Raw genomic sequence first — 70,508 nt, 5'->3', positions numbered from 1 at the left:
CTCTGGACAACCGGTTCAAGTTGCCGAGCTTCAAGATCCTCAAAGACGCCGTGGATGCGGTGATGAAAGAGCAGACCGCGCTCACGTTTGAGGAGTCGAGGACCGGACAGCCCGTCGTCGGCCCCTCATTCCAAGAGGGAAACTCCGTCATGAAAAAGATGGGCGAGGATCGTCGTCCCAAGGAAGCTCCGGCGTCTTCGAAACCCGCCCCCAACATGGACGAGCTTTCGCGGATGTTGGAGGCGTTTGAACATAAGATCGACCAGAAGATAGCCGCTATTCCCTCTAAGGCTTCGGCGTCGACGGACCGACCACCGATGGTGTGTTATTATTGCCACCGTGAGAACCACGGGACCGGCCGCTGTCTAGAGCTCGCTAAAGACAAGGAGGCGGGGCTCGTCGAACAACGCGGCACCAATTTTTTTCTCCCAAACGGGGCGCTCGTCCCGTTCGACCGTAGTAGGCCGATCCGACACATTGTGGCCTCCTACCATCCAACTCCATCCGCGGGGGCGCCAAGACCTTCGACTCCCACCCGACAGACATCTAGCGCAGCCGCCGTTGAATATAAGGCAAGCTGCGGATCTTTGCAACCCTGGTATCCACCGGCGGTGTCCTCGCAGGCTTTTGCTGGAACCTATGAGTCCGATCCGGCGGGCAGGAAGCGACATGAAGAGGCACGGCCGTTCAAGGCTCCTCTAGTTCCACCAACTCAGTCGCGGAGGCCGCTGCGGAAGACACCTGGAGCGCCCAAGGATCCAGCGAGATCCCAAGAGGAGGAGGAGCCGGAGCTCTTCGATAGGATCATGAACGAGCCGGATCCTGAGTCTTCTCCACCAACGGAGCAGCCCTCTCGCTCTGCCACTCCTCCCAAAGCTGCAGGACAACAGCCGAAGGTCCGATTCAAGCGTGAGGTCTCTCGTGACCACCCGGACGCGGTCGAGGGGCTTGTCAAGAGGATTTTTGACCTACCCGTGACTACGACCGTCGGGGAGATTTGTTCGGTTTCGCCAGCCGTCTCGGACGGCGTGAAGAAATGGGTCTCCCGCCGTCGGGTGGAGGTTGGCTCCGAGGACCTGAAGGTGAATTCCGGGACGTTGGCGGAAGGGATCGATCCGGATGGGGAATTTGATCCGAGTTTGTACTCCTGTCCGCTCGGCTATCTCAGCTGTAGCGTGGGGGAGGGTGAGATGATCTCGTCCCCGCTGGTTGATTCCGGTTCCCAGCTCAACTTAATCTCGGACTCGTTAGCGGTCAAATTAAATCTCACTCCGCGGGTAAATTTCAGTGCGGCCGTCTACGGAATCAACAATCAGGCGTGTGAGCTGATTGGCATCGCCGAGGACGTACCCATACGCGTGGGCCGTTCTATTGTGGGTACCTGCCATTTCTGGATCACCCGGGCCGATGGGCCGTTCATCCTCGGTCGCCCATTCTTAATGGATTTCAGGGCTACCTTGATGTTCTCCCCTTCATCCGGCGAGCGAATTATTCTGCCCGACTCGAGTGGAAGGAACATCGAGGTAACTCTCTGCCCGGTTGATAAGGGGAGATGGGAGCGCGAGTTTCCGGCTCATGGTCGGAAGGGCGTCTTGGTTCATTGCGGGCGCCTCGAAAAAGACTCTCAGGAGGATAAGCATTTTTTATGAATGGAGCCGATCCATTTGCCGGCGGTCTTAATCAAGGGTCTCGACTTTTCACCGGCGGATCGGCTTCCGACTCATCGACCCATCATTTCTTTCCTCACTCAGCTTCATTACTCTCAGTTTCCTCAGACGGTTCAATCAAAAATTATCAAGAGCAAAAACATCAAGAAAATCTCGAAAACCCAAAAAACTTTGGTCTCGTTTCTGCCAGCCCTCCTTTTCCTCATCTCGATCAAGTCTTCCCTCTCATTTCTTCAAAAGGCGGACAAATAGCTCGCGGTGGGCAGCATGGGTATTCAGCAGGGGCACAAAGCGTCAAAGTAAGTCCCCCTCCATGTATGCATCTCAGGGTAGATATTACCGCGTCATCAAAAACACTATCTCGTGCCACGCTCGTGAGCAACTCTTTGGAATCCAATCTCTCTCCCACTTTAGGTGGCCCATCTTCTCACCGACAGCGTCTCCGGAAAGAGAATAATCTATCTTTGCCCATTGGGACCCTCCGCAATGAGGCTAATCTAGTTCCGTCTATCGAGACCCTCCGCAATGAGGTTAAACTTCCGAGCCTCCGCGATGAGGGAAAACTAGCGAAGGATCAGATGGATGAGGAGGAAAAAGGTAGTCCGCGGAGGTTGGAGGAACTAGAAGTAAGTTCTCTCCGATTATGCACCTCCGGGCTAGATGCCGCCTCGTCAAAAGCCCTACGATCTGCCACTCTCGTGAGCCGCCCCTTTCTGTCTGGTCTTACCTATGCAGATAAGGCCCCTTTCGAGGATCCTGGGGAACGACGGACTTGGGAACTTCTTCGGGGTGGTCTCAGCGGACAATCTCAAGCCGCCTTGTTGGACGCTTGGGCAGCGGGCGAGTACGTGGCCTTCGCAGCCAAGTACAAACCAGTTTCTCGGAAGATCAAGCCAGTAAACCAGCCGATGCCGCTAGGGTTGAATCCCCCTCTTCGTCGACCCCCTCTTTCCCGCGATCCCTACCGGCCTCTTCCCCGCTTGTTGGCGGGTCCTTTTCGGCCCAAGGGGCGCGTTACCGCGGAACGCCTCCAGGTGGTGAATTTTGGCCCGGACGGCTGGCTTTGGCCGGATGAGCTGAACCTCATCAAGAACGTACTGGCGGAGCGGAATCAGTCCATTGCTTTTGACGAATCCGAGCGCGGCCTTTTGAAGGACTCATACGGCCTTCCTTACATCATCCCGGTCGTCGAGCATGAACCATGGCAAAAGAAGAAGATCCCCATACCCGCAGCTAAATTGGACGAGTATACGAGGATTCTCAGAGAAAGGGTGCGGAACGGGTTGTACGAACAATCAACATCGTCATATTCTTCACCGGTCTTCTGCGTGCTGAAGGGTAACGGCAAGCTACGGATTGTGCATGATCTACAGCCTTTGAACAAAGTTACGGTGAAAGATGCCGGTGTTCCTCCAGCTACTGAGGACTTCGTCGAGTCATTCTCAGGCCGCGCCTGCTATGGACTAGGCGACATTCTCGGCGGCTACGACGAACGTGCTTTAGATCCCATCTCCCGACCATTGACCACTTTTGACACCCCGCTGGGTAGATTCCAACTGACTCGCCTCCCGCAGGGCGCCACTAACTCTGTTGCCGTTTATCAGGCACAGATGATGTGGGTTCTGCAGGACGAGATTCCCGACCACGCCGGGGTGTTCATCGATGATGGGGGCATCAAAGGCCCAGTCTCGGATTACGAGGGGGAAGTTCTGTCGTGGCATCCCGGAGTCAGGCGGTTCATCTGGGAATACGCTGCGACTCTTGAACGGGTTTTGTTCCGGATCGAAGAGGCCGGGTTGACGGTCTCGGCGACCAAGCTGGCTGCATGCGTGCCTGCATTGGAGATCGTCGGCCACGTGGTTTGCAAGGAGGGCCGGCGGATGGCGAAAAGCAAGGTTAACAAGATTTTGTCTTGGCCCACCCCCATGGACGCCACAGAGGTTCGAGGTTTCTTAGGCGTGGTAGTGTACGTTAGGATTTTTATTCCAGCGTTGTCCCAGATTTGCCTTCCTCTTCGGCGCTTGACTCGGAAAGATGCTGAATTTCTCTGGACGGAGGATTGTGCGGAAGCCTTCGAGCGGCTTAAGTCTTTGGTAGGACGGGACATTGTCCTGGTCAAAGTGGACTACGGGCCAAGCGCTGGGCGCCTCAAACTCGCGGTAGACTCCAGCTTTCACGCCGCGGGGGCGGTTCTTACGCAAGCAGACGGCAATGGTCTCGATCGCCCTGCGCTCTACGAATCGCTGTTATTCTCTGACGTGGAATCTCGTTATTCGCAACCCAAACTCGAGCTCTGCGGAGTCGCGAGGATCCTGAAGAAGCTTCAAATCGTTCTCTGGGGGCAGCATTTCGAACTCATCGTCGATGCTCAGTCCCTTGTTCAGATGATCAATGCGCCAAGCCTACCCAATGCCCCAATGACTCGATGGGTTTCGTTCATCCACTTGTTTTCTTTCGACATCACTCACCGCCCGGGCAAATTGTTCACGATGCCGGACGGACTTTCCCGCAGACCGCAAGGCGACGACGAGTCAGACCCACCTGCGTCCGATTTTGACGAGGAAGCCCCTCTCATTAGACCATTAGCCTCGTTCTCGGCTAGCGGGGTATCAGAATACACCGGCTTCCAGGAGGGATTCTGGCGTCAATTGGAAGACTATCTTACGACGATGGCGCGGCCCAAAGGCGTGGACTCAGTAGCGTTTCAGGCATTGAGAAGGAAAGCGTCAGGGTTCTTTGTGCAGGCGGGGCGCCTCATGAAGAGAGGTAGCCCCCTCCCAAGAATCGTTGTCACGGTGCCCAGCAAACAGGATGAGATTCTCGGTCGCTTGCACGAGGACCTGGGCCATCGTGGCACTGCGGAAACCTATCGTCGCGTCGCGGACCGCTTTTGGTGGCCGTCCCTCAAGAAGGCGGTGCAATCTTGGTGCCGCAGTTGTGAGGCCTGCCAGAAGCGAGACCTACGGCGACCACAGGAGGTCCGCTATCCAACTGGCAAGGACACTCTGTTCGGACGGGTCTCAATGGACGTTGTTCACATCAAAGCCAGCGGAGCAAAGTATCTTATTGTCGCCCGCGACGACTTCTCGGGCTGGGTGGAGGCGAAATTCCTCAACAACATCACTTCGGAGGCTGTCGCGGCTTTCCTGCAAGAACACTGGACCATGCGCTATGGCTTAGCGCGCGCTTATTCGACAGACGGAGGTTCGGAGTTTGGCGGAGCACTGGCGGAGATGCTGAGGTCTTTGCCAGGGCAACACAGGGTCTCGACGCCATATTATCCGGAGGCTCAGGGAATGGTCGAGCGTGGGCACGCGCCACTGAAGGCGGCTCTGGTCAAACTCGCTGGCGAATCGGGCAAGAACTGTAGGAAGTTCCTGCCTCTAGTACTTTTCGCGGATCGTATCTCCACCAAGCGCACGACGGGCTACTCGCCGTACGAGCTCGTGTTCGGGCAGCGTGCCGCCCTCCCCATTGACCTAGATATCGAATCCTTCTTTGGAGTGGACTGGGATGAGGTACGCGGTACCTCCGACCTACTTGTGGCGCGGTCCAGACAGCTCGAGCGCAGTGAAGAATCTCGGCGAGTCGCTCATGATTGGATGATGAAATCCCGTGCGGACTCTATTCGCTATTGGCAAGATCGGAACTCGGATAGGTTGCGCGACTCTCTTTCTCCCGGTACTCTAGTCCTCGCTTACAACCGGTCATTGGAGGTTCAGTGGGGGCAGCTTTTCGCCCACAAATGGAACGGGCCCTATCGGATCGTCAAGCAAGTTCACGGAGGCTCTTATGTTCTCGCCTAGCTCGATGGCGCGGAACTCAAACGTCGGTTCGCGGCGGATCAGGTCAAGGAATACTTTCCTCGTGGGGGCATTGGAGACCAAAAGTAAGTTCCCCCTCCTCGGTATGCACCTCGGGTATCTACTACCGAAAAATTGTCGTAAGCTCTACATTCGCCACTGTCGTGAGCCACCCGCCGGGTCCCCTTTGTTTCTTTTCTTCAGCGCGGTTCGACAGGATCTTTGGCGGAGACCGCACAGTCTAGGGACAGACTGTAAGTGGTGGTGGGATGTGGTGGTCAACCCGGTAGTCAAATCAATTTTCAGTTCTCAAAGCTCACCGGCGCTCACATCAAGACTCACAGTTCAAGACCCTCAAGGCTCAATCCTCAAGCTTCAGTTTCCACCTCCAGCTTCCTTTCCCCCATTTTGTTCCTCCTTCATATTTCCTGTCTGGGCCCTTTTCTCTCCTCCCCTTCCTCACTCCTTTCCATCTTATCCCTCTTCCCTCTAGTCACCCTCTGTTTATTTTTCATGGTCCTAACACAGCTTGTGCTGTGGGTTTATTCCTGTTTTCTTTGTTTTGATCTGCTTTTCTCTTTCCTCTCTCTGGTTTGTGGCTTTTCTTCCTCATATTCTAGGCTGTGGTTTTTTTTTCCTTCCTCCTCTATCTTTCTCTCTGCTGAGTTTTGCTATTTTGTTTTGCTTTCTTTTTTTTTGTTCTGTTTTGTTTTTCTTTTTCTTTTCTCTCTGTGTTGTGTTGTGTTGTGTGCGCGCGTGGCGCGCAAGGAGATGATGAAATACATGTGACATGTGTCTCCCTGAGTCCAAGTTCGCGGAACTTGGAGGAAGGGAGGCCATGGCATTCTGATCCGCCATCTCGAGTCCAGAGTCTAGAATCCAGAGTCCAAGTCCCAAGAATCCAACTTCTTTCGACGAATCCCTCAAATCATCCCAGAATCCTCAACAAAACCGCCGCCGAGAATCCAACCCTCGGCGAACTCTCAAAACCACCTCCACAACGCTATCATCTCGAATCTTCCGTCTCATCTTTCCGGACCGATCCGTGAGGGCAGTCACCCGACACCATTCCACTCCCAGCGCTGCCGCCGGCCTAGCACCGGACGGAGCTCCATAACGGAAGACCGGCGGATTTGGGAGTCACACTGCCCAACTGTTTTGTGCCTTTTGTCTCCTCACTAAGGACAACCTGCACGAGGCAGATACAACCAAATTCCCTCAGCGCACTGACGAAGTACACCAGAACCATGCATCCGCTTGGCTGAAGATACAGAATTGCACAGAACGCAAGAAATTCACCAAAAAGCATGGCGCCCGATGGAGTGTGCTGAATGAACTCACGTATTGGAAACAGGTTACATATTGCTTGATTGAAGTGATGCACGCCTTGGTGCTGGGTGACTTGAAAGATCACAGCTTCCGATTCTTAAATTTGCCCTTGGCTGGTGCGCAACTTCAAGCATCACAAGAGATAGACGAGGCATGGCAGAACGACAAGTCCTACTCGGAGATGCCCTTTGGTGATCACCCGCGTTTGGCAGAGAGTCAAAAGGGGAAGAGGAAACTGACGAGCGACATCACGGAAGCGCCCGCCGCTGAAAGACCTAGCAAACGAACCCGTCAAGCTCCTGTTGCCGGTGGATGTAGCCGCATGGCGCCGACAGAAAGGAAATCTTCACAGATTCGTGCCTCCACAGATCCTAACTCTCAACCATCCCCGCACGCCCACTCAGACACGTCATCCACGCACTCCTACGCATTGCGTCAGAGAAAGAAAATGTCGTACACCACGTCCGATGATCACAAATCTAGCGAATCTGAGGAGGAGGGTGGCAGCGATGATACTGTCAGGGGTGTGAGAAGACAAGCAAGAAACCCACCTTTGCCAGCTGATGATATGAGCTGTCCTCGATTTTTGCCTGAAGAACTTGATGTGGTCCGACGATGTATCCTACACACTGTCCTGCCGTCTTGGATTGACCAAGTGCCACACAATCTAGGTTCTGCTTCTCACGGTTCATTAAAGGCAGCCGAGTGGTTAATCTTGTATAAGGTGTACTACACAATGGCACTCATTCCAATCTGGGTCAGATGTCTGGCAGACACGGGCACCACCCAGAGCAAAAGAAGGACTTCATTGCTATTAGAATCAACTACCACGCTTTCTCAAGTGGCACACTTCCTGACTCTCCCTAGGATAAAGTTGCAAGATTTGGACGAACTTGACAGTTTAATATTGAAATACCAAAGATGTCTGCAAACTGGCTGGCCAACAAAATCAAGCAAACCAAACTTGCATCTGACTCAGCATTTCTCTGATGTAATCCGGAGGTTTGGTCCTCCTTGCTCAACAGCAGCATGGGCACAGGAAAGAGTGAACGGGATGTTACAGAGGCTCCCTACCAACAACCAACTTGGTGAGTGCTTGTCTCCCTTTGGCTGCAGTCATAATGGCTGATGTTGAGTGATGCTTATTCGCAGGAGACATCCCCAAGACTCTGCTCAAGAAGTGGCATATGAACTCAACTCTCCGCTCTCTCCAAAATGACGCAACCTATGCTCAATCCTCTGCCGCCGAGGATTCAGATAAAGGGGCATCGATCAAAATGAACCTTCAGCAGCCTTTGTTTGTGCGGTGGCAAAGGGCTGTGGGCCTGCAACAGCGGAGGAGTGATGGAAAACCAATGACGCAATTAGACCTCAATTTGAATCCTACTGTGGACTCTGTCAGCAGCATCCAGATTGACCGGAAGACCTTCACAACAAAGGAGAATCACGAGGGAAACTCAATGGTTGAGTTCTACTTAGGCAATTTTCAACGATTTGGAGAAACACACCACATCTTCCAATCAGAACAAACACCGGGGACAACATGGCTCGCGGTGAGGCCATTCAAAGAACTAAAAAGGAAGGATGATCCGTACGGAGATTACCCCGATCTCAACTGCAGATTAGTCAAGGCCAAACTAGAGGTGATGACGGTGGTTAATTGTGCACAAGTGATTGGGCATGTGGCCATCATGCGGCATGTTGCTGGGACGTTTGGTCTGTCCACTGAGACAATCAGTGCCGTAGGATTACGCACCGCAGTAAGTCCTTCTGCTTGGCAGGGTTACCCAGTGTCTGTTTGGCACGAGTTGACTTTTTTGTGTGGGCTTTTACGTTGTGCAGGGCTGGGAAGGCCTTGTGGATGATTGAACCGAAGTGGCAGCGGGGCTTGGAAGGGAGGATGGTTGTGATTGTGTAGTAGGATCCTCTCTTGTCAAGATCCCTATGTGTGGTACCATCCTCATCCCGTACAAAGGGGACCCCCGTCTCATTTCAAATCAAGGCCTGCTTGATGTGTGTCCAAATTATTGTGAACATATACAAATTCGGACTTAGTTGCGACTTGGTTCACCCATCCTTGTGCCCCAATTTTCCCTCTTATTTATCTGCCGCATAAAAGATTTCCGGTCCACTGGCCCTCTGCTACGACTCTCCTGCTCTGTTCTCCGAGGTCCACATTAACCTGGTCTTGCCCTTGCGCCCCACAACACCAGGAAAATAAAATAGTCAGTTGATGACAAGTGACATTACACCAGCTCCAGCCAGCTACCCACCATCTATCCAATATCTATCCACTATCTACCCCAATCTCCCAACCATCTCCTCAACTTCCAAAATTTACCAAGGAGGTCCTGTTCAGTTTTTGATGAGCCCAACTGATCCTCCGTTCTGTCCAGCTGATACTCAGCTTTGGCACCCAGCTCATACTCAGCTTTTCTGCCCAGCTCATACTCAGCTTTTTCACACAGCTCACTCTCAGAATTGGAATAAAGCTGTTTGACCATTCCTTGCCCAGGTGATGCTCAGCTTTGTACTAGTCCTGGCGCAGCTGATTCTCAGCTTTGTACCAGTCCTTGCTCAGCCTCCTCCTAGTCCTGTCCCAGCTGATGCTCAGCTTTGGCCCAGTCCTGGACTAGCTGGCCAGCTGATGCTCAGCTTGCTGAGTATCAGCTGAGCCAGGCCAGGGAAAAAGATGGGAATCAGCTTGGACAGGACCAGAGCTGAAAATCGGCTAGGCTAGGGCCAAAGCTGAGCATCAGCTGAGCCATGGACAAGGCTGAGAATAAGCTGTGCCGGGGCCAAAGATGATTGTCATGTGTCCAGTTCCAAAGCTGAGCATCAGCTGGGCCAGGGGAAAAACTGAGCATCAGCTGAGCCAGGGTAAAAGCTGAGCATCAGCTGGGCTAGGGCCAAAGCTGAGCATGATCTGGTTTTTTCACATTGAGTGCTTTGATCCTGACACCTATCATGTGAGCCCCAGATGTGCTGGTGGAGAGGAGCAGCATTGGAGCAGTGTTGGAGCTGAAAACAAAGCTGTGTCATGTCACTTGCCATCAAGTGACTACTTTTTTTCCTGGTGCAATCTCGTCTATAATAATCCATCATGGCTCCCACCGATGCTCCTCTGGGTGAGCAGCCAGGTGCTGAGGGAAACGGTGCCCCCCCGTCAAGCTCAGACAAGTCATGGATCGCAGCTCTGGTGGATGGTCTGGTCCCCAAGTTTCAAGCCGATGGAAGCATGCAATCCGGTGATTCGGCCATGCAGACTGCAAACAAAGGCAAGTCAAGCAATGGTTGGCCTTACACAAGTTGATGAGACCAACCCCTGACCCAACTTCTGTGCACAGCCGAGGCAGCTCAACGCGCATCGGAGCCCGAGGATCCGTCCCGGTTGGACCCTGCATTTGTTGTTGCCAACGCGAGGAAATCTAGAACCGAAGCCGGAGAGGTCGAAGAAGGGCGGAAATCTGGGAGGCGGGCCAAAGGTATCGCGCGTAAGAGTGCGCTTGCGGAGCACCACGATGCACTTTCTCGGAGTATCCAGAGTTTCATCAAATTCTTCCTTGGCAATCCTGACAAGCCTCAAGATTACCCGATAACTCCAACTGAACCGGAACTTGCAGGCCAATATTGGATGGAGAAGCGAAGTGCTGTTATCCTTCAACAGCTCAACAGAGTTCGCGCCGCTCTTGTTGGCAAGCCGGCTGCTGAGATAGATTACTATGTCGGTGTTGCAGAGAAGGAAATTCGGAAAAATCACACGCTACCACCTTTCACTTCTGCATCCATGCAAGGTCCTGGGAAGGGCTGTAAGCCGATAAGCCTGCCAGTCAAGGCTGATGTCGAGAGGACCTTAGAATTGGCAGGCATCTGTCGAGTCACCTTTCAGTGGGATGTGACGCAGCCCGGGAGCAGCTCCGCGTGGAACTCAGCGATTATTGAGATCTTGGCCTTGAAGTCTGTAGATTGGATTCGTCGAACCACATCTGTCACCGATGAGCAGGCGGCTCAGGCACCCGCCATTATCCAACGATGGATCCACACCAAGTCGCGCGAACTTCGAGAATTCCAGAACATGGATGTCCCGACTTACAACGGGATCAAGAACCGCAAGGCTAAAGTGGACCAACACCAACGAATGCGCAAAAAGGTGAGATCATCCCATCTCCTGCCCCCCCAACCTTCTGACTCGCCGGATGAAATGGCTCACTCCTCATGTGCTCCTGTGTGTCAGATCAAGGAAAATCGATGCTCCATGGTTGACAAGCTGTTCAAAACCAACATCCAACTTGCCAATATTGTCGAGCAGAGGGAGTGCGGCTCCGACATTGAAGACGCCGGGGAGAACATCGCCCCTCTCTCTCAGATCCCCGACTGGAGGAGTGATGACCTCACAAGCATCTTACACTGCCTCGACAAGATGACCATTGCGCGCGGACAACATCACAAAACCGTTGCGGCCAATCAGAAACTCTATGCTCGCTCAAAACGCAACTTCAAGAGCACTAAAGGCATAATAGGTGTTCCCCGCGGGCTACCTCTTGACTCTTACAGCAAACTTTATTGGACTAAGCTCGGCGCCTTTGAGCAGGATACTATCTCTAAAGTCCCGGCGATAGGTCTTGATGTCATTGCGCGTGATCTACTACTAGCTTGCCAGCCTGCCGCAGGACCTGCAGGCTCTGGCACTCCCGCGACTGCGCCAGCTGGAAACGTGGGATCCACGAGCACGAGCGGACCGCCCGCCGATGGGCACCTCGACGTTCAAACTGGTGGCTCGATGAACTTGGATCGATGATTACCCACTCTAGCGGGTTGTTGGAAACGGTCCACGGATGATATGTAATGGAATGTTTCGTCCATCTTTTTGCTATAGATTACTGCCGTAGTGTGTAGGTTTTAGGAATGCAAGGGGAAACTCCTCTGTGCTGCGCCCTGTGAGACATCCAGTGTCCATCCCCTCCAGGCTGACGTTGTCAGGTTGGGAGGAGGGGATATTAGTGTCCAAAAACGGTGAGGCACATGATGCGATGGTCTGCCTGAGCCCTGTCAGTGCAGGTAACGTATTACCTGCACTGACAGGGTTCCCAAAGCCGCCTCATGAGAGGGTGAGGAAATGTCCACTGCGATGTTTGGCCGAACATCAGGGTGGACATCCCAGACCCGCGGGCCTCTGGGGCCCGACCCAAAGCCCGCTACCTCGCCAGGCCGGGCTATGAGAGCCATGTGGCCAGTGCAGCAGTGTGGTATATGTATGGAACTTTGAGCGGATACATTCTGATCCCTCGCCAAAAGGCATGATGCTCCTCATTCATCCCTGCGCAGTAGTTATCTCACTCTGCATTCTGGAATTCTAAGGTTCCTGGACCTTTGATTAAGTTCTTGCTAAGTTTTGCCCACTGCGATCCAATGTCCACCATGATGTTTGGCCGAACATCACGGTGGACATCTGCGCAGAACGCTGCGCCGCGAACATCCGGGTTGCCGTACCCTTTATTCCACATCTCCTGGAGACTGACCGGGTTGTGATAGCAATTCAGACTTACACCTCTCAGCCCTCAATGTCGAAGAGACTACGCAGTAGATTTTTGTGCATCAATAACCCCGATGATCGTAGTTGTCCCCGGGATGGCTTGGTCAGACCTTGATTTCACAGCCCGCTATCAGAGAATTGTTAATCCCACGCCCCGTCCGTGAAGACATGCTTGTGGACAACGTCAGCATTTCACCTCATGCCCTATCTGACAGTTTCAGGCCCGTCTTGGCCTGATGTTAGTCTTGGCTGCGAAGTTCAGCCAACCTCATGCACCGCCACGCGTCACCTTGCTTATTCGACTTGCTGATTGTTCTACATCCAATTTGCAAAGTGACCTAGCGCGGCGGAAGCTGAGTATCTTGCTGACCACGGCAACTGCAGCGCACTCTGCACACATGTGTTCAACTTCAAGCTGACGTTTAGGATCCCCACACTCCCACAGCACACATGCTGATGGTCAGCAGTCAGAGCATGCTGCTTGTGTCAGCGCTGCGTCAGCTCCCGTCTCAAACCCAGGACGCTGACAATCCCCTCAATAATTCCCTGTGCGCAGCTGGGCCCTAGGTATAACTAAACTCAAGCTTACTGCTCAGGCTAAGCCCATTTCAGCTGAAACATGGAACCTCGATCCACCACACAAAGGCTATGCAAGCTTTTCAATCACAAAGGCCTTTGGGTTGTCCTGAAAACCCACCATCACATCATAAATCGAGGCCACTGTCTCCCTGGCCCCATGTGTCTCACGGTCCCCCCATCTGTCTTTGCTTCATATTTGTCACCTCACAACAAAAATGTCGACCGCACCTCCTCCCGAACCTTTGCCTGCCACCGATTCCTCTGAATCAGATTCAGAGAAGGGGTCGCGACATTCATCCTCGACTCCACCTCCTAGTCAGCATTCTCACACTGCCTGCTCAGCTGCCATTCTGAACTCACCTCTCTGCTTTTGTCATAGCTGCTATAGACCATGCTCAGAACATCGCCACACCACTTGCTCCGCCATCATTTTATGAATTTGCTCTACAACACAAATCCGTTGCATGCCCAGCCTCACTTACCCCGGCCGCATCAATCCTGCCCATGGAGATCCAGGAGATCACCCCGGAAGAATTCAGCCGTTCCATTGAGGCTGCCACCCGATCTGCCGATCATATCCTTGCCCTCAAGCTCCCTCGCACCTGCAAACGCGTCGCTGAAGAACTGGCTGCTACGCTCACCCAGAGCAAGCGACGTAAGGCCTCCCGATTCATGCCACTTGTACATGACAGACCACATTCTCACTGACACCACAAGAAACACCACCTTTCTCTACCATACCAGAATGGCAGGAAACCGGTGCTGTTCCTCATGACGAAGACATCAAAATTACTATCCCGGGAGATCCTTTGGCGTCCACATTGAACCCACCCAGTACCTCCCGCCCACGATCAAAAAGAAAACGGGGAGGAAAACGGTCATCATTCAAGCCAGCGGATCTTCTCACTAAGAAACCACCCTCTATCAACCCCTCGATTCCATCAGCCAACAGCCAATCTGCACCTTCAAATACCATCACCACCACATCAAACTCGGCTCCACCCCAGACAACTTCTTCCACCACACCTTCCCCACCAACCACCACCAACCAGGGTGACACAATAGCGCCAACATTCAACACAGGCAAAACAGCTAGCAGTCAGTCGGCACCAAGTGCCGGTCACCGTGTCCCTTTGCCTACTCCGGATTCAGCATCCAAAAATCTCTCAGCCGAAACTGACTCACGCGGCACAGGACCTGGCTCGGCCCCAGACCCAGCTGCTGATCGTCTTCATTCTCCTGGACTGGAAAAGGCCACATCACCCTCCCTTTTCAAGCCTGCCAGTCCTGCACCCGGCACCACTGCATCGGCCTCTGTCCAACAAGACTCAACGACTTCAGCAACCCCTTTGAACACCCAACAGTCAACCACTTCAACCGCCGGCACAGGTCAGCTAACCATTCTCAAGTGCGACAATATCCGCGCGCAGGTCATCAGCATTCACAATAGTTTCAGCGGCACCAAAACATCAGACGACTTGGCAATCACTTGCTCCTTTGCTTCAAAATTGTGCACAAGCTATGCACTCGCCAGCTCCGCCATCCCCAACACCTCCGTTGCAACGTACCGATTGCTCCTATGGCTTGTGGATACACACAATAACATCTCTTGGTGAGTCTATGGTGTGTACACTGCTGAACTGGATTAGAAATCTCGGAAAACTCACCATGTGTCCCCGCTCAGCCGACAAGTTCCTGTCCCCGTCTCAAAACAAGCAGTGGTACTGCCCCGATCAGATCAACTTTCCCAAGCTCACGGCTTTTGGAGACAAGCGAAACAGTCTCGAACCTGGGTCATTTATTCCCACGGTTAATAAGACAGAGCACCCGGAATCAACCCTTGTCCGCTGCCTTTCCCGCCTTCTCCACCCTCCCCAACGGCTGCATATTGATTGGGCTCGGATTGTCGCTGCCTCTGTGGAGTTAATGGCTGACAATCTCTTCAAACCACCCCAGGTCAGCAGCATTCAAGCCGAAGATCATCTTTCTCACGGTGTCGAAGCCCTCTCCTTTCTTGAAGCGGTGAAGAACTCGTCATCCAGTTTTGACCAAGCTAGTTCTGACCCTGGCGCACCGGCTGCTCCGCGTTTGCACTCCGTCGATGTGCTGCACAAATTCCGCAACGTCATAATTGACATGTTGATGGCCTACATTATATTTCAAACTCACGCGCTCAGTAAGGCACCCTTGACTGCGGCTGAGAAGAAGGCAAACAACCGGTCTAATCGAGCACCCATAGACGGCTCGACCACCACTACCACATCAGTGCAGACCGCTACCTCGGAACTCGTTGAACTCCCTGCCGACGCCGCTCATCAGCTCCAGAAGTATCAACGAAAGCAAAATTTTCAACCACTAGTCTATTTTGTCCTTGCCGGAGTCCGAGGTTTGTTCATTACGTCAAGGGACCACAGGATTGCCGGAATCTCGACGTGCATGTCTTTCCTCCAAGCAATGTCCATCATCAAGGACCGTTCCACAACACCACACACCCCCGACGAACCCATCTGGAAAACTCTGTCGGCATACCTGTATCAGATATTTCTCCCAGTTTTTCAGTCCCCCAACAAAATCTGCCCCCTTCCTAATGTCCAAGTGCCCACTCGGTTTGAGCTTGCGGAAGCCATAACAAAAGATTTCCTCAATCAGTGGCAGGCGTGGAACCCCACATCCCCATTCCTTCTCCCAAATGCGAATCCACAAATTACCAATACTTGACTCTTCCTCCCTGCCCCCCGGTCAAATCTTAGCCTTAGTTAATGTTTCAAAAAAATTTCAGTCCTGTGTTGAATGTGTTTGTTTCTCTGCTCTCCTTGCTGAGTAGTTCTCCTACCTACCCCAGCTTTATTTCCTGGTACACTCAATAGTGTGATGATTGTCTTGTAGCCCGCCGGCTTCACCGTAGCAATCAATCTGTTTCAAAGATTCCATGCACCCCTACTGGGCAAATGAATAATATACATGGTGTTTTTTGTAACTTAAATGAACACTCATTCTGATGAGAAGATCTTTCGCGCGCCCGTCTGGGCTTCTTTCCTCGCAGTCTCAGAACAAGAATAGTCATCACGAATAAGAGAACAGAGGGCGTAAATCCAGAACGTAGAAACCGTAAGAAGCCGCTGGGGGAGCACACCTGTCCCAACCACCAGGCCCTTGCCATAATGTCTTACGCATGTCGCCGGTGAACTTTCTTCCTGTGTCTTCTTTGCGCTGGTGGCTTCCATCCGTCGACTCGGAGTTGAAATCTTGTTCTTGGATTCGCCCTCAAGCCGTACACAGTTTTTTCGGATCGCGGCATCTTTGAAACATGCTCGACCTACACACAACACCCCATGTGAGAGATTGCAAACTGCCACATCAACCAGCAGACTACTTACACACAACTCATGGAATCTCCTGCCGGAGCCTGACGCCCGCCCGGCGAATAGAATCTCCCCGGCAAAGCGTTTGAAAACTGTCATGGGCTTGGAAATGGGTGGCCGTGAGTGTGAGATGGCCAAGCTTGGACTACGGAGATTGACTTCAGCACACTTCTATGTCCACTTCCTAGGGGAAGGCCCATGATATCTGTCCTAATAGCAAATACTGACAAGATTCATCTCACTGTCTACAACTTCAACATCCCCAACACAGCCTACAATTGGATTCCAGTGGACCTTGACAACGTAGACTGTCCCAAAGGCCTTAGTCTCCTCGAATTCGTGGGCAAGAGCAAACTCGCCGCGGTGCACTTGCCATCCAAACCGCTCGACCCAAATGATGGGGTGACTTGAATCAGATGGAACGACCAGTTGGCCGGAAAAAAAAATTTGACTGCAGAAGTCATATAGGATCGCTGGAACTGTTGCCCCGGATGACTTTAACACAACTTGATGCACAGGGTAGGCTGATATTGTGGAGGTGGGGTTGATCTGATGGGATGCGATGCAGGTCAAGATATGGATTTCATTGCCGATAGTTTGTATGTTGTCTGGGTTAGTGTTGGACAGATGGATATTGCCTGCTACCTCGATCATTCTGAAAAAGATTGCGATTGAGAATTGCCCAAGCTTGTTGAGCATCTGCCGGGGTGGTAGAGGAGTTCAGATATACTGTTAGTTTCAAGTGTGCTTTATCTGCCGGATAGTATCCCGACCAACAACCATGCAAGGCATGTGGCCTTTGACCACTCCCTCCATCAAGAAAGGGCTAGCTTTGGGCACTGCCCGAGGTGTACATCCTCACAACCAAACCTAACCTTCACTATGTGCAATCACACAGGACAGGCCCCACTTCCCTTTGAATCAACCTGCGTCAGCAGTTCTCAATCGCCCTGTTGAAATTGATGGGTGCCTTTTGTTTATTGTGAGTTATACGAGATTTGGGGCGTCTGGAATGCCCTCGCATCCGCCCCCCTTTGTTGTGACCATCTTCAATGACTCGAGTGAGATTGTTTTGCTGTGGGCCGAGACCGGTTTGAGGAGGCGTCTCCACCATAATTCACGGCCGTGCATCGCAGTGGACATCGTCTCCTGCCTGTTGTGCGCATCTGTTCATTATGTATGTATCATGTACTAAATCTCCTGCAACCTGGGCCTCACACATGCAAATATCTCTAACTCCATGCACTTCTGCGATATGATCCGGCCCCACGGGACCGGGCTCCAAAGGTTCCCCGCAGAACAAGTTCATATGTTGCAGCTCGTTGACCCAGTCAGGGATTAGTGCTTAATTCACATGCTGTGCCAGCTTCTAGATTGAGGAAGATGCTCGCTTGCCCATCGGAAATGCTCACATATGGCCGGGGGGGGGGGGGGGGGGGGGGGGGGGGGGGGGAAGGCTACACCACCTCCCTCATAAGCCAGACACATAAATGACTTGCAAGAGCAAACGTGGGGCATATTAGGGAGAGGATCTCGGAGCTGCCAAGAACTTCATCACTGCCACCAAAACCCAATGACCTTGTGACGTGTTCTCTGGCGATCTGCACTGAGAGACCTCTATGACTGTGGCACTGTGTGGTTGTCACAATGCCCAGTCAGGCATGCTTGGCTAGTGTCCAGCCATGTAATACTTGGTCCAAATGACATCCTCCCGCGGAGAGATGGCTCGGTGGGTGACCGAGCTTCCGGATACTAAGGATAACTTCTGTTCCGCGTGTCCCCCGGCGAGCAGGAAACAATCATGAGGCTGGTCAATCTCAACAAGCGACCGGGGGGGACTGGTGGGAGGTGAAGATAAAATATTGTGACTGTGCTATACTCATGCAGACTGTAATTGTCTGTAAGGAGCAGGTCTGCATGGCTCGTGCATGCTACTGATGCATCTTGGCTTTGCTGCAAAGTGCCATTTACACTAATTTGCCTGAAGTGTCTTCCTCCGGTTACCTAAAATCCTTGAGTTTGATCATGGTTGTCTTCAAATGCAGACTACCAAGGCGCAGATGATCCATTGATGTACTTGGGGTATGAGGATCCCCTGAACGCCTCAGATAAGTGATTGACTGAAATGGATCTTGTCAGACTGTGGTTCACCGGGCATCAGCGAGGAGGAAATAATTTGAGATATATTCATATTGACCCACACAATCTTCCTGCTTCATGCCACACAGGCAAATTGCCCCCATGAATACACCTTCATCAAAATAGGAGACAGGGTCATCCTATGATTGTTCAATGTCCCTCCTTTCTTTGTTGTTTCTGATGTGATCTAGTATCTAGTGATCAAGAGCTCAGGTGCTTGAGCATACACCTAAAAGAGTCTGAAAATGGATCAACATCTGAGCCCATCAATGCTCTCATCCCTGACATGAGCAGCTTGTGAATTCATCCATTGTCATTCCTGATTTCCTGCAGAAGCTGGCTGGAAATTTGATGGTGGCAAGAGCCACAGATGAGCGGCTGTTGACTAGAGGGGTGACATAATTGCCAGTATTGCTTGTTGATGGGATTCAGTACAGCCAGGCCCCACTTTGCCCCCACGGCAAATCCAATCTGGAGCTCTGTCTGGGTTCTGGAATAATGATACAAGCACACCCACCATGCTTGCTTGTGATTGCAAACAGGAAATTTCTGCCAGTCAGAGTGTCCCTTGTGTTGAAAAATTCTTTTGCTGGTGAGCACCAGGGAAAATTTTGACCCGAAATACCAGGGAGTGGGATTTCTCTGGATCCTTGGTGAAGATAGATGAGACAAACAACTGCTCTCAAGATTTCTTCCGGGAAAATCCAGATCTGTTGGTTGCAGGGTTGGGCAAGGGACCCTTGGAAAGATAGGACACCACTCACCAAATAAAGCCATACATTTTTCTACCTCACCCGGTTCATGGCCAACAAGATTGGGTATTAGGTGATTAATGAAGATGAATCAAATGTTGGCCCTGCTCTGTTCCCCCTGCCATTGGGAATTTGGTATACACATTTCTGACTCATACCACACAAAACCGCAAGACCAGCATTGGATCATTTAAGCACCCATGACACCCTTGCAGGGAATATGTGTTGGCACAGTGCCCCCAAACATTCAGACAGAACTTCACAATGGAGAGTTGTCAGACAGACTCTCAGCTCCCAAAAGAGGTTTTCTCTGCTACGTGACACAGAGCCAATGCACTAGCTTCAGAAGCACTTTTTCCAAATGCGGGGAATGTGGTGGATTCATCAAACTCGCATCAAGTGGCTGGTTGGTTGCTCCTCATGTAGTGAGAATAAGGACCTACATTATTGTGCCGCAACATTGACTTTTGATAGTTGTGAGATCATGAACAGAAGCATGCCAGCAGCAGTCCTGCCTAACTCAAGATTCTGGAGAAATGGTGGCACCCTTCCAACATGGCAATGGGGCCAAAGACCTCTGCACTCTTGCATGTATATGTGGGCCAATTGATTGACCCCCAAGTGACACAACAGTATCTGTTTTGACACAACTTTATCATCAGGTGCTCCGTTCTACCTGTTGGTTGGAGCCCCATGAGCTAACTCAATATACAGTGTCATTTTGCGCCACATGTGACATTAACCACATGGACTCAATCGCAACATCAGAATGACTTCAAAATACCTTCAACTTGCAATGCAGCAAACACACCCATATCATGAGTCAATAATCATTCATGAGTGTTTTTATCATCCATCTGATTTCCAATGTGGTTGAACATCAGTTCAAGATAGACACAAGGTTTAGTCACACATTCTTCAATAGTTGACATCAGACACCGTTCCTGGAGGAACATACGGTCCGGCACTCTCTAGAGAGTGCCACACATTCCCCCCTGGTGTCTCGATATCCGGTCAACCAGTCTTATCAAGAGGGATTCTACACTCATCAAGAGGGTGTAGAATCCCACTTGATGACTGCTTGACCGGTCATCGAGAGGGACTCTACACCCTCTCGATATCCGGTCAACCAGTCATTGAGAGGGTGTAGAATCCCTCTCAATGACTGCTTGACCTGTCATCAAGAACTACCGGATACCAAGAGGGTGTAGAGTCCCTCTTGATGACCGGTCAAGCAGTCATTGAGAGGGTGAGTCCCTCTCGATGACCGGTCAAATCAAGATGGTTGACCGGATATCGAGTTGACCGGTCATTGAGAGGGTGTAGAGTCCCTCTCAATGACTTGTCGGGTCATTGAGAGGGTGTAGAGTCCCTCTCAATGACTTGTTGGGTCATTGAGAGGGTGTAGAGTCCCTCCTGACGACTGGTCCGGTCATCAAGAGGGTGTAGAGTCCCTCCCGACGACTGGTCCGGTCATTGAGAGGGTGTAGTGTCCCTCTCGATGACTGGTTGGGTCATCGAGAGGTGAAGTCCTCTTCGATGACCCGTCAACCGGTCATTGAGAGGGACTCATCCCTCTCTATTCATCACGAGGTGGTGGTGTGCTCTTCAATGACTGTTTGACTAGTCATTGAGAGGTGAAGTCCTCTTTGATGACCGGTTGAACGGTCATCAAGAGGGTGTCCTCTGGATGGCCTGTCAAACCGGCCATCCAGAAGCTGTTGATATGTGCTCTTTGATGACTGGTTGACCGGTCATCAAGAGGCTGTGTCCTTCCTCTTTGAGACCGGTTGACCGGTCATCAAGAGGGTGTGTAGTAAGTACTCCTCCAGCCTACATACATATATAGCTCTGCCTGCCTTGGTTTGCCAAACAGTCCTCTTATAAATGGACTCAAATGTATTCTGGAGTGGATGTCCAAACAGACATGTTATAAATCTGATGATTTTTTGATTGGGTTTATTACAGTTGGATTTCACATTGGGTGTTATGTATTTTATTATGCAATTTATCATATCACACCGGGCGTCCAAACGGGGCCTTAACAGTGTGATCTCAAACATCCACTCACTCAACACCTGTGATCATAATCAGGTTCTTAAATAGCTTGTGTCATTTCACATCATCTACATTGTTTGATCAGGTCCTTCAAACCACCCGTAAAATAAATATTGCTTAACTGCAATATCATATTTGTTACCTCCCTCTCAAAGAACTGCCACCCGTCCCAAAAGGAGTTCTCACACTACAAGTCATGTTTCTAATAATTAATGGAGATATATTATATAAAAGCCACTTAAAGTAAATCAATACATAAAGGCAACACCGCAAGAGCTACGCTTCGCTACAAAAAGCAGCGCTTTTGTGTAGCGAAGCGGGGGGTACCGCTTTTTCAAATGACAATTAGCGATAGCGCGAGCGGAAAGCCGCTACTTATAGCAGTAGCAAAGCGCCAGTACCACTACTTTAAATATGATTAGCGCATAGCGCAGCAAATTTTTTCCCGCTTTTGCTAAAGCTGAGCGTAGCGGCGAAATCAGCGCTTTTTGGCGCTATTAGCGCCTTGTAGCGCCAAAAGCGTAGCGAATGGGGCAGCTTTTCTTGAAAAAGCGTAGCGGGCCAGTCCGCCTTTCTGTGGAAACTGCCTTAGATGAAAATTAATCATCAATCCTCCATCAATTATGATGCTGGGGATTGATATTGGAATGTTGCTACAGTGGCGCAGCAAAATCACTAAAGTAGTGTTTTTTCCGCTACTGTAGCAATAAGCGTAGCGGAATTCCGCTATTCACCGCTGAAAATAGCTTGCTATTTTTGCGGATCTTTTCTGCTTGAAAAAAAAAGCGAAAAGCGTAGCGCCCAGTCCGTCACTAAAAGCGCAGCAAAGTGGGACCCAAATCGCTACGCTTACCGCTTTGCGTAGCGTAGCTCTTGCGGTGTTGATAAAGGGCATATAAACTCAGGTCAAGGTGGTCAAATTCCAAAAGTGGTTGATTATACTGCTAAGAGTTTATATGATCAGCTCAAACAAACCCTTGAAAGATTGACATGATGGCAGGGATTCACCCCCCCCCCCCCCTCTCTCACCAGAACCTGGGAAATGATTGTGTTCTGTTTAAGAGAAGGCTTGAGCCTTACCTGTTGCAGCATCGTGGAGTCTGATAAACCTTGTGTTTTGTTGTTCAAAGTTTCATTTGACTTCAAGATGATGCACCATGCATGTATGCACATAATTTCCTGTTGCAGGATTAAAAATCTAACAGAGCCCATACAAGTAGCTCTTTGTAATCAGGAGGTCAAGATAAATTGAAAAGCAATGTTGTTACTTATTGATTTATGCTATGTATAGTGTTCTATGTAGTCTAATATACAACTTGACAAGCGGCGGCGGCGGGGGGGGGGGGGGGGGGGGGGTAATAAATAGGCAGAGCGGAATAGAAGTAAACAAGTAAAATGAGATCATGCTGGGCGAAAAGAGACCAACTGATTTATCAAGCAACCAAAGACAAAACAACGAATCGCGAAATAAAAAGAGATGAGAGGGTGTGGTCATTTATCTATGATGTGACTCTCAAATGGATGACGAACAATCTTATCATACAACGACTTGGGGATGTCTCGAATAAATACATTGGTTAACATGATTACTTCTCGGGCTTCTAGGGTTGGAAACTTTCTCAAGAGTGCCATTGGTCTTTGGGTTGAGTGCATCGTCGAAGTTCGATAGTGAAGATGCACGGTTAGGAAATTGCCAAGACAGTGGTAGGTCAGCAAAATTATAATTCAGTGTGGGATATGTAACAGACGGTACCGGAAAAAGTGGCATAAGCTAGACTCACGATGGATGAGCTAAGACTCGATCCCTCATCATGTATAGTTGAGAAATGACACATAGAACATTTAGCCCAACGCCAAAAGCCAACAAGTAATCCCACAGTTGTAATACTTGGTCGAGAGGCTCAGTACACGCGCAAAATGTCAAGACGGCTACGATGGAGATGATGAGCAATCAAGACACAGCTTCATGAGTATTTAGCATGTAGGATATTCAGAAACTTGAATAAAGATCGATATCTGTGTCTCACAAGGAAAAGCGTAAATTTCAGCAGCTAGGTTTTTAGATCGCAAGTAATCGAATAACTCTCTATCCACAATCTTGAGGCATTCGTCCAGCAGCTTACCGACGAGAAGAAAAAGAGCAGGATTAATTCGGTGATAAAACAATACAAAAGAAGGAGAAAAAGACTATAGTTTACCTTCAAGCCTCGATGTACACCCTCTAGTGTAGGTTGAACATAGAGTGGACAGTGAAACTCGATGAACCTCGTGAAAGCATAGAAGGCCTCCAACTCCGATGGCATGGTGTATAGGAACGGGGCTGCTAGGACGTTCATGCCTTGGACGTAAGTAAAGTCGTATGGTCGCTCAGTCGCGTCTAACGGGTTTTCAGACAAATCTACGGGGTCATTAAAAGGAATAAGAAACAGGCTCGGATAGATAAGCGGGCTTATTGAGAAGACTTGAGTTTGGTGGCGAGATGTAAAAGAGAGGCAGCAGATTTGATCTTTTGATCGACACACCATGTGATCTCCACACAAAGCTTTCCAGTAACCTGACGAGCATGTCTTCATGTACGCGTTGTTTGAAGGTGCTATCGGTAGCCAGAGTCCTGAAGGTGTCGTTTCGTATTTTAGGATACCAAGTAGATTGGGGTCTGGAGGCGAGGTCGAAATAGTAAGCCGCAGGACATTCCAGCGAGCCGAGTAAGATTTTCCAGGTGCTCGCCCTCAGTTGGGTTGCTTCTGTCTGAACGTAAGGTGAGGTGAAGGTGGTAAGAAATACATCTTTAATACGATATGTAGAGGGTCGAAGGAGAAACAGACAGACCTCGTCATACGGGTCGGTAAGGATGAGTCGTCTGAGAGATTTGTGGGCTTGATCAATTTCGGCCTCTGTTCTTCGAGCAGCTGAGCCGGTGGGCCAGATGATTGAAGCGAATGCGGTTGTCCTTGGAGTGGAAATTGTTAGATTTTTCGGATGTGGTGGGTCAGGTGACGATGATGACGCTGAATTGGATGACATCGCAAGACGGTTGACGGTGTTGAGCAGCCTTGACCAATACAACACAAAAATATTTACAACTCGATGGGAAATATCACTGAGCAAGTGTCACAGACCAGGGACATTGCCCGGGTCGAGTCCCTTGCCTGCCGCGCGAAGCGCCTCGGTGCGGCGCAGACGGCGCTGATGTGATCAGAGAAGGTACCAAGAAGCTACAAATCATGGAATTGGCAATCCGCCGGATGCGGCCGGTTGAGCTAGCTAATGGTATAGTCGGGACTGGGAAGGAGACGAACAATTCCAAAAGCAAAACTAGGGGGCAAATTAGGAGAATTCCGGCCAAGTCTGGCGAGCCGGGGTTTCAGAATGTGAGATAAAGGCAGCGGTCTGATTAGTATGACAAACATGGATGTACCAAATGTCGTCTGGATGAAGAATGTATCCACAGTGGTTTTTTATGCTAAACCGTACGAAGGCCTGTTAAGGCAGTAATCTCAGCTCCAAGGATGCCGCACCCAATATCCCTGCACATCGGTGCGCCTACACTGGTTTCCTAGTCTGAATAGACAAGTTTTCCAAATTTGAATAGTGATCGAGTGTTTTTCGCGTTTTGGGAAGAAGTCGTTTCGTACTGATCAGGGACGAACGCCGAAAATGGAAACTCGATAGATGATCTGTCACATGGTCTGTGTAACCTGAGTACGTGACACCTCAAGTTTTCTTTGTTCTCGGCCTGTTTGTGGACCTGCCAAGAAATTTTCAAACACTACTGAAATTTAAAACGAGCATCAAGAAAATGAAGAAAGTGGTCGAGCTGATCGAGGGTTTAAAGGAAGATGAAGTATATTTTACTTTCGAAGTAAGTCCTCTAACTCTTGGATTCAATCAGCCCAATTAAAGATCAGAACAAACCATCGAATTCCAACTTATAATTAGTAGTATTTTCCACCGAAAACAATCGATGGATTATCAAATTTGTACGCTCGAATCCAAAGGATGGCCAACCTGAAGCCAACGTGTGCCCATGTCACCTGGGGCGCAAGTGGATCAACCTCCGACACTAGCTTGGAAATCGCTGCCATGGTTCAAGATCAACTCTCCATCCCAGCCTGTCTCCATCTCACTTGCACCAATATACAACGGAGTCATCTGGATCAAACTTTATCTGTCAGTCTTTTCGCGTATCCCTCACTCTCAAAGATCTTTGAATCTTCCAAAAGCCGACAAAAAAAAAACACAAAATTTACCTGGTTCTACAAAAAAAACAGCAAGCCAAGGAATCCGGCATTGTCAACATCCTGGCACTTCGTGGCGATCCACCCAGAGGGACTGAACATTGGATACCCACTGATCATGAATTCCAACACGCAATCGACCTAGTAAAATATATCCGAAAACAGCACCAAACCCATTTCTGCATCGGCGTTGCTGCTTACCCCGAGGGGACCACTGAATTCGACCAAGACCAAGAACTGAGCTACCTCAAACAGAAAGTTGATGCTGGTGCTGATTTCATCGTAACCCAATTGTTTTATGATGTCGATATTTTTCTGAACTGGGTCAAAGCTTGCAGGAAATTAGGTAGATGACTATTTTCAGCATAATAATCTCACACTTTTCTACTTTCTTTGAAGCAACGCTCACGCGACTCAATCACTACAAAACTTCAGGAATCAATGTCCCGATTATTCCGGGGATTATGCCGATTCAAAGTTATGATGGCTTTCGACGGTTGACTGCGTTATGCAAGACGAATATTCCGGATTCGATTCACGCCAAGTTGATTCCGATCAAGGGAGATGATCAAGCCGTGCGAGATTTCGGGGTGAAACTGTCGACGCAGATGATCAAACGTCTACAAGCCAACGGATTCCGGTCCTTCCATCTGTGCACGCTGAATCTGGAACGGAGCATCACCAGACTGGTCAATCAACTTGGCTGGTGCCCTGGAGGAATCAAACACTGCCAGCCGCTACTAGGACCTAGCGTCAAGATTGGCACGGCCGAGATCGTCCAAGGCGGCCTCTCAGTCGGTTGGGATGAGTTCCCCAACGGTCGTTTTGGAGACCAACGTAGTCCGGCTTTCGGCCTTCGAGAAGGCTACGGCTCGAGTCTGACTAGCGCCTTTTCGCATCTTACAACGGATGTTCATGCCCTTTGGGGTACCCCAACATCTCTTGAAGATATCACCAACGTCTTCTGCGCTTTCACCGAAGGAAAATTGCCCTCCACACCATGGTCGGAAGAGCCGTTAGCTCTCGAAACGTCATCCATCACCCCCTTCCTCGTCCAACTCAATCAAAATGGGTGGTGGACAGTCGGATCCCAACCCGCTATCGATGGAGCTGACTCTTTGGATTCAGTCGTCGGATTCGGCCCTGAAGGTGGACGAGTTTACCAAAAATCATTTGTCGAATTCTTTATTCCTCAATCCCACCTCGAAGGCCTTCTTTCAGCAGTAGACGACTACAACAAAGATCATCCAGAGGGAGTCGCCCAGCTACGTTACTACGCTGGAAATTGTAACCAAGATCACATCCGGACTAACGTGGCCCCCTGTGAAACTAACGCCGTCACTTGGGGCGTCTTTAGGGGTGCAGAAGTAGTTACCACGACTCTGATCGAAGCTCAGAGTTTCAAAACCTGGAAGGTTTGTAGTATCAACAATCGAAGAGAGCGGAACATTGCAATCGTAGTAGCTGATCCCTGCCCCCTTTTTTGTGCTTAGAAACAAGCCTTCGATATTTGGAATGATTGGGCTGAATCATTCGAGACTAACTCTTCACACCAAAGATTGTTGAATCAGATCGAAGATTCGTATTGGTTATGTAGTATCATTGATCATGATTTTAAGCAACCAGAACACTTATGGTCGTTTCTGATCAACCATCAACAGCGTCTTTCAACCAAGCAATAAGACACCCCTCATACCCATCTCTTTCTGTCTCCTATCCATTGATCCTCCCGTGTATTCGGACATATCCTTCTCAATTAACATGCTTTCAGTTTCATTCTTCGGATGTTTTTCATGTGTCATTTCAACTTCAAGTCCAGGTATCTATTTGTGTAAATCCCTCAAGGATACGCTGTTATTTCTCTCTCTCTTTCATTTATGCTTGTCTTTAATGATGTGAGCAAAAACAGCCTCATTTCTTGTCACATCAATTCTGAACTGTGGGGGGAATGCCCAGCTCTTTGTTTTCAATCAATTTCAGAAAGCTGGCTGGCTATTGAATTTGATTGTATGAAACTTACCAACTGATCACTGCAGTGCCATGGCGTGAATTCGCGTAGATGCGTGCTCAAGGAAATAAGCAAGGAGTCAGTTTAGTTTGAACTTGAGATTCCCAAACACTGAATTCAAACAGTGAGAGAAAGAGACAAAACTCTGCAAGGCCAATGTGAAAAATGAAACTGGCCAGCTTCTCTCAATGAGGTATATTATCTAGGACTTTGCAAATTGCAATGCTCAATAACAACAAATTTGATCCTATAGAAAAGTCCCCCCCCCCCTGATTAGGGTCTTAGAGTTACAGTTGCATGCAACATTCCACTGAAGGTTTTGGGCTGGTCCCAAATGTTGGGGCTCAAAGCCTGAAAAAAAAACTGTGAGTGATTTTGGGGGCTAGGGCATGGGAATGGGCCCAGGTCTGGTTTTAGAAAGTGGAGGACTTCCTGCCAACTTAGAAAGCAGGCCATTTTCTATTTTCCATTTCTGTTTCTATTTCTATTTTCTATTTCTATTTTCTATTTTCTATTTCTATTTTCTATTTCTATTTTCTATTTCTATTTTCTATTGCTTAGCATAAAGCATGGGTTTAGGACCTTGTACTTGTTTACTCAGGCCCATACTTGGGAGGTGGGTCCCAAAATACGGGCTTTCAGAATTAAAAATAAAGAATAGCTGGAACAAATTGGTTGTTGCTTTAGATTTGGAAACTACAACCATTCCAAAAAAGCTTGGCTTCTTTGGAAGGAATTTCCGCTGGAAATTTGTTCTGGATTTGCCAATGTATGTGCATCCAACATCAAGGTTGGACACATGATATCCTGACCTGTGAGCGCAGTCGCTTGCAGGATCCCACCAATCAAGCCGTTTGGTAGCAAAAAAAAAAACACGCCAGCTGCTGGGACCAGCACCTTCCAACCTCGCAACCTTGATCAGGATGCCATCCAGGGTAGAATCAGCCAAATTGCTTGATTCTGAACTCAGAATTAGAAAAAAATGAAAGGAACAAGATGATTGAGGGCATCTGGCAGCTGTATATGCACCCTGCATATAAGAATGAGGTGGGCATGAATATACATATGTCCAACCTTGCCAGTGATTATTGGCAAATCCAATACAAAGTTTGGGTGGAAATTCCTTCCAACAAAGCCAAGCTTTTTTGGAATGGCTGTAAACACCCTGTAGACTCCAAAAAGGCATTTTGCTAGAATGCTGGACCCCAAGCCTTTGCAGGCAGCACTGTAGGTACATATGGAAGAAGTCAGGCTCAGACTTCAGTACAAATACAGAATTTCTCCCGAGTGCATATCCAAGGACCAAAACATATTGGGCTAGATCCTGCTTACTCTGCTGCCAACCAAAACGACTTCAGTCCAAAGATTATTGAAAATATTGAAAATCAAGAATACGAGCGGAATGAACCCAATCAAACAGGAAGAACAGAAGCCATCAAGCGCGGAGGAAACAACCACAGAAAAAACCTCAGCACAAAACACGCAAGCAAGACAACAGGAACTGGTCAAAAAAGAAACACTCAAAAGCGAAAAAGTTAAAAATTATGTCTTCACGCGGGATGATGAGAAACTGCTTGCAAAATACTGGCTCAAGTTCCCTGGATACAGGGCCGAGGGAATCCCCAGCTTGCACTTACATCAAGATATCCTCCCACAAATCAGTCAGAATGGAATTCAGATCCACAAAAGGCCAATGAAGAAGAGATTCGACTTTGTGCAGCGCCACACCCTCCACTTCTCAGCAATATATAACAAGATCAAAGAAGACTCTCTTTTCCTAGGAAATAATCTTCCAGATTACAGGTTGGTTGAACTCGCCAAAGAAGCTTACTTTTCTCGAGTTGGCCGCATTTTTTCATTCGAGTCCTTTTGGCATGCGGTCTGTGACCATCCCACGTGGATGATGTAGAGGATGGATACAATACAGTCAAAACAACACCCATCGTCCTCAGATCACCTGATAATCTCATTGCAAACGCCTGATGCCACCTTGAATTCATCCAAATCTGAAAAAAAAGCCACTTCACCAACCACCACTCCTGAAAAACCACTATATTGCCCCAGTCCCCACTGGTGCCCTTCTAGAGTTGCCGTCAGTTGCCAGGCCACTGCCCCAATCAGTAAATCAGTTTTGTCCCGTCAATTTCTCAGAAACCTTTCCACATGAACAATCTGAGGTTGCCAGCGTAAATCAGTTAGTGGCACCTTCCATTGTTTTGGGAGTAGAAAATCAGCTGACAAATCTATCTTCTAGCTCAAAAAATACTTCATGCCAGCCACTTCCATTGCCTCCAACGCACGCTTCTACCACATCATCCCAACCATCTTGCGTTCTGTCAACCTCCTCAAATGGAGCAAATAAACTGATTGGAATTGACAACCCTTCTGTCTCAACCTCAAAGCGTACCTTTGCCGAACTAGATAAAGAAGCAAACACCAGGGGGGAAAGTGTGGCACTCTCTGGAGAGTGCCAGGCTGTAATTCTGTCCGTCAAATGGTCTGATGTGAGTTAGATGTGAGTTTCAACTCTTTGTTCAACTTTCTTCCCAACAGATGTGTGACTGTATGTGAAGTGGTTGCGGGATGATCTGTAACTCAATTCCAACACATGGAAATATCTTAGTTGAAATTTTCTGTTTGGTTCATATCAAAAAAAATCCTGGATGTGAGCTTCAATTCACAACATGTTTTGCCAAGAATGTAACTATCCTGATGCTCAAAGATATCCTTGACAAAGTGAAAAGGAATATTTTTTCAGGGCTGATTTTTTTTTTTTTTTTTCAATCAAAACCCACATAAAATCACACAATGAAAGATAGCTGTAAAATATAGCAACCACAAAGGCTCAGTTAACTGGTAGATCAATCCTTGTGGGATATTTCTGTCATGCCTGTTCCCTTCATCAATTGGTAGGAAAGTTATGTAAAATTAAATTTCTCTTTTTTGAGTATCACACAGTGTCAAAGCTGGGAAAACCTCTGTAACCTGTATTCCCTCCCTCTACTATGAAATGTGAACAATCAAAGAGGCCTTTTCACCAACCATTTTTACCAAGTGATGGTCCACTTCTGCAGGCTAAAGTTTGCCATGCTGTCAGCTGTTTGTTTGGGACCATGCACCTTGTGTATGTGAATACACATTGCACAATTTTCCCTCACTTTTCCTCCATCTGACTGAAAAATGCAGCGGCTAGAGGTTAAAATTGATAAAGCTTCACAGGGGGAAGGGGGCAGATTGGTGGATATCAACAGGTGCATCAATATTTTGATGATCCTGGAACCAGTAGGAGAAAGATTTAAATAGCTGGTCTGAGAACTCTGAGGTGAAAAGTCAATTCTGAAATGTCCACACACATCTCAGCATGGGTCATACCATTTGTCTTGTAGATTTATCCTCTTCACCCCTTTTCCCTGCCTGTTTTGGGCAATTGTTTCCTCCAGGTAGCATGTCTTCATCACACCTACCATCATGTCCCTGTCCATTGTGCAACAAAATAGGGTTGATTGCTTTTATCATATGGTAATTATTAGCACCAGGTGTAAGATAAGAATGGTGCTCTTTTGACCTGCTGTATCCAGAACAATCAAAATTATCATCATTTTGGAGTGGCAAAAATGGTGTTCATGTGTGTTGCAAATCACCAAAAAAACATGTGCTCCGGGAGTTTCAAGTTGGGCACAAGTCAACTATGGTGGCAGCGGGGAAAAAGGGATCAGCTCTGTATCCCCTGGTGTGGAACTTCTACGCTAGGCGTGATCTGAGCTTGGAAGGGAAATGTAGGAGTCATGGATAATGACAGACTACACGGGTGCTTGAAGGGCTGCCTTCCTTGAATAAGCTTCTGGGAGAATGTACACTAAGAATTTATAGTGTGGCGCAATCTTTAGAACTATTCTTAATTCTATCTGACTCCAAACCCTAGTTACCTGTGTTCAGTGCGCAAGAGATGAGGAATGTTATATGTAAGGGATGTAAAGAGGAATGTTATATGTAGGAGATGTAAAGAGGCATGTTATATGTAAGTGATGTAAAGAGTAATGTTATATGTAAGGGGTGAAGAAGAGGAATGTTATATGTAGGTGATCTAAAGAGGATTGTTATGTGTAATTGATGTAAAGAGAATTGTTATATGTATGAAATTTATCTATGTCAAGGGGGCAAGTTATATATATCAATTAATATTTCAAAATATTATAATTCAACTATTTATATCAAGTGATGAGTGCTATTAATCTACAATATTACTATCAAGTGCAAACATGGGGAAAAAAGAAAACAGGAAGGGGCAGGAGAGGCCTCCTTTTATAGTAAATAAACTTATCTGAGACTAGAAATATGTAGCTGAAAGATTCTTCTACTATGTGATGTGTACAGCTGTGTGAAATACAAAAGAGCTTGGTATTTTACTATCTAAGTAGGAATTTCCTTTTTCACAGAAGTGTGTATCAGATGTGATTGTACTCTGAGAGTGGAAAATATTCTGAGATCTACTGTGTATCTACTGTATATCTACTCTTATATGGAAAATACATCTATGAGCTGTTTCTTAGAGGTAATTCTTGAATGCTACTATGAGATTTGTTACATGTCTGATACTTATGTAAAGAAATGTTACCAGTTTTCTGGGTGTGAAAATAATTGTGAAAGACATGTGAAATCTAATATGGGGGTTATTTGTACTGTATATGTTTTGTATGTAGTTTATACTGTACTTTAATATTAAAATCTATGTCTTTTGTATATTCTTGCTGGTTGATTGATCTCACCACACCGGGGTCCCCGGGGAGGGTGTTTTTTTGCTATGTCCAACATCATGCTCGGCCAAACATCAGGGTGGACATTGGCGAGTTGCTTGTTTACACGGGCTCAATGACCCTCGTTTGCTGGTCATTGAGCTCAGAAAGCCCCAACTCAATGAACAGTACAGTGCCCGGAAGAAAGTTTTCATGACATTTCTTTTGAATAGGAGACTTACAAACCATGCCTCTTAAGTTCTGAGTTATTGGGAGGATGGACAGAAAGGTTTCAAAAGAATGAATATAAGTAATGTTTTTGGAAAAAATAAGTGCATAATAGCTGAAAATATTCTTTCATGAAATGATAATTTTGGAAAATCTTTAATACTGTTCCAAAAAAAAAAAAGAAAAATCAGAATCAGTAAACTGACATCCAACATGAATGATAATAAATGAAAAAAATGAGTACCAAAATAAATTTCAAATTTTGGGTGGCAGTGAAAACACATCAAATACTGTTTTTTTGTTACCTGCAGTGCAAATTTGGAATTTTTGATGTGCTTTCACTGCCACTCAAAATTTGAAATTTATTTTGGTACTCATTTTTTTTCATTTATTATCATTCATGTTGGATGTCAGTTTACTGATTCTGATTTTTCTTTTTTTTTTTGGAACAGTATTAAAGATTTTCCAAAATTATCATTTCATGAAAGAATATTTTCAGCTATTATGCACTTATTTTTTCCAAAAACATTACTTATATTCATTCTTTTGAAACCTTTCTGTCCATCCTCCCAATAACTCAGAACTTAAGAGGCATGGTTTGTAAGTCTCCTATTCAAAAGAAATGTCATGAAAACTTTCTTCCGGGCACTGTACAATAAATACTGTTCATTCAGCTTGGCTTTTCCGAGCTCAGTGGACATTATAGACCACCCACCAAGCTCAGAAAGGCCCAGATCAATGGCCAATAGGTGCTGGTCATCGGACTAGGGCTTCTCCGACTGGATGGCCAACACAAACTGGCCGTTAAGTTTGGAGAGGCCGCACTTGACAGGCATAATACCCTGGTAATTGATCCGCAGCCTCTCTGAGCTCAAATCTGATGACCAGTACATACTTCTCATCCAGTGACGCCTGCAAGAAGCCCTAGCTCAATGACCAGCACATGCTGGTCCTCTAGTCAGACTTTCCAAGCATGGTAGGCAGTTTGCACTGGCCACTCAGCTTGGAAAAGTGCAGCAGGATTACTTTCCATCAAGCCGGGACTTTCCTTGCGCTATGTACAGTACATACGGTCCTTCAAGCTGGGAGAGGCCCGGCTCAATGACAAACATGCAGTACTGGTCACTGATCTGGGATTTTCCCAGCCAGCTAGTGACCTGTGATCAAGTGGAGGGTGTCTCCAATCAATGGCTGGTAGAACCAGTCACCAAGTAAGGAACCCCTCCACTCAACAGCCAGTACACACATCAGTCATTGAGTGGAGAATCCCTCCACTCAATGACATTAAAAACCAGTCATTGAGTGGAGGATGTCTCCACTTGGTGGCTGGTAATTTAGATATGGTCATTGAGTGTACACAACCTCCAATCAATGGTTTTCCGACATTCATCAAGTGGAGGGAATCTTCACTCAATGACTTTAAACCCCATTCATTGAGTGGAGGGGGTCTCAACTTGATTCGTGAAACACACCACCAAGTGTAGAATACCAGGGTGTACCAGGCATCAAGTGGGGGTACCCTCAACTCAATTACCAACATGTTTGCCATGGAGTGGATCAAAGATCAGCCTGAGTTGAACATAAGGTCAACATATTTGAATCCTGAATGCCATATGCTCACACATTTGACATCAGACAGTCTTCCCAAAGGAACATATGGTTTGGCACTCTCCAGGGAGTGCCACACTTTCCCCCCTGGTGAAACGACTCGAATAATAGAATTGGATCAATTATATCTAACAAGGCTGAAGTGGAAGCGCACAAAATCTTGTGTTTGCAATTGGAGGTTCAACAATTGGAAGTAGAGAACCATTTCGAAGGCAGGCAAGTTCAAATTATGGAGAAAGACGTCTCAACATGTACCAACCAATACAAGAAGGAGTTCTTCCTTATCAGGAAGCGTAAAATCCTGTCCAATTTAAAAGCACAAGGATCTTTCAAGTCTTGCCTTATTCAGGAAGATCAATTTCCTATAACTGTCCCTTCCCATAGCCAAATCTCTTGTTCAGACTCTACACAAGTTCCTGCCTTTGAACTCGAATGGTGTTGCATACCTGAATAGAAAATTAGTTCCACCTCAACTTTCTGCCAAGCAATTTGGATAGAAACAAAATATATGATTTTGAACTACCTGATGTATCTTGTGGACATATACTTGCTCCCTGTTATAACCTCCTTTTGGGGTTCACCCACGGCTCACCAGACACAAGTACTTAGCTCTTGCGTGTGTTGGTTTGCTCCTTTGTAATCAAGATTGTCTCAAACCATACATGTCATGAGCCTTTCTTCTCAAAGCTTTCCTTCTACCATTCCAAGTCACCATTGTCTATCATCATCCATAGCCCTGCCTAGGGCATCTCACACACCTCTATATAGCCCAGCGTTGGGTGTTCTACAACAGAGTTGTCGGAATCAGGTAGTTTTTCCTTGATCAACCCATGGCCTTGATCTGGCGATTCAAGTTCCAATCTATGGAAAAGTGAAGTGTGCACACAAAAGAACCCATAGCCCAGGGTCTTGCTTCAATTCAGCCAGTCAGAGCTATTCAGCCCTAGCTCAATAAGCCTCTCAAACAGAGGGTCCGGGGGACCTTCCCCGGAGGGCTCTCCGCAGGGACCGCTTCACGGCCAGCCACAGCAAGCCTCCCACCAGCAAAGCTGTAACCAATAAAATACATGTACCTGTATTTGTCATGTATTGTATCTGATAGGGACCAAAAGTATTGTATCTGTTTTACAGATACCATACACTTTGTATTGAATTCTTGTATTGGAATCTCAGATACAATACATTGTATTGCCTTTCATGTATCTGATTTACTGATACAATACAGATAGGTTACATTCACATATTGAAATACCTGCCCTGTCCCCCATCTGTCACTGCCTGGCCAGTTTGAATCAGCAGCCTGGCCACAGAGTCACGACTCAGTCAATATCCTCTGCGGCACCGGCAGTCTTCCCCTCCTTCCATTGCTGGGTTTCTGTTCAATCATCATGGCTCAAGCATCTGCATCTCCAGCTCCCAATTGGCCCCCCTCCCAACAATCAATTCGTGCAATCACTCCTGTTTGTTCTGATCCTAAATTTGTCAGACCAAACTACGACGGCCGCAAATCCCTTACTCCAACTCCAACTTCAGCTTCTAACCATGCCACAAAACTAAACCCAGATCATCCACCAGAGCAAGCTCCAAATTGACCAGAAAGTCCAAGAGGAAACAAACCAAAAATGATTCCGAATCTGACCTTGAAAGTTGTTCTCAGTGTCTCGAATTGGTTATGGACATGCGGCAAGACTCCAATAATGGAAACTCAAGATTGAAACCTGAAAAGAAGGGATGGAGCTGTTGAGGAATACTTCCATAAGCCAACCTTAACCAATGGTCAGGTATGTGTGTTTTGATCTTGTCATCAAGTCTGATCTTGTTTTACACTGATATTGCTTTAAATTTTGAATTTTATTCATTTGAAAAGAAACCAGGCCTGCCGGTTCTATACAAATGTTGATGATACGGAAGCAGTTATAAACAGACACCAGGCACGCGCTCTAACCTATACAAGCATCATGACGGGGATAAGACACAAGGGCCATTTCCATCACAAGCGGTTGCAATTGAACATGGGGCCAAGCTACTGTTAACTGCAAAAGAGGTGGAGAAGAAATCAAATGAGAAAGTAAATGACCCAATCAAACTAATGCTCGAATCAGGCAGCTGAGACACTAGAGTATTCAACCACTTGATGCTCTTCTGGCTGGTTTGACATTCCCTTCCCTGGAATTGCTTCAACAATTTTGCACTTGGTGTTGCTTTAAGCTACCATTGAAAGGGTAGTCCTCTGTACTCTTGCCAATGGGTTGCGAAGGAAGCCCACAAGCTTTATTTGAATTTGCAGAGCAAAGTCTTTGATCATCTCAAGGTATCTTCCTCTCTCTTCTCTTCTATTATGACCTTCATCATCTTCCATTTTGACAAGCCGCAATTTGTTTTAGAACTTAAAATCAAAGATAAAACTTATACACAATGTTTGGACTACAAAGGGAAACCGCCAGGCTTTCATGGGAATCTCAGAAGCTTACGTTTTGGACGACTAGCACTTCTGCATTTTCCATTTATCTTTGAAGTATATCTTGTGGATGCATGCAGGGAAGTATTTAGCTATTCCTTTTGCAAATTTTTTGAAAAAGTCGGGCCTTCATACAAAGATAAGTGATTCTAATCCTGAATTTCCTATATCATCTATCCAAGGATTACTTCAAGAACAAAAAAAGACTGAATGTTACATATTTATTTTCAAATAAATACATATTAGCTCATACCACTGACTCTGGCTCAAACAATTGAACACTGGCTGCAGAGCTTGATTGCATCATCCTTGCCAAAACTGCTACAGATCTCAGATTATCCAACAACCACATATGGTGCTTCTGTCATAAAGTCACACTAATTGGCTCTTGGGTTCTGGACTGATCAAGACCAAGAAAGCCACTATTGGTTTTGTACCGGAGTTGTTTCCAATTGAAGAGAATGAGATGGCATGTCAAGATTCCGATGGCCGAGAGATCCAAGTCGGTCCGTTCAACCGGAAAAAAAGGATTGAAGATGGGGATAGTGATCTCAAATCTCTAGCTGAATCATTAGATGATGAAAGCCTATTGGACGAGATTGATACAGTCGCAACCATATTCAAGAAGGTTTGTTAAAATTTCTTTAATCATCTGAGAATTTATTTCCAATCAGCTGAAGTATCTGTTGCACCCTTGTAGGTTGATTTTATTATTCAAAAAATTACTTCATCGGCCACGGGATGATCTGAGTTTGATACATGGTGCAAGAAGCTGGACTACTCGGGGCCGTGCTTGATTGCGGGCTATGGCATTCAATGGAATATTAAATTCCAGAGTTGAAAGCGGGCTTACAATGCTTAACATGTGATCAACAAACTTATTAAGAACAAAAAGGATTGACAAGAGCAAGACGATGACAATCACCCCAATTTTTTCAACAACATAGAGCTTACTGAAAACCATTGGGAGGTTGTTAAAAATTTGAATGATATACTTGCGGTTTGTTTTTGAATATCAAATAAAATAAGATGCAAAAAAAACTGACTTGTGATTCCTTTGCAGAGGAGTTCTATTTTATTACAAAGAAGATGGAAGGAGATATCTCCTCTGGAAGTATGTTACTAGGTGAATACTGGGGAATCACTTCGTTCCTCACAAAGAAGATTGCTTCCGCAAATGAAGACAAATTTTGCCTGGTGTTTTGCAAGATGCTTGAACAAACAACAAAATATGTGAACAAAGCAATGAAGTGTGATACAATACTCCTTGCAACAATTTTGAATCCAAGCTATTGTCTTTCACTCTTCCAAACGTGGTACCCATCCAATCACTCATATGCTGAGGTCTTAATTACTGAAAAATTCAACTCAAGAAAGATTGATTACGAAGCCAATTTACCTATTTCTGAGCCACCTGCCTTGCTTGACAATTTGTGGTCCAAAAAACGAAGTGTGAGAAAGTGCAAACTTGAAGAGGTTGACTTATTTCCCGATACTGAGGAAACAACTCCAAATCTATCAGGTAAATACAAGCAGCCTACTTCACAGGTGCATGAAGCATTACAATGGTGGAAGGTTTGTGAAATCCAATATTCATACATGCTTTTTTAAATCCTCATATTTGTTTTTTACTGATTTCTGTCTCCATAGTCCCATAGCCGCGAATTCCCCATACTGGCTCTCCTTGCCCGCAATTACTTAGCTACCTGCTCAACCTCAGCGAGCGTTGCGAGCTGTTTTTCAGTGGCATCGGACACATGCGGCCGTGATCAAGGTAGTCTAGCTGTCCAAACCATTGAGAGGTGCGTGAGCTCCCATCAATGGTTGCTTCAAGGTTTCAATCCCAACGGTGAATTTGAGGTTCCCCATAATATATTGGTACATGCCATGGAAGAGCATGATCACATGAAAAAAGATAGGGTCCCAGAAAAATCATGGTTTTTTTTTACATTTTATATTATCTTTATCCATTTTATCTTATGCAGAAAAAATGTACCAAAAGAAACACATGGTAGCAATCCTATTTGTATTTAAATTTTTTGTCTACTTCTGTAGGTATTGCAGATACATACCAATAAAGTATTGGTACTGTATTGGATAAAAGATAGTATACATGGTATTGCTAAGCCATGTATTGGCTTTAAGATACAATGTATTTGTATTGTATTGTATTGTATTGGTTACAGCGTTGCCACCAGGGGACTTGTGTTAAGTTAGATTCAGCCAGTCGGAGCAGTCTTGCAATTTGTCTGATAGCTGATTTCAAGTCCGGCCAAGCCATTCTGACAAACCCTAACTTGATTGAGCCTGACGGATGAGCTTGGGTCGTCCCTGCCGGTTCAGTCCGTGGAATAGAACATGCTCAATTTCGATAATCCCTGCAAAAAAAGCAGCTGCACACACAGTTGGAATCGGGGTGTTGGATGAGTTGCCCGGTGCCAAGACATTTGTGAAGTCATTTTTTAATCCATTTGACACCACACGGATCCATAAGCCTTGAAGAGCCCACGTTATGTTGCTTTTATACATTTTGTGCCCTATCTATCAGCTCTCATTATCTTTTTATGGGTGATATGCATCGAAACAATCAAGTCATATGTAACATACTAAGAAGGCACATGAAGGAAAGATATAAAACATAAATCTAATAGAAACATTGGTAAGAAAAAACGACCAGTAAGAAAACATAACATGAAAGAAAAGGCGAATAAAGTCATCTCGGAGGTGGTAGAAGTAACTTCGAGCTGCTGCAAGATTTGGTGTCCAGGCATTCGGTTTGCAATGACTTCTCTTGACATCCGCCAGTATCGATATAATCGAGAAGGATAACCACCGACATAGGTTGAGTCGGGTCGAAGACTCAATAGTTTTAGGCTCAAATTAGATTTTGGGTGGGGGGAGGAGGGGGTGGCTTGTGGTCAAAGGGAGAGGCGGTATCAGCCGCGATCGGATTCAAGAGATTTAACAAACTTGATGTTGAAGGGCCTCGCGGATTGGGTGTGATCGAGAGAGGTTGTAGGGAAGATTTAGTCAGGACCTCGTCTGCCGATTTTAGCTCTCGACCAGGGAGATGTTCAGCAAAGGGAGGCCGTGGTAGAGGCTGAAGAACACTCGGGGCCGAGCTTTCGGGCTCTAGTTTTGGCATGTAGGCGATGCTACCCTTTTCAAGCTGCTCAGGCTTTCTGCCAGCCTCCACGGGTTGAGAAACGGCTCGAGTAGAGGCCTTGAGCCTGATAACATTGGTTCCATGTCGTCCAGCGATGGATGTCTGCGGTCGCGACAAGATGTGATGAGATGATAGAACACCTGCATCATAAGTAGCAACGTTGCTTGCCTTGCTGTCATTGGCTTTTCGAGATTCTAAATGAGGCTGTGGTGTGCTCGACTTGCGTGTCCGTGAGCCTAGCAACGGTTCTCGAGAAGGACTGAGCTGTACGATCGACGCTGATCCACCAACGTCAATTTGCGCAACAACAGGCAGTCGGTGAATGTGCGAAGAGGCAGATGATGGTGTGCCAACTGTATCACGATGCGAGCTTTTGGGAGAATGCCATTTACCTTCGACTTCAGCTTCCTTAGGGTCGGCATTCTCGGGTGGCCTTCCATAATGCCTATTCATGTGGGTGTCTTCCTTCCACTCACTGGTATTATTTGAGTCTGAGCGTGGGTTTGTTGCGGTAGAATGTGGCGCAGACGCTTGGCCGAGCGAGCTGGATGGCCTGGGTAGCCCAAATGGTTTGAAATGCTGCGCCAGTGAATCATGTGGGTCGATGGCTGGCTTAAATTTTTGCGACGTGCGCTTCTTTATGGCTGGTTGCGTGGTAGGAGCTGAAACGCGTGGAGTGGGCGCAGCGCGAGTATTCAAACCAGCTAATACTGATTTATCAGGATTTCTCGACTCACGGCCATCTAGGGATTTGCGACCCGGGCGGCGAGTTGGTTTTGTCGGTACATCACTAGTAGTACTGCCGTGTTCTGTTTTCTCATTGTCGTCGAAATCATTGCTACTCTCGTTGGTCATTATCGAGTCCTGTTGCGACTGAATTGAGTTTTCATTCTGATCTTCTCGGTTCTCAGCCGAGGCGTGTGCGAGTTTCATTCTCTGGGCCAGAGGCAAAGCGGCACGAGTTGCTTCAAGTAGTGCAGTTGAAGGTTTCCTCTATTATTGATAGTCGCATGCAAGGGGCGGTCGGTCATCAGCACTCATGAAAAGGAACTGTTAAGTAACGAGGCATCAGCTAAACAAACCTTGCGACCAGATGTACGTTGTTCAAGTGCACTCGTATCGACAGACCGTCCAGCTTTGATGGATCGAGAATTGACGCGCATTAGCATGCTTTGTAGCTCATCATCAGTATACTTACACCTCAATGTTTTTGGACTATCGCCGAAGATGTGCGAATGATTGAGACAAGATACATTGGAGGATTCGGGGCAAGTGACTTGGGACAGAAAAGCAAAAGCTTTACAATGGTGGCATTGTACCTGCTCTTCTGGTAAATCAGCAGGCTCGATCACAATATCCGGCGATAGATTGGTAATTTGAGTGAGTGCAGTTTGACGCTCGGCGATTTCTCGCTCAACCATGTCTCGAAAATGGGGTAGAAGCCTATGACGAGATAAAATCAACTCAAGCGTGTGTCAGGATACACTGCTTGGGAAGATATAAGAAGTTATGAGATGATAGCTGACCAGCGGGAAACCTTAGGACCTTTCTCGTTGAGGAATATTGTCACCAGAAGCTCATCATGGGAGAATACGGGCATCTTTTGTAGAGCTTTGTAATGCTGAACACATAAATTACCCTCCGGTAGCCAATCGGGCAAGCAAAAGTTGACGGCTTCATTAAGGTTTAAGCCATGATTGAATCCTGAATGATACGAGCGGGGACAGGTGATCACGAATTCGTTGGGCCGTTGGTCACAAACGTAAGTCCGAACACCTGCTCGCCCCAGGCGGGCTGGGGACATCAGTGTGACGAGTTGGAACATCAAATCGGGTTGCTGTTCGAATAGCTCAGGTGCAGCTGTCTTCATCGCCTCCTCCAACTTGGTGTCGTCTTCGCCGGGGACGCCATACCAGGTCTTGGTCTCACCCCAATGGTGATAATTGATACTGAAAAGGCGCAAAGGAGTTCAGCCACCCAGGAGAATTTGAATTCAAACCATGAACGATGGGAAATGCTTTACCTATACGTATAATGATCTTCTTTATGCCAGGCGAAGGTGGAGAAAAGCATGCCGACATATATCCACGGCTGAGTCATGCCTGCCACATCGGATTTGATGAACCTCAGTAGAGACCCAGGAGCGATTGGCAAATTGTTCAAATTCCAACCGTCTCGTGAGTAAGGGTCGAATGGATGCTTTTCCAGATTAGGAAAGCCACTGATAATCGTAAATCACGTTAAACTCCGAAGCAAACGAACAAAAAATTAGGACAACCAGCGCAGGATGACAAGTTGCGCACCTGCCATAAGCTGCCGTGTTGATATCGGCCCCATACTCTACTTCTACTGTCTCTGTCTGCGATTCGACCAGCCTCCAAAATTCTCGTTCAATGAAGTCTTCCACGATTAACTGCTCTTTGAAAGGTTTAGTGGACCAGGCTGATTTGGAATCATCCCCGACGGCTGCTGGGAGCCCCTCGTCCTTAGCTAGCGACTGTCGCCGGGATGACTTCGAGATTGGATGTGTCTCAAGCCACATCTTCTTGAACCCGTCTGCCCGCCGCTGAAAACTGGAAAGAGTGTGTTCTCTCCCTTCCTCGAATCCAAATTCATTTCCTGTCGAGACGATACACGCATCGCAATACCAGTTTCCTTCGGGCACCGTCAGTAGTGGGGGCGTCAAACACTGTAGATGATATCCTGTTGTCGAATTTGTCATCGTTGGGGTAATTTGGAACCAGCCGAATCATAATTCGAACCTCATGAGTTAGTCTATGCTTGTGCAATCAAAATATCAATCAGTGTATCGTACCTTTATCGCAGCTATCACAAAGCAAGATATTTGGATCGTCTTCGTCTGAGCCACATATCTCACATATCTGAGTAAGAAAGGATCGCGTCACTTAGTTATTTGCTTGGGTATATGCGGAGGAGCTTCCAGAGATACGGAGTATCGGACGGGGAAAAATTAATGGTTGATGTTAGACTTACATCCCCACCGTGGTCCATACTTGTGTCTGGGTCATGAGTGGTTGACTTGTGACTTGTTGATGGTCGCCTGATTGGGGGAGCAGAGCTTCTGGATTTTTCTGTGCAAATTTTTCAACGGGATTTCGAGATTGGACAACTGATTTAGTCAGTTGACCGAGTAAATCTTTAGGCTTCCCTGGACGGGAAGAAAACAAATGCCCAGTCATGCATTGAGACTGATGGCATTTGCCGCTCTAACCTTCTAGAGGATTATCAGCAGAATCTATTTCGGATGATGGTCATATCAAAGGCCGTATTTGTCACAAGAGAATTATGCGCAGTACTCACCCGTTGAGGCTTTGAGAGCAGGAGTGCCATTGGTGTTGGCGACCAGCTTGCCAGATTCGTCGGTGAGTGGGCCATTCTCATGTGTTTTGAGTTCCTTTGAGGCTGAGATTCGGTTGGCTTCATCATGGTCAGCGAGAGAGGAGCTCAGGGGCGAGAGTGAGTCCGCTGGAGAGCGATCCCTACGACAGTGATTATTGGAAGGTTTAGGTGGGCTCTGTTTGACCCGGTTGAAATATTCATCAAAGGGGGCGATGATCTTGGCATATGCCGATTTCAACTTGAACGAAACTGCCGGGGATGCCTTGGTATTGTATCCCATGGTCTTGGCTAGGAAGGACCATTTGCGCTGGATGGTGATCTGGGATGATTCGTTGGGGTGTGAGCATGTATTGCGCTTGGTGCCAGATGAAAGGTTGAAAGACACTCAACGTTGTCGTATCCGCCCAGCTCATTAATCTCTTTCCTCAGCCTCCAGAGATCAACTGGTCGATGATCAATCAGCGGTACCTGAAGTTGGGAGGTTGCGTTGACAATCCCAGACGAGCCGCGCTGTTGGTGGAACAGGTATAGCTGTTCCAGAAAGTTTACGTTTGCTCGAGCAGATGCTTCCATGGCGTTTAGTCGTTGGAGCCGAGTTTTAAATTTAAATTGCTGCGTGGAGAAGCGCCAAGTGCCCAAAGGAACAGGTTGGTGAGATAAGATGATAATAATCTCAAAGGCACGGCCGCTTGCCACTATGGCAGAAGCATTGGAAGCGGAGAAAGAGACGGGAAGGGAAGTAGAGAGGAGAGAGGAGAGAGAGAAGAGAGAAAGGCGGAGATGCCCACATCAGTGTCCAAGACAAACGGAGGTTTCCAACCGGTTGGGGGGACAATTTTTCCGATCCCAAACTGCTTGAGCTTTGAGCCAATCGATTCAAAATACTTCATAGGCTCTTTGAACTCGTCTATCGTTGGATAAAAGACAGGACAGTGTTCGAGACCAAACAAGCGGTTGGCTTGTCTGGATTTTGGAAATTCTCTGGGGACTTCGGTTCGGATCGAACCCAAGACGAATTTGGGTTCCATGGCCGGGGAGGAGGGATGCCCGGAGGGATGTCGACTTTGGAGGTCGTGGGTGTGATGAGCTGTAAGCAAAGAATATTTTCCTGGAGATGACTCTGAGTATGTACAAGCAGCAATGGCCAAAGGGGAGGAAGACGAGAGCACATGGCGGATGGAGGCGAAAAGAGACGTGACAGGCAGTGGACTGGGCTGTGAAAGGGGCGGAGCTTCCCCTATAAAAAACTGCCGGCGCCCAAGAAGCCAACCGTCTGCGCATGGATCCCTCACTCGCCATGGAGACATTCTTGAGCTTGGCGGGCGCGGGGAAGCTCAAGGACCAACAGCAGGTGAGCCGATTCCTACTGATTTGACCACTTCCACGCTCATCTGACGATGGACTGGTCGAATCAATCAATCGAGCAGATCGCCCTCAAGCTGCACAAAGCCTTCCCAGATGAAACGCTCTACCTTAATTGGGCCCTGCTGCCTATGATCCTCCAGACACCGAATCGATGCAATGGTCATACCGGCACACGTAGTCCGATCTCAGTTTCGATCGCCCATCGCTGTCTCCAGACACTCCTGGATCAATGTCTGAAACTCAAGACTGAGTCTCCTAACAACCCACACCCGCCAGAGCTCGAAGACCCGAACAATTTTTGGATGGTTCTCAAGGTCTTGGAGATGGTCGGACAATCGCGTCCCGAAGATGACCATTCGAAGATCGTGGGAATCGGCAAGTTGAAATATTCAGAATCACTCTTCGAGCCACTATCCACTGCCGATCAATCCAAAAGTGCTTCAGCAAGTGCAGCACTCTCCGAAGCCTCGACTATCGATCAACTAGCCAATCTCTCTGTGCAGCCTGGTCCAAGTCACACGATAGAGTCCAGCCGCCCTGAACTTCCGGAATACATTTCATTGGCGAGGGAAGATTACTTCAAAATATTCGATAGCCGTTTGGGTCAGATAATGAGAACCAAGTATCTCAATCTAGAGCTCATGTGGCGAGAGCGCGCGGTTGAGTGGGCCAATCCGACGGGCTTGAAAGAGCTTATTTCTCGGATGAAAAAACGGCTAGAATCAGAGTGAGTTCGGGTGTTTTACCCGGCCAAAAATAGAAACAATCAGCGAAACTTTTCATGACCATTCTCTTTTGATGACCTAGTGACCGCAACTGGAGCACGATGACCACGTTGAACCAGGCTGCTTCCAGTTTGATTGGGCTCGAAGAAAAAGCGGGCGTCCACGAATACAATCTAGTCGACCAGCTGTACCTCGAACTGAACGCACAGCAGAAACTCCAGATATGCAGTGAAAGAGGCTATGCCCTAGCTCGGGTAGATCTGAGGTGCCGTGTACGAGATCCATTGCTTTCAGAGCTGAAGGATAACTTTCACCCGCTTTCAGGTATTTATCTCGTCTTTCTTGATTATTTTGCTCATATATATTGGCAATCCCGTCGGGCAACTTCACTCATTGAACCGCTGTCATGTCTGGCAACTCAAGAAAATTTGGATCAGGTCGTGTGTTCCTACTACAGCCAATTTGGCGGGAAGACATGCTGTTTTGACGATCTGGCACCATATCTCAAACTATTGACGACTGAGGACGCAAACAAGCTTGGGGCCGCGTTGGATCGAGCCAATGAGACTGAAAATCATCAGTGCGCTGCCGCAGCAGGTCAACTTGAGGCATTCCTATGCAAGCAAATCAACCTGGAAAAAATTCGCCGATCTCTCAACTTGACACCTCAAGACCAGTACGCCGCCGAAGCCACGAGACTTATGAAAAACTACCTCAAATATCTACCGCTAGGTAAACCACCGCTTAGTTTACCACTTCTTTTCAGCTCGGGGATTGATTAGTCCGCTTGTCCACTGTTAGGGGATGACTTGCCCGCCACGACCCTACAACCAGCCGATGGTATGGCTATATTGGCCGCGCAAGCATTGATAGAAGACTGGGATGGTCCAAATGGTGAGGAAAACAGCCGATCTGTTTTTCGCAGTTAATTCTGACTTTAAACTCACAAATCAAATATTTTATGAAGGCAGTGTTGCGAATTTGTATGCCGCAACCTACATCTTAGAAGAGTGTTTGTCTAACAGTGCGCAGCAGTACCAAGCTCGTAGCTTGCTCATTCGTCTTCACAGGCTCTTAGGTCAGTGACTCCTCGATCTTCTTCACCTCAACAAGCTCACGACCCAAAGCTCACATTTTACCCATCAGGAAACTCGCCACGAAACTTTCATCTTTTCGTTGGGTTTGGCATCAAGCACATTCAATACGATACTTTGAGTCACCTGGGACTAGATAGATCCTCGATCTTTTTCGGCCACAACTCGCTTCCTAGCAACGAAGAAGATGTAGAAAGTCAACCTCTTCGCGTTCTCGATTTGATCGAGTATCCCGCTTCATTTTACGAGTACATAGAATCCGATGTCAGTCACTGAAATTGATCGATTCGTGTCTCATGTGATCTTCTGCTTCGATTCCAATCTCATATGATCTTTTGCTGATGCTTTTGGTTCTCGATTACTCTCCTTGCCTCGCCTGAAAATCCATTTGGCTACTTGACTCAACGATCATGGATAATTCATTTCCTGTATTACGATTGTGGACTCTGCTCGTTCGCAAATTGACAAAGGACACTCAAATGTAGACCTCAACCTGGATCAACAATTGCTATATGAGTGGAAATTATATCAAGGTGGAGGACCTGAGTTTCTTCAGACATCAAATCAACGTTTCGTTGCAACGAAAGGTCATGCGCATGGAAAGGATCCGGTTGCTATTGTTTGAAAGAACCAGGTTGTCGCTCAGTATGTCGAAGAAAAACGAGACGACGCGGGCGAGGCTGGAGTCCGATGATCCTGTCCAAATCTGGGATGGAGACGAGGTGGAGATGAACTTGTTCGAAGTCTTGCAAGATTGCCAATCGGCGGTAGGTAAGATTGTGATCACTGGAATTGTGTCTTGGGATCTCTTCTTTTTTGACACGGATCATGTAGATAATCGGGATTTCACTGTTATACCTGATTGTCGCTCGTGGTCAGCTTCGGGAACCTGCCACAAGACAAGCTTGGGGCCAATGATAGGAGTAAGATTGCTGATTTAACTTGCTCATGGAATATAGTTTCGTATCCGCGTAATTTTTTTAATCTTGCCTCTCTATTTTTCCCGCTGCTAAAGAAACGATGGCTCTGGACTTTGAGTACCACCTACGCCCGGATAGTCACCCCCCAGCTAAAATTCCTCGACCATCCACTCCTTTCCCAGCCCGACTTTTTCTCAGAGGTACATCAGAGCAGCGACAGTTTTTCTTTTGTTTCACTTGTCCCAAAATCCTAGCCATGTCGCGTGGTCCAAATGATTTTGCCGATCGACACCCTAACACGTATTGGCTTCTATCCTAGTGTTCTCCATTCGAAGTCGACCTATACCAATATTCGAGGACTTTGTCCACAATGTTACAAACTACTCAACCCAATCTACTTGATTCCCAATCACAAAGCCTCGTTGACTTTTTCCAACGTATGTTTCCACTTGAACATCCAACTTAATCAAGGGATTAGTTTATTGACAAGGATCGCTCGTAGGTCGTAACGATCAAGTCGAAGCTTTGGTCAAGCCGGATGCTAATCATTCTTGTTCAGGAAGACCAGTTCCTCCCAGTCAACCCCTTGCTGTCATTCATAGTGTGTATGAAGTGCGTCGTTGAGCTGGACACTACTATTTGGATGTTGCTGACTGGATTCATCTCTTAGGGTTTATGTTTATTCGAGTTCGCTTACGAACAATATATCTGTGGCTCATCCTCTCCGTTTAAAGGGAACAAAATTGTGAGCTTGCTCGGCTGATTAAAATCCGTACATTGTGTTTTTGGGTTGTTTTTTTGAATGCTTTCCGGGCTGCATCTGTAGGCCAAGACTTTAAGGGCCACCAAGACGAAGATTATCGCACAGGTGAAAACTCTGGATGTTCTTATTCAGAAGCTGTTGGATGAGATGAAAGGACAACTAAGGGGGGACCACGGAAAATTAACTGGGACGAAGTGTTTATTCGCCTCACCTCAGATCCTGTTTCCTGGGCAAGAAGAGGCTACCAAAGGTGTACGTACGACAAATCAACTAAATCAATTGTTGGTTTGCTTTCTTAGTTTCATTAACTGACCCTCAATCACATTCTTCATGTGTGTACGGCTTCTATGCATGTAGTTTGTATCGGCAGCAAAATGGCTGGAACAGCTTCTCAAAATCCATATGGAACAGCGAGATACTCTCGCCGGATGGCATTCACTGATCAAAATGTTCCTTTGAAAGGACATCTGGACTACAACTTTTGCTCAATTCAGGTCACTCTTATGTATCCAGCATATTGATATCCATTCTGCAGATCGGTACTATCTTCTAGTACTCTTGTCAAGGTTGAGATAAGTTGTTATATCTTTCTTCCTCTAAGGCGTATAGGGAAGGGATGCTTCATCAGTCCGCCCGAGACTAGGGAAGAAATGCTTCCTCAGTCCACACGAATCTAGCGAAAAATCGAGTCAATAGCCATTTGACTCAATCAGACTAGAAGTGTAACAGCAGGTTATGAAACTGTTTGTGATTTAGTGCCAAATGTAGGAGTTAGAGCGGCCGGCTTCTCTCCAAAGAGGTTGAAACTGGGGGTAGCTGTATTTTTAGCTGCCCCAAAAGTACCAAACGTGTTAGCAGGAGAAGCCACGAAAGACAAGATGAAGAGAGCAGTCAGAAATAGTGTGTTAGATCAGAGCAAATGAGATATGGGGTAAGCTGGGGATTGGGACAAACCACCAAAACCGCCGAAGCCGCTATTAGGGGCTGCTTGCAGAGTTTGAGGGGAACCGCCAAAGATATTTGAGGACTGAGCTTGAGGTTGGCCAAAGAGGTTTTTTGCTAACTTACATAGCTAAGTCCCTCCTCGGGGGAGCGAAGCGACCTCCGAAGGAGGGACTTACGGGCTATGTCGCCCCCGCGGCCTGTGAGGATTACGCAAATGGCTGGGGAAAATTTTAAAACTCAACCTACTCACTTTTCTCAACATTTTGCTTCCTTGTTTTGATTTAAATGATGGCCTCACTCGTGCGCATCTGCTCACCTTGACCGCTTCCCTTCAGCTCTCAAGGTTGGGTCACAACGCTGCCATGAAGTTTTGTGCGCATCTGGAATATGCGTTATGGCATTCCCTGCGGGACAGCGTCCCCCCTCCACATAGAGAGGGACTTACATAGTTAAGTTAGAAACGACACGTCTTTCGCCCGTGAAATATTTGTACTAATGATGTTTTGCGTGTCCCGAGTAGGCACGAATAATGCGATTAGCTTGAAACAATAACGGCGGATGGCAATGGAATTTAACTGCAGCCCTGTTCAACATTCTGAGGAATTGCATGATCCTTACCTCTCTTCGACTATGTATGTAGATCCGGCCATTCGCTACAGTGGCCTTCTTAAGAAGGCCGCTGGCTCTCTGGTGGGCCTGGCCGGTTCCGCCGGGGACCACCCTTGGCAGGAGCTATCCAGGTCGCACGTAGTTTGTCCCTCTCTGTAGCTGAGTAGAGCCTTGCTTGACATGCGAGACTCTGAAAGGTCCGGCTCCCGTGGACACCGGGGTGAGCTGCGCTCTTCTGCCGGCCACCTCGATTATTTAACTTGCAAACCCTTTATTGGCAGACAACTTTCGACATCAACACCTGGATCCCTCAGCCTGGAATGTGCGGGACGCCAGACGAGCTGATCGCCCGGTTAAACCACATCGGAACTAAAGGCTACCAGCGTATGTTCCTAGTCTACTGCAAGCATAAGACGATGTATGGCTGATTTGTTTCAACACACCTGAATGTATGTAGTTTTGGTCCTCAATGAGTTAGCACGGCTCAACGATGTATACTTCTCACTCTCCGATGGCATTGTCAACCGGCCAGACCCACTCGTAATATTCAACCAAGTCGAAGTCAGAACCGAGCTCTTAGAGCAACTCCGATCAAAACGTTTCCCTAGCCTCAGACGCCAAGTCATCGCCCTTTCGAATGCACTCACCAGTCCGACCGATCGTCGGAACGATCCAGCTTCCAAACTTGAGCGCTGCCTCAAAATCTTGCACAAGATCGATCCCATCCTGAACAAAATCAAATTTGCCATCGCTTGCATCGACCCAGGCATAGACCCACGAGAAGTGACTCACGACCAGGACTTCAAAGGAGCAAAACAATCGACTGCCTGCCGTCTCGAGCTAATCACCAAGCTGGTCACCCACAACATTTGCGAGTGGCTTAATTTCTCTCGTCTTTCAATCGAATCCTCCGGACACGACTTCGCCCTCCACCACCCTCAGAAGAGGACCGAATTACTCAAGCTCGCTCATAGCTGCACCGGCATCATCGACCACGGACTCGAGTTCCTCAATCAATCCGAACTAGACTCCATCCAAGCCGAGTGGCGAGCGGACTTAGCAGCTATCGATCTCGCGCTCAACAAGTTCCTCAGATTCATCAAGCGTCCCTACCCACCACGACCCAGCGGCCAAACTCGCCCCCAAATATCGGTGATCGCAGTCATCAGATTAGCCAGAATATTCTACGCAAAGCTACTCCAGATGTCCACTGATAGATGTCACTTGAGCATGTCCACACGTCTGAATTCCAGGGAGCTCGATGTGTTTGCTGAAAATAATAACACGTTTTCTGAAAGGATCGAGAAGCTCGTCAAGGCGATTGCCCAGGAGGATAATTACGGAGATCGCTTCCAAGATTTTATGACGATTAAACAGTCAATCATCGATCTTCAAAATGCCCCGCAGAAGATCTTCTCGATGATCGACCACATTTTCATTCCTGTTGCCCGTCAGACTGATCGTCCTTCTCCCAAGATATACTACAAGGCTTGGTTTTATCAATTCAACAGCGCCTACCAATTGGCCAATAAACACCTTCAAGAGGCTTTTAGGGTTGATTCTTAGAACTTCAGTTGACTCCCTTTTCCTCACAGAAAAATTACATAGCATAGATAGTCTACCAATTTTACAAGATGTGTTTTACATATAACGACCCTGGAAAGCCCCTAATTAACAAAAATGAGTCAATGAATCTTTGCTCCCAAAAACTGTACACTCCCCAGATGTATGAATGGGTACTGATCACCCCAATTGTATGGTTTTTTTGAGGGCATGGGGGGGGGGGGGGGGGGTAGCAGGACCCTGGAAGCCCCCTATACATGTGGGTGATGTGAATGTATGATTTTTTTTGGCAAAAACCCAAAATGGTAGGCATGAAAAGTGGTATGAATGGCCTTTTCAGCCATAAGCATACTAATTTCAATTGTATGAAAATTTTGTTGTGGAAGGGGGGTTACCAACTAAAAATGTATGAAAGTCTTGAGGATGCCAAAGCAGAATTGTTTTGAACCTCCCCCTCCCCCAACCCTTGGCAGTGTGCCATGTGCCCCTGAGTCATTAGAATGTTGATATTGAATCTTCTAAATCCAATCCAATCCCATCACACTCCCAGCTCTATGTGCAGATCTTCTTGTGGAACATTTATAAATAAGGAAAGAAAGCAAAAGCGCAGTGTGGGAGGTGGTCAAGGTTTGTGGAAGGATTATTGATTGAAAATTATAATAGAAGGAAGAAGTGAGACCACCAAACATAAGAGAAACAAGAAAACTACCAACCTGAGAGCAGCAAGCATGGTGTGGGAGGCAATTGAGGTTTTTGGAAGTATGAGGACTCAAGGAGAGTTTCCTTCCATGTGTGCTGCCCCAGGTAGTCTACATTTCAGCCTTAGAGCCAGCACAACTGGCCTTGTCAAGCAAGGTGATGCCAAGAGCAGTACTCTTCTGGTGACACCCCCTGAAGAATGATATAAGGAGGGGCTATCTATAAGATAGTAGGGTTTTATTTTGAAGAAATAACAAAAAAAGAACAAAAAGGAGGAGCCCAGCAGAGCGGGGGTGGTTTAGATCCTGTGAAACTTATTATGTGTCCTATCACCACGGATGTTTGCTCAGCACTTGCGTGCAAGTGCCTTCACCCCTCTCTTTAGGAACCCTTTAAGATCTCTTGCAGGACTTGGTCCCCAAGTGATGTGTAATTTTGTGCTGAATTTTTGCTGAAGTTATGCTGAATGTTTAATGAAGTCTGTGGAAATTGGTATGATATCATATTGATACCAACTGCAACTTGACTGTATAAATTATTTTAACTCTTTAAAAGCATATGTACAACCACACTGCAAGGAATTGTCAACTTCTTGGCAGAAACAATGGTTTCTCATATTACTACTATATTATATATTTTGATTAATCATGGGGTTATACCATGGGACCTTGCTCAGCGCTTGCATGCAATTCCAATCATTCAATAATTTTTTTAACTTTTTAAACTTTCTTCTGGAACCCTATCAGCAAGTTACACTCAATTTCCACTCAATTAAATTGTGGTCAATTCATGCTGAATTAATGATGAATCAATGCTGAATTGCGCTCAAGGCAAGTTTGAGATGGGTTAAATCTGGCTTGAGATTGAATTCTAAGGCTCTTGTGAGGATAAAAAAAAACTTTTCCATGAGGAGATCTTGTCAACTTGAATTCCCAAATGTCCAGGAGATATTCCTCAAATTCTTGTGAAAGAGTGAGATTCACCCTTCTGAGGTTTAGAAGATGCTCAAGATAAATCCTTGAAGCTTGCAGAGAGTCATTTCATAAGAAATAAACCTGTAGATAAACTTGATATGTGAGCTTGGAAAAGAGAAACTCTTTGGCAAAATTCCTGATTTATCTATTGTTTAAAATGAATTTCAATCTGAACAAAAAGATTTGGTAGTAAATTTGAAAATGTTTGGATGTATTAAATATTTAACAGTGAATTTTTGGTGTGTTTTCTCTAAAATTAAATTCCTCTCTAACAGTTCTTTTAGACTGAATCTTCATTACTCTCTGTGCCAGTTTTACAGTACGCATGCATTTCCTAGGTTGGGTCTGCTTGACATGATGAGTGGACAATTGTGGGTATCAATTTCAATCTCAACGTGTTATTCTTACTCAAATTTCTATGGCTCTCTGCCACTGGGCTAATTTTATATTGAATCATCATATTCTAGATTGGTTCCCTTTGATTGTTTCAGGAACAATGTGGGGAGTAGTGTTTTGAAGTATTTGCTATTAATTGAATGTGCATCATTTTCCATGCCAGTTGTCCCACCTGCAGATGCTATATTGGTTCTGCTTGACATGTAGTTTCAATGGCCCGCAAGCAATCAGCTCTGCTAGAATTCCAAGAGCCTCAGCTGGAGTTTTCTTTGACCAAAATCCAAACCTTGATAAATTCAACATGTGAAGGAGCTTACCCAAAACAAGAGCAAAGATTACAAGGTTTCTCAGGAGCTTGGTAGCAAGAAAAATTGTAAACGATACAAGCGGAAATCTTACCATCAGGTTTCAACTAGCAGACATTCTTCATTCCTCAAAGGAATTCAAGAAGAATAAAAGATCAGCTTGGTTAACAGGGTATCCCCATGATTTTTTTTTTTGGTTGCAAGTTGGTTGTCTGATTCTTCAAGGTTAGCTGCTACATGAACAAATTGTAGCAAAAAATCACAAGGCTTAGATACAATTAGGCAAAACTTATCAAGGATAAAAATATGGTTAATGAAAACGTGACAAAAAACACATGGAAACAAACAACCTGTGATTCATAGTCAAAAGCAACCTCCCAGAAGTGATCTAGTTCACCATTTTTGAGATTTTCAACGGTTGAATCAACATATAGCATGATGTGTCTCTGGAAAACTATAAGAAGAAGACTAATATTTACGCATCAAGTCATGATGTTCACTTGGATTTAAGGAAAGAATTTGTACAAGACTCAAAAATCTGGTTGTGATTGATTTATATGTTGGGTAGAAGAGGGAGTTGACATGCAAGTTGATTTCAAATTCCAATTTTTACTTCAAGTTTGTTGGGCGGAATGGGGTCTTTGAATGGTGCTGATGTTTAAATAGAGTATCTTTTTTATCTGGCTGGTAGTGGCTGAGCCTGTGTTTAAATTGAAGCAGGCCATTCAAAAATTTCATAGTTAAACTTAAGTTCCATTTGAGAATGATGAATGCATGTATTGCCAATCCCTAATTCAGTCCATTTAAAATTATCAGGGATGTGAGATTTCTCTTCTGATTTATTAGCAGAAATGGGCTTTGGGTATGAGGTGGAGTGGCTCTACCATTTGCTGGTTGATTCTTGAAATGGCAACATATAACATTTACACCCTTGGAAGTGGGTGGTGCAGCCACCTTGGAATATAGTTGCTGATTCTTTTTGTTTGCCGTAACTGGCTCCCTGAAGCAAATTTTCCAATTTTTCTTTTTTTGGTGGGGATTTAAGGGCAAGCCATGCACAAGTGAATTGAGGCATGTTGAATCACCCTGAATTCCAACTTCCACTGCACATGGATCTTTCAGAAAAAAAAAATTGGATTGATTCAATTCAGAATGAGGATTAACAATTTTTAAGATACTCAAGGCGTGAATTCTGAATCCGTGAGTTGTTGTGTAGTGAATTAGATGCCAAGTTTATAAAAAACTGTCTTTTGAGAAGGATCACATTTTTTCACATTTTTTATGGTTTACTGCATCATTTTTTTTTGCCTGATTCGAGAAATAATTTTAAATAAAGAAAAAAATAACATATCTGACTTACAATTGACATTGCTCCAAAGTTTGAGCCTGAACTACTGTTGATTAGCCTGGAATTTGGGAATTTCTGTGTTTCCAAGTTGTGTTACTATTGTTTTCCTCTTCAGACTTCTTTCTGTTGTAAAAATAGGATGATTTAATTCCTTTTTGAATTGATTTTTTGGCTTGTTTTGGTTTTGAAGCTTTTGACTTGAATTGGTGTGTGTCACACCAATGTACGGCCGTACGTTTCTGTGACAAGGGGGATCAACAGGGGGCATTACGCCTCACGCCTCCTCGGAGCGGCTTACATACGCTCCTCGATTGAATATCTCTTCAACCCCACCGGGTGGAGTTATATACCACACTCCGCTCGATGAACGGCAATCGAGCGGAGTATGCATACCACCCGATGGCCAGCCATCAACTGGGGTGTGTACTCCAATAGTGATGACCAGCCATCGGGTCCTGTGCACGCCACTCAATGACAGGCCATCAAGCGGCGTACTGGGGTTTAATGCCACTTGATGGCCATTGAGTGGAGTACATACCCCACTCAATGACCGAGGTGTAGTGCTCCCTCCTTGATGACCAGTCTGTACCGGTCATCAAGAGGACATGAGGATCTCCTCAATGACTGGCACAGACTGGTCATTGAGAGGAGATGTTACTCCCCTCAATGGCTGGTAGGAAACGGTCATCAAGAGGAATTATTCCCCTCAATGACCTGTATTTACCGGTCATCAAGAGGTGCAAGTCCCGTAGATGACCGGCACAGGCTGATGATCATCGAGGGGAGGTGTTATGTACTCCTCTTGATGATCCGTGTAGACCGGTCATCAAGAGGTGGAAGTCCCCTTGATGACCGGTACAGACTGGTCATCAAGGGGAGGTGTTACTCCTCTCGATGACCTGGACGGACATCAAGGGGAGAGAGGAGTAACACGTCCGGTTGATGACTGGTCTGTACCGGTCATTGGGGGGAATCACTCCTCTTGATGACCTGTACACACTGGTCATCGAGAGGTGTGAGTCCCCTCGATGACCAGCACGGACCATTCATTGAGAGGAGGTGTGAATCTCCTCAATGCCGGTCTGTACTGGTCATTGGGGGGAATCACTCCTCTCGATGACCTGTACACACTGGTCATCGAGAGGTGTGACTCCCCTCGATGATCAGCATGGGCCAGTCATTGGGAGGAGGTGTGAATCTCCTCCATCCCGGTCTGTACTGGTCATCGGGGGGAATCACTCTTCTCAATGACCTGTACACACCGGTCATCGAGAGGTGTGAGTCCCCTCAATGACCGGCATGGACCAGTCATCAAGAGGAGATTCCACTCCAATCACGATTTTTTTCTTTTGCCCCCGTGGTGTACCGGTGATCAAGAGGTGTCAGCGGGCATCCAGTGGGGTGGGCCAGACAGGCTGTGTACATAGTATACTCTGCTTGACTGGGGTTCAACTTGAACCCCATATGCACTCCAGCTCTGGCTGGAGAGCTCTGCACTCCCCTTTCAGGGAGGAGAAATATCATGAATGGAGTGTTGGGGACATGCACTCTAATTTTATGGAGTGGGACTCACCAGCACTCATTACATTTGCTGGCCACTGCAGTTCTTGGTCGTGCACTCCAAAGACTCTTGAGTCCCCGGTTCTGCACTCCAGCCAACTTGGAGTATTCTACTCTGTACTCCAACAATCATTGGAGTGCGCACTCCATCCACTCACTTGTGGAGTGCTTTTGGGATTTTTTTGGAGTGTACTTGGGCTGACCCAAAAAAATACAAAAACATGCATCAGAGTAATGTACAGGGTATGGGTATACACAGAGGTAGAAAAATCAGGTCAAAACATTCATATATTTGGTCAACATTGTGGATCAAGTCCACCTGCTCACAGTTGGGCTTAGTTTCAGCATAGGTATGGTGTATGTTCTACATGTACCTTCCACAATACATCGGGGCATGCTAAATGCACCCCAAGCTTTTGCTTCATGTATACCAAAGAAATGGGGTACCCAGTTGGGTACCCCAGTAAGCTTGGGGTACTGGTAAATACACCCCAGTTTGCATGGGGTATTCACCTGAGCACCCCAAAATAGTTGGTGTACCAGGACACAGAGACTCAATCTTGGGGTAAAACCTCTTATACCCCAAGTAAATTGGTGTGCACAGTGCGCGCACCCCAAAAGCAACCACTGGTCAACAGATTTGCACCCCAATTCAAAAATTAATGGGGTGCATCCCCGAGCACACCAAGAACTTGGGGTGCATCTTGGGGTGTGATTGAATTTGTGGGGTAAATTAGGGAGAAAACCATGAGTGGTGTACAGGCTTTCATCGTATTTGAAAAAGTTCAAGTTCTTGAGACAATTTTTATTTATTTATATATGCATGTATAGTCAGCAAGAAAAGAAAAATTAAACACCAAAAAAACAAGAAAAAAAAAATCAAGCACGGGCAAGGGACTTGCAGAAGAGAGCAAGGCCCGCCTGGATGTGAGTCAACCATCTTTTGGCATTTTGTGAAGTCACCCGGGTTGCCAAGACGGGAGGGGGAATGGGTTTCACACCATCATTCCCTACCACATTGGCCAAAACCCAATGATTATCGTTGATGTGGAGTAGATAAATTGAGTCTGATTGGCCTGAGGGATGTCAGCAGTCTGCTAGTCAAGACAGCACAGACAGCAACAAATTACGGGCTGCTGCGAGTGAGAGCGGCCTGCAACCAAGCAACCCCTCCGACTAGAGAGCGCACTCAGGTGTCGCCCCCGAGTGGGCAGGCCAGCCCGAGTGAAGCATGACATTAGGCTCACCGACCTCGAGTGAGTGAGTGAGCAATACCTGGGCATCTTCTAATAAGATTCCCAGGTGGATAGATCGTAGAGTGCTGATGCACATCGAACCACAAGTTAACCCAGCATAGCTGGGGTATAAGTATCAGGGATTGTTCCTACCAGGAATAGCCCCCAGATCAGTCACCACACCCGACTTTATTATTGTATTCGACCACAAACGCCGAACACAACGATTGGGGTTTTTCCTTGATCCATCTCTTTTATTATCCTCATCCCTTCCGCACTCGACCCAACTCCCTGTTTCACTAGGCAAGTCGGGTCTTTTTTCCTTTCCTCTCTTCCCTGTCCTAGATAGGACCAGTTCTTCGAGTCCTTCGGATTCCGGTTGTATACGCTCAACCAGCCCCTCCAGACGGAGGCGCGGCTTTCCTCCTTGTGCTATGGCCAAGTCGAGTACCGACGGACGTCGAGACAGCTGAGACCAGCTGAGAACCTTAGAATATATCTAAGGTTAAGATTCAGGGCGCGGCCACAATAGAGACCCGCCCTGACATTTGGGGGCCTCATCGGGAAATTTTTCCCTGAAACCTTGGCTACTGTCCACTTACCCAAAGTGTGACTTCTTTTTTTCTCAGATACGTTTTGCGTGATCACGATATAGTTCGAACTTCCCAGCGTCGAACTTCTCAGCGTTCCATCTCGAAACTCTACCGGTATACCAGTAGTAAGTTTCTCGAGTCAAGGCCCAAGTTTCTACGTGTGTAGCTAAGTGCTTGCCTTCTAGTGTTGACCCGTCAAACTTCGCTACGCAGCTTTTCCCAGTCATTGCTCAAGGAGGACAACCGACGATCGACCCAATCGATCCTGCCTTGTCCGCCTCTTCGGCACGTCGGCCCCACCCAGCCATCACTGGGTTGATCGCGGACGTACGATCTCGGGAAACCTCGATAGCTAGAGGCTAGTATCTGGATGAATGCCTTGGGCGCCCAGGGACGTCTACCTTCTACTTTTTCTTGGTGGGAGGAAGACGAGGTAGATCCCACTGCCCTGAGCCCCCACTGTAAAGGAAAAATAATTTCACCAAAATATTGAATTTCCCAGTCTACCTGACCCAAAATGCTGGAAAAGCATGGGTAAAAATCACCTGGATGAACTACACGAGTCTACCTGCCGCCAAATTTAAGAATATGAGAGAGCAATCAAAGGAAATCCCATCCCAAAAATCAAATCCTCAATGTACCTGCTGGAAAAGCCCATGAAAAAGTATAGACCCTCAATGTACCTGCTGACAAAGGCCAGAATAAAATGGGGGAAAGATAAACACGCAATAAGTCCTGCCAAAATAAGGAGTACAAAGCCAACCTGATAATTAATCCCACGATTAATTTGGCAGCAATATTGTAGAAGGGGTGGCAATTTCAAGCTGCTCATTGGAAAAAACAAGAGACTGGAAAAACACCATCAAAATGTTGATGGAGAAAACGTACATGCCAATCAAACCCAGAAAAATACAGGGTGAAAATACGCGTGACAAAAATGCCAGTCTAGCTGTTTGATAGTCAAAGAAAGAGACAGGCAACTTTACTAGTTGTAACCAGTGAGCAGACCTACATGCTTAGTATTTCAAGTAAAACACGGTGAAGAATGTAATGAGTTTCCATTGTTGGAAGAATTATACAGACAGAATCCCACCAAAGTGATGTATGAGAATTTGTGCATTCTGATTAAATCAGGACCAAAGCTGGACCCACTCCATGAGAGAAAGGAGCCAAGCTGCGTGATGATTATTACAATAAAAAGGAAGGAAAAAAACATCAAAGCAATGAGTGAAAAGGTCTACATCCTTGGGAATTCAGGAAAGAAATAGTACGGAAATTGTGGGAGGAGTAACACAGTCAACCATTCCAGCATTGCAAGAAACAAGAAGGAAAAGTGCCATGAATGTAGTGAGCAAGTAAGCCTAAACATTGATCAGCTGTGGGAAAACATAGAGAAGAAATTAATACGTAGACTGAACAATTGTAGCTGTCCAGTGTCACAAGAAAGAGACAGACAGAAACACGTGAAAGCAATGGACAAGCAGTTCAACATGCTGTTTTATTGATGAAAATCACTGGTGACACCCAACAGCAGAAGAGATCCAATCTACCTGCTGGGCTTTTCAAGACAAAGACAAGAAAAATATAGGCAGATAGATGAGCAAGCAGGTCTACATTCTGATTGAAACAAGGGAAAATACAACACAAAGTTGATGGGAGAAGTGGGCAGGCCTGCATCTCCACCAACACAAGAAACAATCAAAAAAAATCCATGAAAGTAAGTAGTAAACACACTTGCATGCTGATTATTTCGGAGAAAGAACATGAAGGATGCCCTTGGAATAAATCAACCAGCCAGCCAGCCAGCAGACAAACAGCAAGGGCCAGCAAAGCAAAGCAAATCTCCCAAGAGTAATTGGTGACCTGGTCTACCTGATATTGAATTCCCTGCACAGCGGGGGGAGAAGAACCCCTTGAATGGACTGACCAAGTCAACCCAACTCACTAATACCTAATGGCTGATGGAATAGAGCAGTAAATTGACCAGTGAGTGCAAGTCTACCTGGAAAGAAGACCAAGTCTATCTTCAGAATCAAAAGAACTCATGGGAAAATGTAGCAAGTTAAGTCTCTCCATATCTGTTCCAAAAGCAGACAGGACATAGCTAAGTCAACAGACGAGAAAGACTTATGAATGATGTTTGATTTGCTGAAGCAGAAGCAAAGACAAGGGGGGGAACAAAGCCAAGCAAAATAAACAAGCATGAAGAGCTACGTAGGCTCTTAAATCTTTGACGAATAGACAACAACAGTCAGGAAGCTGAACCTATTTTTCTAATTTTATTTTGAAGGACAACTCTTCAGGGGTGGATTTGACAAGTAATTCAGCGTGAGACATGTTGAGCCTGGATGCAGCTGGATGGGAACCCTCTGGCAAGCCTGCCACAAAGGCCTCATACATCTTGAGTTTAGAAACAAGGTTGTGGTTTGCAGTGGAGAGATTGTTCACGGCCTCTTCTTCCTGTTGGAGGTGATTTTTGAGGTCTTCTTGAGCAGCTTTGAGTTGATTGAGTTGATCTGCGTGTTCTTTCTCCTTTGCGGCTAGCTGTTCTTGCAGATTGTTCATTTTTTGGCCTCTTTTCATGAAGTGCTTCTGGAGAATGGAAGCCAATTGTTTGTAGGACTTCACTTGTTCCTCGGGGGCTTTGATGCAAAATTTAAGTAAGTAAACAATTGATATTGATGAGTGAGTCTCAATTTGGATGGGATCAACACATACAATGTTTGATGGAGCAATCCAAGCCATTGTCAACGCAGTGCATGCAAGTATTCCCGCTCAAGCAAACCAAACAATCAACCTTGTAGGGCGCAGCAATGCAATTATTGCAAGAGAACTTCATTCAAAGGAGAGAGTCAGCAGTTAGCAGGAAGATCCAAACCCAGAAAAATAAATATACCCCACCTGTCCTTCAATTGGAGCCATGGTTACAGATACTATATGTTATGATCAGAATATTGAAGACAGCTTTCAACCCCCCAAACGCCAGTTGATGAATAGGATTGAGAGAAAAAACCACATGCAGCACAGGATTAGTTGACAGGACAGCCAAAGTGCAACAAAATGTTTACATGTATGACCAGAAATGTAACTCACTTGGTGCAAATGAGAATTCTCCAGATGGTGCAGCTAACTGAAAGATTGCGCGCCCTCTCTAGTGGATGATTGACCAGCAGTGGTGTTGGCACAGGGGCTGACTAGAAACTGTCTAAAACAGGCTGTTTATATAGACAAACAAGAGTTTCTAGCTCTTGTGCAGAAATCCACATTGCACATAGATGTAAGCAAGCAAGACCCTGAGGTGATGATATTCACAATTAAACAACAAATCCCAACACAGATTCATCAGCGGGAATGTGACATTCAATATGGTGGGCAAAAATCAATGAAAGGGACAAGTGCTGTAGGCTCTGTGATCATGTGTAAATACAACAATATTTACAGATGAGCACCACCAGCTGGACAAACCTCCAAAAGGAGGTTGAGATGTATCAACCAGCTGGACAAACCTGCAAAGGGAGGTTGAGATGTATGCCAGGAATGACATCAGATGACGTTGTCACGATTATTCAGTGCATGTCATGTCAAATGGCGTCCAAGGATTACAGAACTTGCGCATTGTAACACGTGCCGGGCAACGCAGCGCACAGCTCGTCTTCCAGACGTCATTTGATCGTGATATCACGTTCAAATGGCGTCATAGTGGGGCCGAGTTTGCGCAACGCGCTGCGCAGCCAGCGCAGCGCGCGCGTCGTCTTGCAGACGTCATTTGATCGTGATATCACGATCAAATGGCGTCGAAGAGGGGCGGAGCTTGCGCAAAGCGCTGCGCAGCGCAGCGCACGGGCTGTCTCCCAGACGTCATTTGATCGTGCTATCACGATCAAATGGCGTCAAAGAGAGCTGAGCTGGCGCAGAGCGCTGCGCAGTGCAGGGCATGGGTTGTCTCCCAGACGTCATTTGATCGTGATATCACGATCAAATGGCGTCTGGGAGAGGTGAGCTTGCGCAAAGCACTGCGCAGCGCAGCGCACGGGTTGTCTCCCAGACGTCATTTGATCGTGATATCACGATCAAATGGCGTCTGGGAGAGGTGAGCTTGCGCAAAGCGCTGCGCAGCGCAGCGCACGGGTTGTCTCCCAGACGTCATTTGATCGTGATATCACGATCAAATGGCGTCAAAGAGGGGATGAGCTTGCGCAGGTTGTCTCCCAGACGTCATTTGATCGTGATATCACGATCAAATGGCGTCAAAGAGGGGATGAGCTTGCGCAGGTTGTCTCCCAGACGTCATGTGATCGTGATATCACGATCAAATGGCGTCAAAGAGAGCTGAGCTGGTGCAAGGCGCTGCGCAGCGCAGCGCACGGGTTGTCTCCCAGACGTCATTTGATTGTGATATCACGATCAAATGGCGTCAAAGAGGGGATGAGCATGCGCAGGTTGTCTCCCAGACGTCATGTGATCGTGATATCACGATCAAATGGTGATTGGGGGAGGAGAGGTGAAGCTCTCCACACCGCAATCTGATTGTGATATCACGATCAGATGGCGCCTGGGTGGCACTGAGATTGCGCACGGTGGCATGTATCGCGCAGCGCAGCACATGGCTTGTCTCCCAGACATCATTTGATCGTGATATCACGATCAAATGACGTCTGGGAGGTCAGGGAGGAGGAGTCGTGGAGTTATCCACGCCGCGAGTTAAACGTGACATCACGATCAGCGGGCATCTGAGCTTACACGGTAAAGGGTGTGTCTCACAGCCGTTTGATTGTGATATCACAATCGACCGGGGTTTGTGAGGGGCAGATCAGGGGGGATGTCTGTGACAGGGTAGATGTGACGTCGTCCTAGTGCCGCAATGGGCCGCGACCACTCTTGACATCTGGGTTGCGGGTGACAGCTGTGGCTCTGCACGACAAATCCCGTACCTCGATTCAGTCAGTGCTTCTCTGCCCTCTTCTCCCAGAGGTTGGCAGCTCACCTGACTTGCTGCTGAGTTGATTCTCATCTGTAGGTCGTGAAAAATCCAACTCTGTCTATTACTGTAGGAGCTCGTGATATCTCGAGGTCCAGCGTCATCCTCCACTTCCTTCGTGTTGATCAGTGCGTTGGTTCTTCGTTTCTCGGGTAGATCGATCGTTCAACATTCACCAGGTGAGTATCTCGTACCGTTGTCGTCTATAAAAGGGGGCAGTTTCTGACCGTTTCTACCCCAGATTCATTGATTGGAATCGACTAGCCCACCTCGTGTTTACTCGATCAACTTGCCATCTGCTCAGCTTCGGTGGGTTTCCCAAAATCTTTCCTCCATCGCATCGTACGAGTCTGTCCCGTCTGATTCCAGTACCCATCTCGCGAGGTCCCGCCTGATACTTTGATTGAGACTGACCGCGCTTCTCTGTCCCTCCCTGCTACTTCCCTTCTAGATTGTGTTATCTCGATCAAACGCCTCATCTTCCAGCTCACACAATCGAATCCTTCTCAACTCCTTGCTCAAATCGTGTCACCTCGTCTGGACTCCATTGTTTTGAGTCTTCTGAAGCAAATCTGTAGGTATGTCTGTCCTTCAGTTATGTATCTGAAATAGCTCGTTGGACCAGTTTGTTGATCGTGATAACTCGTTCAACCATGTCATGTGCTAGTTCCATACCATTTTGACATGACTGGATCAGTATTCCCGCCCTCAGACGGTTTTGTTTTGCCGGGCAAGAGACGCTCTGCTCGTTTGGCGAATGCGAGTCCGGCGAGAGATCAAAACAAGAGCACGAGTCCAACCGCGCGAAAGGCTGAAGCATACCGCAACACACCTCGTGATGATATGCAACTCAACACCAACGTGGCTGAGAGTTCTGTTCCGGTCAAAGCCACCTCGAATGCGCCAACCACTAAAGATGTGCCGATGCAAGATGTCGACTCTGCGCCCGCGCCATCTGGTGTTTTGCCCAGTAATGGCCGCTCTGACATCAGCGAAGTCCCCATGCAAGACGTGTCCGATCTGCCTGGTATCCGTGAGGGGCCTGCCCCGCCCCCGGCCTCGGACGACATGGGCTCAACTGGTGGGGGCAGCGGGAGGGCTGCCTCATCTTTCCCTGCATCTGGCGAGATCAGCCTTGACACCTCTACCCTGACTGTAAGTAATTTCGGATTGATTGATGCAGTTGTTTTTGTTTCGTCTTCCTTTCTGGCTGACAGAATCACTTATCTTGCTCAGCCGAAAAGCGGCCCAGGCCTCATGGAGCAGTTGGGTGTGGGTGCTCTGACTGCGGCGGGAATCAAATTCGGCAGAGACATGGTGGGCGATCTGTCTGCTGACGCCAACGTCTTGCTTGATTTCTTGCAGAACGAGGTCGAAGTTCCACCTCAGTCAGCTCTGGATTCGCTCCCTCCTGGTGAAGATATGGATGCCGAGGATGTGACCAAGGCGCTTGAGAGATTGGATCATTACGCGTCTCTCGATCCCGATCAACGAGCTCATTGGTTCGCCTCAGCTTCTCAATCCGCTTCATTGTCGCAATCTCTTTCCGGATCAAACCCTGGATCCGGTCCCATCCACTTGACGCCGCTTGCGAATCACGTCCCTTTGGCCCGGCACGTGCTTGGAGACGGCTTGCCTGGGACTCCAGCTGATATATCATCATTGGTTTCCGATAATTCTGTCTCCCACAATTCTGGCGAGGGCAGTTCTGTTTCACGTGCTCAGTCCGTCCCTCATGCAAGGGGACCAGTCAATTTGTTCATTCCCAAAGCGCAATTGACCGTTATCCGCTTCCACAAACCTCCAAATTGTCCTTCCAGCCAGCCAAGCCCAGATGCTTCACTCTCCCAGGTCCAATCCAAGAACTTGGGGTTGCCGGACCTGACACCCGAGTTGTCTGTGGATTCGATGAAGGCGCTCAGAGCTATATGTAAGTGAACTCTCCCTTCTCATGTCTCACTCGTGGTTCAATCTCATTCGTATTTGGTCGCCTGTCTCCTTCCCTCCTGTAGGGGTCAAGAATAGGGACGGGATGGTTGAGTGTAACGCATCGCTGGTGGCTAGCCATCTCGACGACAAAGTGCCAGAAATGTTCCTTAAGAACGAGGCTAGTGTCCGCGTGATTGATTGTTTCATCAAGCGCTTGGACGAGCAGGTGGCGGGTGCCCTTGAAGCAGGGCAGAACAAAGTCACTATAATTGAGATATCGGACGGGAGCGGAGACAAGGACGAGGTTGAACGAGTTCGTCCTCTTTACCACAGACTCCGGGCTAAGAGCGTGGCCCCTGGCGCTACTAAACGACGGAGAGTTGGTGAGTTCGAGCCCACCGTGTGGCCCGTTGGTCTCGCCTCTCCCTGCTGAGCTGACGTCTCTGTCACTGCATGTCTTCAGCTTCCGGCCAAGACACGGATGGCGCAGGGCGCCCTGCGCCAAAACGTCGGACTATTCTGCCTGGTTAGTCTCTTGGTTCGTAGATCTAATTCGATGTCTTCATCTCTAACGCCATTGCTCCTCCAGCCGCTCTTGAGGGCGTGCCTCCGAGATTTGCAGGAGAGAACAACGCAACTCTGGCCCAGATTGAAGCAGAGAAACGCAGGCAGGAACAGCTCAAGAACCAGCGAATCGTCAGTGAACACAACGCCACCCCTCCGGTGCCTTACGACGACTCGGCTCCGGCTTACGAGGACCCGCTCGCCCGTGCAAAACGAATTGCTGCTAGGAATCACCGACGCCTCCCTGCAGCGCGATCAAGTGCGGCTGAAAACCAATCCGATTCAGCACCTCAATCTTCCCACTCTGCCCCTCAGGGCCCAGAAGACGACGCCGCCAGGCCGGGCTTTGATTTGGAGGGCCAAGATCCTGCCGGGTCCGTTGAAAACTCACAAGAACCCGCTACAGTGCCTCCGAAATTGCCCGCGGCCACTGGAAAGGGCAAGAAGAAAGCGGCGCCGCGTGTTACTATGGCTGGAATGACAAAGGAGCAGAAGGCGGAACACAGGCGGAAGAAGGAGGTGGAGAACGCTGCTAAAGAATACAAGGAACCCCCACACGCCGGAGGTGAGTTCGGATTTGATCTGTTATGCCGTCTCTGCCGTTTGTTTTCCCTTCCTGACTCTTGTTTTGTCTTCCTTAGTCCTCCTTGCCCAGATTTGGAGCTACGACGAGATCCATAGGAGTATGGAAGCTCACCAAGTAATGATGGACAAATCCAAGAACACGCGTTGGGACATCGGCCCGGAAATCATGGGGAAAGTGATCAAGATGCTCACTTGGTCCCAAGACGATACGCTGGACGACGCCTACTAAATGCGCACTGATCTCTTTCAACCGACTGGTCAGGCGACTCAAGGCCTGAGCTTGGTAAACACCCCAGATTTCAGGTATTGTATCATAAAAGGTATGTCCTTTCTCGCCTGTTTGTTCTCTACGATTTGACTTCTCGCCGTCTGTCGCGCATTCCTCATGTTGTTTGTTGTTTGACGCAGCCTCCAGGCTATTCCAGTTCGACGCCAACAATCCGTTCTGGCACAAATCTGTGGTGAATTTCGAGTTGATCGAAAAAGGGTTCGTTTCCGAGGAGCAAGGCAAAGCTGCGGCCTGGAAGACTCTGGGGGCAATGGTTGTCCGCGAAGGGACTAGCTTCGGATACACGGCCGACAAATCAACTCAGGCCGCTCTGGAAAACGCGACTCGCAAGATTCACATGCTTGGCGAATCGTGTCTACAGCAATACCAGAAGTTCATTTGTCTGGAGGAATCCGAAACCAACACCCCGAACGCGGTGCAAGACTCTTTCCACAAGGCGGGGCTTTTCATTATCGGCAAACTCCGCTGCATGGAATCCAGCACCCAGTCGACTGCCGGCCACTCTAACTCGAAAAAAGGAAACGGCTTCATGATACTGCAGAAGCGAATTTGGGAGCTGCTTCTCTGCATCCTCTTGATGCAGCAGTCCCGCTTCAAGTTCATCCTTGAACAGTACACCAGAACTCACACTCGGAAAGACGTGGTATTGGAACTCTCTTCGAAAATGACTGAGTACGATCGCGGACGATCGCTCTTCAACCACGGTGACCTCGACCCGGCCACGGCTACCGAGAACGAGATGAAAGAGTGACGCAGAATTTGCCTGTCCGCCTTCGGCTCAATGGCTATCTGGTTCCTTTACGGTGTCGGCGGCTGGTGGCACTGCTTCAATAACCCTTACGCGTTCAAGCAAACCAATGTTTTCTCGATTATCTCCGTAGCGCACGCCAGGCACGAGTATCTGTACGCCAAAGGCCACAACTCTTTGCGCCGCCCGGAAGAAACCCCTTGGTACAAGACGGACAGCTTTATTCGATGGGTTCTGCGCAAAGCAAAGGTCAACGAGGAAGATGTCGCCAAAATCAACTGGAAGACGGCGCCTCTAGTGTTCCAGGAGCACGTCACCAATAAGAACATCGCACGTTTTGCGCTTGAAGATCTCCTCGCAGAATGCGCAGTGGTCGGACCAAGCCTTGGTTTGGACGGGAAACCTGCCTTGCCTGTTGAACTCGCACCCGCTAAGGAAGAAGCTGCCGCCGACTTGATGAAACGTCTCACCTCCGCCTGGGCCCCTCATGTGATCGCCGACTACAGCAGGAGAATCGAACACGTCATAGCGTCCCGTCCGAGGAATGCTATTGAAGGCGTCCAGGCTCTACAGATCACGGCCGGTCCTTCTCAGACTCGTCGCGCAATTGGTGCTCCCCCTGCTCAACCTCAACCATCCACACCTGCAGCCTCCAGCCAAGCTCAGAGGACCTCCACCCCTCCTGAAGCCAGCGACGTTGACGCATCCCAGGCGGCTGGACCAGCCATTTCGACTCCTCCGCCTGTCCCCGCGGAAAGTTCCCCTTCCCCTGTTCCTACTAACAGACGTCGCCACTCCTCCGCCACAAAGGCACGACCGGACACCCCCATTGCATACAGCGACGAGGAGGAAGAAGAGGAAGAGGAGGTGGAAGGAGGGGAGGAGGAGGAGGAGGGTGAGGAGGAGGAAGAGAGGAGTTGCTCCGCCAAGGAGAACCCTTACCACGACCTCTCGGCCGGTGATGCTTGAACATTTCTTGAGTGTTTGTTGTTAATTTCTGGTTTAGTCGGCTTGGTTGAATCAAACTGGTTTGTGAGACGATAGCTACTGCTATTGCTTTGTGTTGCTTTTTGTTTCTGAATTATGCTCTCCAGACTACGCACATCGTATATTATATTCTCCCAACACCTGCACTGCCTATTTTCCAGCTGTCGACATAACACGACCTAATGGTTTGACAATATTTGGACAGTTTCAATTGACAGGCGTCTGAGACAGTTTCGTGGGTCATCTTCCACAGGTCATTTGATCGTGGTTTCCCGATCAAGTCGGGTAACGTCATTTGATCGGATAGCACAATCAAGTGGCGTTTGGGTCTGGGAGGAGGAGGCATTGCCGCCAGTTGATCGTGATAATACGATCAACTGGCGTCTAGCAGGGTCCGGGCTTGCATCATGTGATGTGAAAGTGCTGCGCATCACAGCATGTGTTTCGCCCCCTAGACGTCATTTGATCGTGATATCACGATCAAATGGTGTCCGGGAGGAGGAGACGTGGATATCTCCACGCCTCCAGTTGAATGTGATATCGGTATTACCCAGCTTCTGAGGGGCATGTTGCAGCACACGTCTCGTCTCCCAGACGACATTTGATCGTGATATCACGATCAACGGGTGTCTGGGAGAAGGAGGCGTGTGGTTCTCCACGCCGCCAGCCGGTCGTGATATCACGATCGAGACGCGTTTGAACAAGTGGATCTTCCGCAGTCGGAGCGCGGCGCAGTCTGACATTCGTCTCCCAGACGTCAACTGATCGTGATATCACGATGAATGGGTGTCTGGGAGGAGGGGGCGTGGAGTTCTCCACGCCACCGTTTGATCGTGATATCGCGATTAAACGGTGTGTGGGAGAGGCATGACTCACGGTGAAAGGCAAAATCTGCGCAGCGCTCCGCGTCTCCCTGACGTCATTTGATCGTGATATCACGATCAAATGGGGTCTGGGGGAGGAGACGTGGGGCTCTCCAGGACACCGTTTGATCGTGATATCACGATCAAACGTTGTTTGATGGAGGTATGGCTGACGCAGTAAGACGGACACTGCGCAGCTCTCCGCGTCCCCCTGACGTCATTTGATCGTGATATCACGATCAAATGGGGTCTGGGGGAGGAGACGTGGGGCTCTCCAGGACACCGTTTGATCGTGATGTCACAATCAAACGGTGTTTGATGGAGGTATGGCTGACGCAGTAAGACGGACACTGCGCAGCGCTCCTCGTTCCCCTGACGTGATATCACGCTCAAATGGGGTCTGGGGGGGATGACATGGGGTTCTCCAGGACACCGTTTGATCGTGATATCGCGATCAAACGGTGTTTAGGAGAGGCATGACTCACGGTGGAAGGCAGAAGCTGCGCAGCGCTCCTCGTCCCCAAGACGTCTTTTGATCGTGTTATCACGATTAAGTGGGTTCGAGGGGTGGGCGTCGAGTGCTCTATTTCTCCGTGTGAGTTTGATATCTCGGCCAAACCTTACGTCGTCTTCATTTCAACGTGACGTCTCGATTGTACGTTGTGGTGTTCTGTGCCTGTGTCAATGCCAAAAAGGATACAACAGAGGGTGGAGACAGTACAGTCATCATACAAGAGGAGGAGATATTATCACATCAACAGTCAAGGCACATACGAACCAAAGAAGGATTTGTAGTAAGGAATAGTCTCAACCAGGAACGGAAGGAAGGAGCGCAAAGGAAGAAGGAAGGGAGGAAGGAACAGGAGGAAGAGAAGGAGAGGCCAAGACCCCCAGAATCCAGAATGGTCACGGATAGTGGCAATCTATACATCTGCTTGCTCAAGGAAGATTCTATCAGGAGGCTGTGTTTGTTTTGGAGGTGGAGTTAGAAGGTATCTAACACAGGCTGCACAGCATCTTTGGCTGGAGTCTTTGTATTTGTTTGCTCAGGGAAGATTCTATCAGGAGGCTGTGTTGTTTGGAGGTGGAGTTAGAAGGTTAGGGTTAGGGTTAGGGTTAGGGTTAGGGTTAGGGTTAGGGTTAGGGTTAGGGTTAGGGTTAGGGTTAGGGTTAGGGTTAGGGTTAGGGTTAGGGTTAGGGTTAGGGTTAGGGTTAGGGTTAGGGTTAGGGTTAGGGTTAGGGTTAGGGTTAGGGTTAGGGTTAGGGTTAGGGTTAGGGTTAGGGTTAGGGTTAGGGTTAGGGTTAGGGTTAGGGTTAGGGTTAGGGTTAGGGTTAGGGTTAGGGTTAGGGTTAGGGTTAGGGTTAGGGTTAGGGTTAGGGTTAGGGTTAGGGTTAGGGTTAGGGTTAGGGTTAGGGTTAGGGTTAGGGTTAGGGTTAGGGTTTTGGAGTT

General features: G+C 47.6%; 9 protein-coding genes across 9 annotated transcripts; 6 read left to right on the top strand and 3 right to left on the bottom strand.

The window, feature by feature from the left end:
• Positions 1-9,902: 9,902 nt before the first annotated feature.
• Positions 9,903-11,583, top strand: PtA15_17A9 (uncharacterized protein; the record flags this gene model as incomplete). The annotated part of the gene is made up of 3 exons (XM_053164606.1): positions 9,903-10,092; positions 10,147-10,183; positions 11,460-11,583. 3 exons carry the CDS (start codon positions 9,903-9,905, stop codon positions 11,581-11,583), a joined length of 351 nt encoding a protein of 116 aa, XP_053028083.1.
• An 11,040-nt stretch (positions 11,584-22,623) lies between these two features.
• Positions 22,624-24,246, bottom strand: PtA15_17A8 (uncharacterized protein; the record flags this gene model as incomplete). The annotated part of the gene is made up of 7 exons (XM_053164596.1): positions 22,624-22,647; positions 22,753-22,858; positions 23,004-23,151; positions 23,250-23,340; positions 23,421-23,620; positions 23,745-23,970; positions 24,052-24,246. The coding sequence occupies 7 exons, from the start codon at positions 24,244-24,246 to the stop codon at positions 22,624-22,626; spliced, it is 990 nt and encodes a 329-aa protein (XP_053028082.1).
• A 775-nt stretch (positions 24,247-25,021) lies between these two features.
• PtA15_17A7 (uncharacterized protein) lies at positions 25,022-27,142 on the top strand (the record flags this gene model as incomplete). The annotated part of the gene is made up of 5 exons (XM_053164585.1): positions 25,022-25,084; positions 25,165-25,392; positions 25,494-25,806; positions 25,896-26,875; positions 26,954-27,142. 5 exons carry the CDS (start codon positions 25,022-25,024, stop codon positions 27,140-27,142), a joined length of 1,773 nt encoding a protein of 590 aa, XP_053028081.1.
• Positions 27,143-39,370: 12,228 nt separating this feature from the next.
• PtA15_17A6 (uncharacterized protein) lies at positions 39,371-44,049 on the bottom strand (the record flags this gene model as incomplete). The annotated part of the gene is made up of 11 exons (XM_053164574.1): positions 39,371-39,763; positions 39,830-40,654; positions 40,744-41,104; positions 41,188-41,610; positions 41,685-41,882; positions 41,965-42,364; positions 42,477-42,543; positions 42,656-42,753; positions 42,983-43,340; positions 43,412-43,633; positions 43,810-44,049. The coding sequence occupies 11 exons, from the start codon at positions 44,047-44,049 to the stop codon at positions 39,371-39,373; spliced, it is 3,585 nt and encodes a 1,194-aa protein (XP_053028080.1).
• A 251-nt stretch (positions 44,050-44,300) lies between these two features.
• PtA15_17A5 (uncharacterized protein) lies at positions 44,301-48,347 on the top strand (the record flags this gene model as incomplete). The annotated part of the gene is made up of 15 exons (XM_053164563.1): positions 44,301-44,372; positions 44,449-45,113; positions 45,194-45,435; positions 45,535-45,843; positions 45,913-46,005; positions 46,079-46,189; positions 46,258-46,469; positions 46,691-46,976; positions 47,040-47,128; positions 47,221-47,325; positions 47,445-47,562; positions 47,628-47,737; positions 47,796-47,870; positions 47,952-48,140; positions 48,246-48,347. The coding sequence occupies 15 exons, from the start codon at positions 44,301-44,303 to the stop codon at positions 48,345-48,347; spliced, it is 2,778 nt and encodes a 925-aa protein (XP_053028079.1).
• Positions 48,348-49,762: 1,415 nt separating this feature from the next.
• Positions 49,763-51,008, top strand: PtA15_17A4 (uncharacterized protein; the record flags this gene model as incomplete). Its single annotated transcript, XM_053164552.1, has 2 exons — positions 49,763-49,826; positions 49,900-51,008. The coding sequence occupies 2 exons, from the start codon at positions 49,763-49,765 to the stop codon at positions 51,006-51,008; spliced, it is 1,173 nt and encodes a 390-aa protein (XP_053028078.1).
• Positions 51,009-60,380: 9,372 nt separating this feature from the next.
• PtA15_17A3 (uncharacterized protein) lies at positions 60,381-60,680 on the bottom strand (the record flags this gene model as incomplete). Its single annotated transcript, XM_053164513.1, has 1 exon — positions 60,381-60,680. The coding sequence occupies one exon, from the start codon at positions 60,678-60,680 to the stop codon at positions 60,381-60,383; it is 300 nt and encodes a 99-aa protein (XP_053028077.1).
• Positions 60,681-61,999: 1,319 nt separating this feature from the next.
• On the top strand, positions 62,000-67,211 carry PtA15_17A2 (uncharacterized protein; the record flags this gene model as incomplete). Its single annotated transcript, XM_053164402.1, has 12 exons — positions 62,000-62,110; positions 63,250-63,272; positions 63,358-63,461; positions 63,545-63,667; positions 63,761-64,248; positions 64,330-65,023; positions 65,106-65,405; positions 65,486-65,548; positions 65,612-66,151; positions 66,228-66,346; positions 66,434-66,491; positions 66,580-67,211. The coding sequence occupies 12 exons, from the start codon at positions 62,000-62,002 to the stop codon at positions 67,209-67,211; spliced, it is 3,255 nt and encodes a 1,084-aa protein (XP_053028076.1).
• Positions 67,212-67,241: 30 nt separating this feature from the next.
• PtA15_17A1 (uncharacterized protein) lies at positions 67,242-68,960 on the top strand (the record flags this gene model as incomplete). Its single annotated transcript, XM_053164291.1, has 2 exons — positions 67,242-67,952; positions 68,790-68,960. 2 exons carry the CDS (start codon positions 67,242-67,244, stop codon positions 68,958-68,960), a joined length of 882 nt encoding a protein of 293 aa, XP_053028075.1.
• Between the last annotated feature and the right edge of the window lie 1,548 nt (positions 68,961-70,508).

The sequence above is a fragment of the Puccinia triticina genome, chromosome 17A (genome assembly GCF_026914185.1).
Source record: "Puccinia triticina chromosome 17A, complete sequence".
NCBI lineage: Eukaryota > Fungi > Basidiomycota > Pucciniomycetes > Pucciniales > Pucciniaceae > Puccinia > Puccinia triticina.
The sequence above is the reverse complement of the archived record's forward strand: the minus strand, read 5'-3'. Positions and strand labels throughout refer to the sequence as shown.